Here is a 72,089-nt window from a genome sequence, read left to right as displayed (position 1 = left end):
TATACCTTGTGAAAAATTGGATGGAACAGACCAAGAAGTTGATTTCATAAGCAGTGATGATCATGAATCAAGCTCTTTTAGTCATGAACTTACATCCGCAACTGAACTCCATGAACCTGAAGAACCTTATCCAAGTGAATACGAAGATGATGTCGAGGTAGATTTCTCTTAACCTCCAACATATGACTTGAGTGACGAGGAAGACATCGAAGAATTTGATCAAGACGCAGTTGCAGTTGAAGAATTTTGCAAAGAAATGGAGGAATTCACAGAAGAATACAAGGGAGTAGAGCTTGCAGAACCACTGGAAACACCTATCCCAAGGCCATTACCACCTATTAAAAGCTTCAAGTGGGTACAATCCTTAACCTTTATCTTTACTCTTCCACTTGAATATGGTTTGCTTGAAACAGATGGCCAGCTTAGAGCTCTCTGCGGCTTTAAGAGTAAGAGGGAAATGGCTTGTACTCAAAGCTGGTGTGCAAGATTCAATAGGGTTCCATGCTTCAATTCGAAGTGCAAGGATTGGTGTTATGTTCAATTGAATGGGTCTCGGAAAACGTTTGGTCATCTTAGTGAGAATACAATTTCTAAACCGCCCGGATGGAAGAATATAGATCAAAATAGAGGCGGATTTAAAAACAAAGTTTGGGATCCTGGAAAATATTTTGACATTCGTCACCCCGGGAGCCTGAGAATCTGTTTGAAGCTGCTCAAAAGCATTACATGCCTAGTTTGGGACCCCGGAGGCTGTTGGCATTCCAAACATTGGTGGAGATTTCTGGATGAATTTAAGCATAAACCACCGTAACAGGAAGCTCATCAAATGTCCAACTTAAGGACTTTAACTAAAAGTGCTAGGTGGGAGACAACCCACCATGGTATGGTCGTTTCTTTTTCAATTATTTCGTGTTGTTTGTTTTAATATTATATTATTTTCATTGAACCTGAATGTTATTCATAGCATTTGCATCAGCATTACACACTGCATAATTGCATACAAAAAAAAAATGCACGCGACGCGTAAGCGTCGCTGACGCGTCCGCGTCACAAGTGCATCAGGAAGTAAAGGAAAGTGAACAGAAAGTCAAGCGAAAGCGTGGCTGGAGGCGTGCCTTTGGCACAGATTATTCCACGCGACCGCATTGCTAACGCATTCGCGTCAGTTGCAAAAACTACCTCCCACGCATCCGCTTCACTCACGCGAACGCGTGATCTAGAAAACGGCGTAAAAATCCAATGCCCAGAAATCTGGGTTGGAATCGTGCGGCTAGTGTGCGTTTAGCACAAACGTCCAATGCGTTCGTGTCCCTGACGCGAACGCGTCACTTGCAAAACACTCATCCCACGCGAAAGCGTGAGCGACACATCCGCGTCGCGTGGATATCATGGCCCCCCTAAATGGAAACAGAGAGTTGCGCTGAAACGACGCTGGAACTGTGCGTTTAGCACAATTTCCAGCGACGCGGTCGCGTGCCTCACATCTCCGCGTCATCCATCTTTTACCCAACCCACGCTGTCGCGTCCATCACGTGACCGCGTCAACCCCATTTTACCCTAGTCACGCGATCGCGTGGATTTAAATCCACCAACCCCAAGTCACACGAACCCTAGACACCATTGTGCCCCCACATACCCCCCCTTCTCCTTCCCTTCTCTGCAACTCCCCCCTCTGCAACCATCACCACCGCCAACCACCTCCGACCGCCGCACCACCCCCAACCACCCAGCCCACCGTGACGCCCACCCCCCTCTCTTCCTTCTCCCCTCCTTCTCTTCCCTTCTCTTCTCTCCCCTTCACCACTGCCCCCTACCGCGGACCACCTCCGACCACCGCCTCCCACCAGCGACCACCACCACAACATCACCACCCTCACCCCCTTCCTCCTTACCCCCCTCTACAACATTAACCCCAACCCCTAACCCCCCTGCCACCAAACAGCCGCCCACCGCCGCGCCAACCACCCATCACCGCCGCGTCAGCACCACCACCACCACACCCCCATCATCTCTCTGTTCCATAAATTTGTTCTACCACACACCAAGTTCTGCCGAACGCCAATTTCTCTATCACTTGTAGTTATCTACTTATTTTTTCTGATTATGTTCGAATTAGGCTAGTTAGAGATGCATGTTTGTAGTGGATTCTAGGTGGTTAGGTAGCTAGGATGTGGTTAGTGGATTTAGGCATGTTAATTGCGCCGTACTTGTTGCTTGTTTTACTTATTCTGCACTTTTGATCTGGTTGTGATGTTCATACTGTTCATATGCTATTCTCTACTGTTTCATGCTACTGTTACACTGCTCTTTCATGCTCCTGTTATCTGTGTCTATTTGCAGCTTTATTTCAATTCATATGAACTGTTTTTCTTGCTGTTTATTTCCCAGGAACATCCAATTTTAGCCGGAATGTTGCCCAATTTTTTGCAAATTCTGTCATTTTTTCATTCAGAAATTGGTTTTGGCAATTTTAAATTTTGCACTACTTAGCTACAACCAAACCATTTCATGAATGCATGGGCCAACATTCTTTTTCCTTTCAATTTCCTGGTTAATAAATTGCATTATTGATGATTCAATTTTAATTTTTGCTATTTCTATATCTATATGAATCATCATCAATAACCTGATATCCTTGCTTGAATATGATTTAATTATTCTTTAAATTTGAGAATTTATTATTACCTAGGAAACAATTCTCATGCCACTTACTTTACCCTTCTTTTCACTAACTCACTACTTTACCTTTCTAACTTCCTTTTTCACTCCTGACCATTTTAACTTTCAAACTTCTCTTTTTACTTTTTTACTAATTACTTTAACCTTTTTTTTAACTCATGGCATGATTATTGTTTTTCCTAATTTACATGTATTCTACTTATAATATATTTTGGATTGTGATTTTTCTTCTCAGATTTTTTTTAACTCAAATACAGTCCAAATGTACATATATCTAACTCATTTCATAATTCTAATGCTCTTTTGCCGCTATGTGCTTATATTATTATTATTCTTTTTGCCTACTTATTTTCCTGCTTTGTTCTTCAATTATATCCTGGACTCTCTGCTTTTTAGGATGTCTGACCCTCAACGAAAAGGAAAAGGCAAAACAACCACTGGCAAAAGAAAACGAGGCGAATCCTCTATGTCTCTCCTGGACATTATGCATGATGACTCCTGGCGGGAAAAGCACTTTACCCCGCAGGAGAAGGCTGACCAGCTCCTCACTGCCACAGATCCAGTAAAATTTGCAAACAGATACTGTGAGATGAAGTATCTGGTGTTTGCCACCTCCAGGAACCTGTACCTAGAGAGAACTCTGAAAATTCCAGAAGAACTACAGCAGTACACCTCCGAACAGATAAAACAGAGAGGCTGGCTCTTCTTGGAGAGAAACTTGACAGAGGTCAATGCTTCCTGGGTCAGAGAGTTTCACTGCAACTATTTCAAGACTTCCCTGGATGCAGTGCACCTCAGAGGGAAATAGATTTTGGTCACTGAGGAAGCCATTGAGGACATCCTCCACCTTCAGCCTAAATCAGATCAGCCTGATAGTTACCAAAAGGCTGAAGAGGACATGCGCTTTTTGAGATTTGACTGGGATGCTGTCAAGCAGAGGATAGTCCTTGATCCTACTGTCCCATGGGTCATGGTAAAGAACACAGCAATGCCTAAGGGAATCAAGCTGATGTATCTGAATGATGAGGCTCGGCTCTGACACCAGATCCTGAGCAACTTTGTTATGCCGAGCACTCATGAGACGGAGCTGCCTGCTGCTATGATCACCCTCATCTGGTGTGTGATGGAGGGTAAGGACCTGTATCTTCCACGTTTCATCAGGCATTACATGGCCAGGGTCCATGTCAGAGGTACCCTCCCTTTCCCTTATCTGATCACCCAGCTAGGCCGTCGAGCTGACGTACCTTGGGAACTTGCTGATGAGAAGGCACCTGCTGCAGACTGCAAGAAGATTATCCCTCACAGCAGGAAGTTTCAGGCTTTAGGCTATAGACCTCCATTCTTCCCCGCTTCTGGTGAGGCAGCCACATCTTTAGCTGCCCCTTCTGCCTCCACTGCTGCACCAGCCTCATCCACTTCCCATCCACTTGCCCCTGAGCCCATTTATCATTTGGTGCATCGACTCTTTGCCCGCTTGGATCGTATGGAGCGTCGCAACAAGCGACGCTATGAGCACTTCAAGTTGATGATCCGATCCGGTGGCGACATCCCCTCCGAGCCTGACACCCCATCTGATACATCTGAGGCAGACGCGAGCGATCATGCGGACGAGATACATGCCCAGGCTGAGCAGGCAGGACTAGAGCAGGTTGCGCCACAGCAGGAGGAGCCACACCAGATACAGGCCGCAGATCCAGATATTCGTATACAATCAGAGCCTCCACTGCAGCAGACAGATCCTCCTACCCTTATCCAGTCTGCAGATCTTCAGGCCACCACAGCGACTCCAGTAGCCCATCCTTCTGGTGATGACACTCCTTCACACCCAGCTTGAGTGAGCATCGAGGACGATGCTTTATTTTAAGTGTGGGGAGGTCGCCATCTCTGGCGTATCTTTTAGGGTGAACCACTACAGACTCTTTTATCTTATTTTGTTTATTTTTCTGTACTTTTATCTTTATTTTTATTTTTCAGTACTTATACATTGTTCTTTTCATGTATTTTTACTTTATTTTCGCATTTTGCACTTTAGTTCATATTTTAGCCATTTAGTTTAGTTTGTAATCCTAAACCTATTTGTTACAGAATATGTGGATTCATTAGTATAGTTTACCCCTTTTAGCATATAATAGTTTGGTTTAATTGAAAATAAAAAGAAGTAAACTAGAGACTTTAACATAATAAAACAATCCACACACCTTGTATATATAGCATTACATGTTAGTTAGTTAACAACATTTCTTCAAAGAGGAACACTAAGATTTTAAGTGCCACCCTAAGACTTACATTGAGAATAATGGGAACTCTTGATTTTTACTTGCATGACATGTATAACTGATATATGCTTTTTGAGCTGGAGAACACACAGCCTGTGAGTTTTGAGCTTAATTGTATGGTTACATTCAAACCATAAATTTTATTCCTGTGTGTTTTACCCTTCTTTTTCATTCTGATGTTCTTTACTTTGTTTTAATCTATATGTCCAATATAGAATATAGATACATCACCCTTGTTAGCCTCATTGAGCTTTTTAATCCCCTTCTGTTCTATAACCACATTACTAGCCTTAAGCAGAAAAACAAAATAAAAAAATCCCAAGTTGAATCCTTGGTCAGCTTAAGATAGAAATTGTGTACAATTTAAGTGTGGGGAATTTTATAGGAACATTGGATGATAGAAACAAAGTAGGAATTTAAAAAAATTAAAAAAAAAGAGAATAAGATGTTTCAAAAACAAATATGGGAAGCATGCTCATGTGAAATCAAGACAATTGAATTACCATGTGCATTGATGAAAAAAAAATTCAAGTATTCAAATAAAGGGGATACAAAAATTTCCCAATTGCAAAATAAAAAGAATCAATGCACATGGGACAAAATTAAAATTTAATGGATGAGTTTGCAATACAAAGAGGAAAATTTGGGCAGATAGGTTAAGAAACTTTGATTTATAAAGTATGTATGTTAGGTGAGATCTTAGACTAATCAAGGATTCGCTTATTAGCTCACTTAGCCTTATACATATACCCTTACCTTTACCTTGGTCCCATTACAACCTTGAAAAAGACCTCATGATTTTTGATGTCTGTATTCCATATTTGTTGATTGGTTAGATGAAGAACAAAGTTATAGAAAGTAAGGATAGAAAAAGAATAGAGTGATTAATCCAATAAACAATGAGTGACTAGAGAGTAAACACAAATCCAGTGAGGGTTCAATAGCTCATCACCATATATCTCTGCTTAATTGTTAAGTGTCTTGCAAGTTTGTGAAATATTTTTACCCATCTCAATTGTAAAAGTGCTTTAACATTATCTAAGGTCTGGCTATGTGTATATGATTCCTTAAGGATATGAATTAATTTAACTACATGTAAGCTTTATATACAAATGGATAAAAAACTAGAATTGCATGATTCATTTAGGAAGTTGCATTTAGAATAGATTCCATTGCATGAGATTCCACCACTTTAACCTTACCTTATTCTTTCTCTTGGATTTAGCATGAGGACATGCTATTGTTTAAGTGTGGGGAGGTTGATAAACCCATATTTTATGATGTATTTTGTGCTCAATTTAGGTGATTTATTCAATCCTTCACTCACTTATTCATGTAAATTGCATGGTTTTACTTTCCCTTCCTTATTATGTGATGTATGTGAAAAACATGTTTCCTATGCTTAAAAATTGTCAATTTTAATTACCCTTTATTACCATTCGATGCCGTGATTTGTGTGTTGAGTAGTTTCAGATCTCCTAAAGGCCGGAATGACTTAAAGGATGAAAAGAAAACATACAAAAATGGAAGGAAAGCACAAAATGGAGTTTCTGAAGAAACTGGCAGTGACGCGAACACATGGACAACGCGGCCGCATGCCCAGCACGAAAAGGCAGCGACACGAACGCGTGACTGACGCGGATGTGTGCCTTGATCAGAACACAGATGACGTGTACGCGTGACTGAAGTAAACGCGTGACAAAGAAAACTCCCAGATGACGCGACCGCGTGACCCACGCAGACGTGTGACAGACGCCACGCACCAGAAACTGCAGAAAATGCCCCCAGCGATTTCTGAAACCCTTTTTGGCCCAGATCCAAGTCCAGGAAACAGAGATTCGAGGTTATAAAGTGGGGGAATGCATCCATTCAGAGAGGCTTTCGATTATTATTCACTTTTCATAGTTTAGATGTAGTTTTTAGAGAGAGAGGTTCTCTCCTCTCTCTTAGGTTTTAGGATTAGGATTCCTCTTAAAGGATTTAGGATTTCAACTCTTCATCAGGTTCAATATTCCTTTTACGTTATATTTCTCTTTTGCTTTCAGATACTTTAATGCTCTCATTTAATTACTTATGTTTCCAAATTGACTTATGAATTCTTTATGTTTTTGGATTAATTTCCTTTTATTAAATGCAATTGAGGTATTTCAGATTTATGATTCTTATTTAGCTTTTTTATATTCTTGGCTTTAATTGATTAACTGGAGGCTCTTGAGTTATTAAACTTATCGTGATTGTTAATTAATTCCTCTAATTGACTGGAATTCCACTAACTCTAGTCTTTCCTTAGGAGTTGGCTAGGACTTGGGAATCTAACTAATTAGTCCACTTGACTTTCCCTTGCTTTTGTAAAGGTTAACTAAGTGGGGTTAAATTCAATTCTCATAAGAATAACTAGGATAGGACTTCCGAATTTTCATACTTTGCCAAGAGTTTCATTAGATATTAAATTATTAATTCTTGCAATTTACCTTCTTGCCATTTACTATTTTTGCTCTTTATCTTATACATTAAAAACCCCCAATTCACAAGACTCATAACCAATAATAAGAACATACCTCCCTGAAATTCCTTGATAAGACGACCTAAGGTTTGAATACTTCGGTTATCAAATTTTTTAGGGGTTTGTTACTTGTGACAACCAAAACTTTTGAAAGAAAGGATGATTGCTTGGTTTAGAAACTATACTTGCAACGAGAATTTATTCTGAATTCTAAACCGTCAATCAACCGTTCTTCAACGCGTGAGGGACGCGTACGCGTGGCTGCAAATTTGTCCAGGCTTCTTTTGTGCGCACGTTGGAGTTGACATTGGATCACCAACGTTCCCTCCAACGTTGCTTCTTCAATTTTTTTCCTTACAGCATTGGTTCATTGCTAAAGTTTATTCTACTTTGCCATCAACGTTGGCTCCCCAACTCTGCTTTTCTCTACTTTTCTTGCCTATCAACAAATAAATAGGTGTATCAAAGTACTATACAAGATAATATCTACTATACTAAGTGTGCTAATAATGCTCAAAATCATGACTTCACGTAGTGTGATCTATTCCATCATATTTACCCTGTATATTAACTAAAATTCACCTATACTTGAGATTTGATTTATGCAGAGATTTTTTATTGTTTTGCTCCTTTATCATTGCCTGTTTTTCTATGAAAAAGCATAAAAAAACAGGCAATGATGCCCTGGCATCATATCTCATCTTTGATGTGTCAATCAAAATGAGCCTTGATTTGCAATGCCAACTACGAAACATCCTTCTCTTACGCTTCATCCCGCAAAGTGCCCTAAGTTGACCATCCGTTTCAAGCAAACCATACTCAAGTGGGAATATGAAGCAAATAGAGATAAGTTTTATCCACTCAAATGAAGGAGTAGATGACAACCTAGGTAAAAAAGCTTCCAAGGATCTTGACAAAGCGTATTCAACTTCCGTCCTTCTTTTTCTAAGGGTCTCCACCTCCTCATAAGATTTCTCAATTCCAATCCTTTGCTCATCAATTTTATCTAACTCTTTTCCCTTACTCAAACCACAATTGGGAGTGTGGGAGGAGTCTACCTCCACAACGCTTTCAAATTCACCGGGAGAAGGTCCTTCAAGTTCAAAGGATTCTTCACCACTAAGATTTTATGCTTGATCGTCATTGCCATGGGAACTCAATTCTCGCTCTATCCCATCCAATTCTTCATATGGAATATACTTTGGAGGTTGTGCACTTTCCTCCTTAACACCAACTTCAATATTCTTGGAGGGGTTTGCCTTAACTCTAGGTTCCCATGGAGGTTTCACATCTCCTAAGTCTTCAACCAATTCTTCCTCTTCTTCAACAATCATAGCTTCCTCCAATTGTTCCAACACAAAGTCACATTCCTATTTTCCACCGGAGTTTCCAATGTCTCTTTCATGCTAGGCTCTTCATTTGATTCCCCACATGTGGCCATGGGGGTATTTTGAGTGTCCAAGCATTGGGAGGCTAATCGGTTTACTACCTCGTCCAAGGTGGCTATGAATTCTAGTACCTCCCTTTGCATCTCTTCTTGCCCTTGAAAGATAAGATTAAGGGTTCCATCTATTGGAGATTGGGGTGGATAGGAAGGTTCATTATTTTGGTGGAAGAGTTCATAATAGGAAGGTGGTTCTTCTTGGTAGGGGTGTGGCGGTTCAACACTCTCCAGTTTTTCCACTTGTTGCACAACACACTCCACGGTTGCTCCTCCATAATCATCCTTAAATGTGTTTTGCTTGTGGTATGAATCCCATGAGTCTATCTTTTGACGGATGGTTGCTTGAAGCTGATCCATTGATTCCTTGAGGTGATCCTTTGACTCTTGTTCTGTTTGGCTAACATAATTAGGATCATATGGCTCTTCGATTGATGGATATGAATATTCTTCCATGGAGGGTTGTGGAGGAAAGTAGAATTCATCTTGTGGGTGAAAATTTGCATACATTGGAGGTGGTTTATCTTAGTAATAGTATGGAGGAGGTGGTTCTTGGAGGTGTTGAGGTTGGAATGGTAGTGGTTCTATGTGTAGTTCATATGGCTCATATGGTTATTGGTATGGTGGGTAAGGATTAGGGTCATATGAAGGTGTTTGGTAAAAAGGGACTTGTGAGTATGGTTGATGGTTATGTGGAGGAAGGGGTTCATAGGCTTATGGTGGTGGTTGTTGATAGTCACAAGGATTTCCACCATAGCTATTGGATTGATATGCATTAGAAGTTGGATTATACCTATGAGAAACCGGAGGAGGTTGTTGCCAAGAAGGTTGATCAATCCCTTGAGGCTCCTCCTATCCTTGATTGTTCCACCCTTGATGCACATCCTCATTGAAGCTTCCATCCCCTACAACATAATTGTAATCACACTCATAGCCAAAGTGATGAGAATTCATAACAAAAAGATAAAATAAAGACAAAAGCTAACAAGAAATAATGAAACAAAGTCCTAAGACTAACAAAAACTAACAGACAAACATATTCACAATATTCACATATACACAATAACCAATGACAAGGCACACATTTGCAACTCCCCGGCAATGTCACCATTTTAATGAACAGATTTTTGTCGGTATAGAATTTCTCAATTGAAATCTCGTTGCAAGTATAGCTCTAAACTAATAAAACAATCCTCAATAAAAAATTTGTTTGTCACAAGTACAAACCCCAATAAAAATAATCGAAGTATTCAAACCTCGGGTCGTCTCTCAAGGAATTGCAGGGAAGTGTTCTTGTTATTGGTTATGGCAAAGTATTTTTGGGGTTTTGAATAAGAGACACGAGACTTAAATGACAAAAAATGTAAACGAAACTCAAATGATAAAAAGGTCTTGGCAAGGGTTGATGGTTAAGGATCTTTGATGAGCGGATATTTTATACGCTTTTTGGGGTTAATTTCATGTAGTTTTTAGTATGTTTTAGTTAGTTTTTAGTTTATTTTCATTAATTTCTAGGCAAAATTCATATTTCTGGACTTTACTATGAGTTTTATTGTTTTTTTTTTTGTAATTTTAGGTATTTTTTGGCTGAAATTGAGGGAGCTGAGCAAAAATCTGATTCAGGCTGAAAAGAGAATTGCTGATGCTGTTGGATTCTGACCTCTCTGCACTCAAAATGAATTTTCTGGAGCTACAAGAGTCCAATTGGCGCGCTTCCAATTGCGTTGGAAAATATACATCCAGGGCTTTCCAGCAATATATAATAGTCCATACTTTGCTCAAGGATAGACGACGTAAACTGGTGTTCAACGCCAGTTCCATGTTGCAGTCTGGCATTCAGCGCCAGAAACAGGTTACAAATGGGAGTTGAACGCCAGAAACAGGTTACAACCTGGCGTTTAACTCCAGAAACAGCCTAGGCACGTGAGAAGCTTAAGTCCCAGTCCCAGCACACACCGAGTGGGCCCCAGAAGTGGATTTCTGCACCATCTATCATAGTTTATTCATTTTCTGTAAACCTAGGTTACTAGTTGAGTATTTAAACAACTTTTAGAGATTTATTTTGGATCTCATGACATTTTTAGATCTGAACTTTGTACTCTTTGACGGCATGAGTCTCTAAACTCCATTGTTGGAGGTGAGGAGCTCTGCTGTGTCTCGATGAATTAATGCAAGTATTTCTGTTTTCTATTCAAATATGCTTATTCCTATCTAAGATGTTCATTCGCGCTTCATTATGACGAAGGTGATGATCCGTGACACTCATCACCATTCTCAACCCATGAACGTGTGCCTGAAAACCACCTCCGTTCTACATTAGATTGAATGAGTATCTCTTAGATTTCTTAATCAGAATCTTCGTGGTATAAGCTAGAATCCATTGGCAGCATTCATGAGAATCCGAAAAGTCTAAACCTTGTTTGTGGTATTTCGAGTAGTATTCAGGGATTGGATGACTGTGATGAGCTTCAAACTCGTGAGTGCTGGGCGTAGTGACAGACGCAAAAGGATAGTAAATCCTATTCCAGTATGATCGAGAACCGACAGATGATTAGCCGTGCGGTGACAGCGCACCTGGACCATTTTCACTGAGAGGACGGATGGTAGCCATTGACAACAGTGATCCACCAACACACAGCTTGCCATAGGAGGAAACTTGCGTGTTTGAAGAGGAGTACAAGAGAAAAGCTGAAATTCAGATGACAAAGCATCTCCAAAACTCCAACATATTATTCATTACTGCATAACAAGTATTTATTTTATGCCCTTTCACCTTTTTACAATTCAAACTAAGAATTATTATTGATATTATATCCTGACTAAGAATTGCAAGAAAACCATAGATTGCTCCAAACCAACAATCTCCGTGGGATTCGACCCTTACTCACGTAAGGTATTACTTGGACGACCCAATGCACTTGCTGGTTAGTTGTGCGAATTTGTAAGAAATAGTAATATTGATATTGACATATACAAATTCGTGCACCAAGTTTTTGGTGCCGTTGCCGGAGATTTTTCGAGTTTGGACAACTGACGGTTTATTTTGTTGCTTAGATTAGGAAAATTTTTTCTTTTTTTGGTTTAGAGTCTTCTATTATTGTTCTTGTTAAAATTTTAGAATCCTTATTTTCTCTTTCAAAAATTTTTCGAAATTTTATTTTTTTTTATTAATAATTGAGTTTTTCTGTTTGAGTTCAGTTTCATGTTCTAAGTTTGGTGTCAATCGCATGCTTTTTGTGTTCCTTAAATTTTTCAAACATACTTTTTCTCCAATTGGTTCATGTATTTTTTGAATGTGTCTATTTTCTTGGGAGTAGTTGCCCATTTAAGTGTTTCTTTTTAAAACTTTTTCAAAAATAATTTTTCTATTAAATCTTGTGCCAAACTTTAAGTTTGGTGTTTTCTTGTTAATTTTTCTTTAGTTTTCAAAAATTTTATTTTGGTTTTCTAAAAATTTTAAGTTTGGTGTTCTTTCTCCATGTTCTTGTGTTCTTGTGAGTCTTCAAAGTGTTCTTGAGTCTTCCTTGTGTTTTGATCTTAAAATTTTTAAGTTTGGTGTTCCTTGGTGTTTTTCCCCCAAAATTTTCGAAAACAAGGAGTATTAGATCTAAAAATTTTAAGTTGTGTGTCTTTTGTGTGTTTTTCTCTTTCATCATAAAATTCAAAAATAAAAAAAAATATATCTTTTCTCATTTCACTTATAATTTTCTAAAATTTAGCATTAAATTAGTCATCAATTTTTAAAATCATATCTTTTTCAAATCATATCCTTTCCAATCAAATCCTTTCAATCATATATTTTTCAAAACTTCCTAACCATTTTTTTCTCTCTCTTCATTTTTCGAAAATCTCTACCCATTTTTCATTTATTTTATTTTATTTTATTTTATTTTTGAAATAAATAAATAAATAAATAAATAAATAAAAATATTTTTTTATAAGACTATTTCAATCTCTATTTTACATCATCTCCCTTTCTCTATCATGGATCTAAGTGGAAATGAACAGTCTAGAAGGACTCTGGGGTCATATGCTAACCCCACTACTGCTTCATATGGGAGTAGTATCTGTATACCCTCCATCGGAGTCAGTAGCTTTGAGTTGAATCCTCAGCTTATTATTATGGTGCAGCAAAGTTGCCAGTATTCCGGTCTTCCACAGGAAGAACCTATAGAGTTTCTGGCACAGTTTTTACAAATTGCTGACACAGTACATGATAAAGAAGTAGATCAGGATGTCTACAGATTATTACTATTTCTATTTGCTGTAAAAGACCAAGCTAAGAGGTGGTTAAATAACCATCCTAAGGCTAGCATAAGGACATGGAAACAGCTGTCAGAAAAATTCCTGAATTAATATTTCCCTCCGAAAAGGATGACACAGCTAAGGCTGGACATCTAAGGCTTTAAACAAGGAGATAATGAATCTCTTTATGATGCCTGGGAGAGATACAGAGAGATGCTAAGAAAATGCCCCTCTGAAATGTTTTCAGAGTGGGTTCAGCTAGACATCTTCTATTATGGGCTTACAGGAAGAGCTCAGATTTCTCTAGATTATTCAGCTGGTGGATCTATCCACATGAGAAAGACAATTGAAGAAGCTCAAGATCTCATTGATACAGTTGCCAGAAATCAGCATCTGTACCTAAGCAGTGAACCTTCCATGAAAGAAGAGGCTAAAACAGTGACTGCTGAACTCACCCCTGCAGAACAAGCTACTGAGTTCAATCAGCAATTGGATTTTCTAACAAAACAGTTAGCCGAATTAAAGGAGAGACTACAAGAGACAAGAATGGCTAATATAAATATGGAAGTACAATTAAAGCAAACAAAGCAGCAGCTGTCAAAACAAATAACAGAAGAGTGCCAAGCAGTTCAATTAAGAAGTGAAAAAATATTAGATGCCCCACCTCAAGGTAGCAGGAAGCCAAGAAATGAGCAAACTACCCAAAATCCATCTGAGGACAGTAAGAGCCCGGAGAGGAATAATTCTGGCGCTCAAACGCCAGAAATTGGGTGGAAAGCTCGCGTTGAACGCCCAAACCATGCTCAGTCCTGGCGTTCAATGCCAGAAACAAGCAAGGACTTGGCGTTGAACGCCCAAGGGAAGCATAGTTCTAGCGTTCAGACGCTAGGAACAGGTGAGGAGTTGGCGTCTAATGTCACTCCAGCTTCCAACCCTGGCATTCAAATGCCAGTGAGGGATCAGACATACACAAGTGCTGATAACAACCCCTCTAAAAAGGCTTCTCCAACCACTTCTGTAGAAAATAAGCCAGCAGCAACTAAGGTTGAGGAATATAAAGCCAAGATACCTTATCCTCAAAAACTCTGCCAAGAGGAGCAGGATAAGCAATTTGCTCGCTTTGCAGATTATCTCAGGACTCTTGAAATAAAGATTCCGTTTACAGAGGCACTTAAGCAAATACCCTCTTATGCCAAGTTCATGAAAGAGATCTTGAGTCATAAGAAGGATTGGAGAGAAACTGAAAAAGTTCTCCTCAAAGAAAAATGCAGTGCAGTCATTCTGAAAATCTTTCCAGAAAAGCTTAAAGATCCTGGGAGCTTTCTGATACCATGCATATTAGAGGGTAATTGCACCAAGACAGCTTTATGTGATCTTGGGGCAAGCATCAACCTAATACCTGCATCCACTATCAGAAAGCTTGGTTTAACTGAAGAAGTTAAACTAACCCGGATATGTCTCCAACTTGCTGATGGCTCCATTAAATACCCATCAGGCGTGATTGAGGACATGATTGTCAGGGTTGGGCCATTCGCCTTTCCCACTGACTTTGTAGTGCTGGAAATAGAGGAGCACAAGGGTGCTACTCTCATTCTAGGAAGACATTTCCTAGCAACTGGACGAACTCTCATTGATGTTCAAAAGTGGGAAGTCACCCTGAGAGTCAATGACGATAAGTTTAAGTTGAATGCTGTCAAGGCCATGCAGCATCCAGACACACCAAAAGACTGCATGAAAGTTGATCTTATCGACTCTCTGGTGGAGGAGATCAACATGGCTAAGAGTCTCGAATCAGAGCTGGAAGACATCTTTAAGGATGTTCCGCCTGATCTAGAGGATTCAGAAGAATTGAAAGAGCCTCTGAAACTTCCTCAGGAAGAGGAAAAACCTCCTAAACCCGAGCTCAAACCATTACCACCATCCCTGAAATATGCATTTCTGGGAGAAGGTGACACTTTTCCAGTGATCATAAGCTCTGCTTTAAATCCACAGGAAGAGGAAGCACTAATTCAAGTGCTAAGGAGACACAAGACAGCTCTTGGGTGGTCCATAGGTGACCTTAAGGGCATAAGCCCAGCTAGATGCATGCATAAGATCTTATTGGAGGACAATGCTAAGCCAGTGGTTCAACCACAGAGGTGGCTAAATCCAGCCATGAAGGAAGTGGTGCAGAAAGAGGTCACCAAATTACTGGAGGCTGGGATTATTTATCCTATTTCTGATAGCCCCTGGGTGAGCCCTGTCCAAGTTGTCCCAAAAAAGGGAGGCATGACAGTGGTTCATAATGAAAAAAATAAACTAGTTCCTACAAGAATAGTTACAGGGTGGCGCATGTGTATTGACTATAGAAGGCTCAATACAGCCACCAGAAAGGATCATTTTCCTTTACCATTCATAGACCAGATACTAGGAAGATTAGCAGGTCATGATTATTACTGCTTTTTGGATGGCTGGTATGCGAAATTGTGATCATCAACAATGGCGCTAAAGGACTTGGAGCTCTTTAACATGAATCACACTTTGTCACAATTCCGCACAACTAACCAGCAAGTGCACTGGGTCGTCCAAGTAATAAACCTTACGTGAGTAAGGGTCGATCCCACGGAGATTGTCGGCTTGAAGCAAGCTATGGTCATGTTGTAAATCTCAGTCAGGCAAATTCAAATGGTTATGGAGTTTAAGATGATGAAAATAAACATAAAATAAAGATAGAGATACTTATGTAATTCATTGGTGGATTTCAGATAAGCGTATGAAGATGCTTTGTTCCCCTTGAACCTCTGCTTTCCTATTGCCTTCTTCCAATCATTCATACTCCTTTCCATGGCAATCTTTATGTTGGGAATCACCGTTGTCAATGGCTACATCCCGTCGTCTCAGTGAAAATGGTCCTGATGCTCTGTCACAACATCGGCTAATCAGCTGTTAGTTCTCGATCATGTCGGAATAGGATCCATTGATTCTTTTGCGTCTGTCACACGCCCCACAATCACGAGTTTGAAGCTCGTCACAGTCATCCCTTCCCAGATCCTACTCAGAATACCACAGACAAGGTTTAGACTTTCCGGATCTCAGGAATGGCCGCCAATAATTCTAGCCTATACCACGAAGGTTCAAATCTTAGATTAGAAACCCAAGAGATATGCATTCAAGCTTGTTTGCATGTAGAACGGAAGTTGTTGTCAGTCACGCGTTCATAAGTGAGAATGATGATGAGTGTCATGGATCATCACATTCATCAAGTTGAAGAACGAATGAATATCTTGGAGAAGAAATAGACTTGGGTTGAATAGAAAAACAATAGTACTTGTATTAATTCATGAAGAACAGCAGAGCTCCACACCTTAATCTATGGTGTATAGAAACTCCCCCGTTGAAAATACATAAGAACAAGGTCTAGGCATGGCCGTGAGGCCAGCCCCCAAACGAGTCTAAGATAGCATAAGACTTATCAAAGATCAAAAGTATGAAAATACAATAGCAAAAGGTCCTATTTATAGAGAACTAGTAGCCTAGGGTTTACAGAAATCAGTAATTAATGCAGAAATCTTCTTCCGGGCCCACTTGGTGTGTGATTGGGCTGAGCATTGAAGCTTTCATGTGTAGAGACTTTTCTTGGAGTTAAACGCCAGCTTTTGTGCCAGTTTGGGCGTTTAACTCCAGCTTTTGTGCCAGTTTTGGAGTTAAACGCCAAAATTCTTGAGCTGAATTGGAACGCCTGTTTGGGCCATCAAATCTCTGGCAAAGTATGGACTATTATATATTGCTGGAAAGCCCAGGATATCTAATTTCCAACTCAATTGAGAGAGCGCCAATTGGGCTTCTGTAGCTCCAGAAAATTCACTTTGAGTGCAGGGAGGTCAGAATCCAACAGCATCTGCAGTCCTTTTTCAGCCTCTGAATCAGATTTTTGCTCAGGTCCCTCAATTTCAGCTAGAAAATACCTGAAATCACAGAAAAACACACAAACTCATAGTAAAGTCCAGAAGAGTGATTTTTATTTAAAAACTAATAAAAACATAATAAAAACTAACTAAAATATACTAAAAACATACTAAAAACAATGCCAAAAAGCGTATAAATTATCCGCTTATCACAATACCAAACTTAAATTGTTGCTTGTCCCCAAGCAACTGAAAATCAAATAGGATAAAAAAGAAGAGAATATACAATGAATTCCAAAAACATCTATGAAGATCACTATTAATTAGATGAGCGGGGCTTTTAGCTTTTTGCTTTTGAACAGTTTTGGCATCTCACTTTATCCCTTGAAGTTCAGAATGATTGGCATCTATAGGAACTCAGAATCCAGATAGTGTTACTGACTCTCCTAGTTAAGTATGTTGATTCTTGAACATAGCTACTTTATGAGTCTTGGCCGTGGCCCTAAGCACTTTGTTTTCTAGTATTACCACCGGATACATAAATGCCACAGACACATAACTGGGTGAACCTTTTCAGATTGTGACTCAGCTTTGCTAGAGTCCCCAATTAGAGGTGTCCAGGGTTCTTAAGCACACTCTTCTGTTTGCTTTGGACCTCGACTTTAACCGCTCAGTCTCAAGTTTTCACTTGACACCTTCACGCCACAAGCACATGGTTAGGGACAGCTTGGTTTAGCCACTTAGGCCAGGATTTTATTCCTGTGGGCCCTCCTATCCACTGATGCTCAAAGCCTTGGATCCTTTTTATCACCCTTGCCTTTTGGTTTAAAGGGGTATTGGCTTTTTCTGCTTGCTTTTCCTCTTTTTTTTTTTCTGCAAGCTTTTCACTGCTTTTTCTTGCTTCAAGAATCAATTTTATGATTTTTCAGATCATCAGATAACATTTCTCCTTTTCCTTTCATTCTTTCAAGAGCCAATAATTTTAACAATCATAAACAATCAAATTCAAAAATATGCATTGTTCAAGCATTCATTCAGAAAAATAATAGTATTGCCACCACATCAAGATAATTAAACTGTTTTAAAATTTGAAATTCATGCACTTCTTTTTCTTTTTCAATTGAAAACATTTTTCATTTAAGAAAGGTAATGGATTTATTTTCATAGCTTTAAAGCATAGACACTTAGACACTAATAATCATGTAATAAAGACACAAACATAAATAAACACAAGCATAAAAATTCGAAAAACAGGAAAATAAAGAACAAGGAAATTAAAGAACGGGTCCACCTTAGTGATGGCGGCTTGTTCTTCCTCTTGAAGATCTTATGGAGTGCTTGAGCTCCTCAATGTCTCTTCCTTGCCTTTGTTGCTCCTCTCTCGTGGTTCTTTGATCTTATCTAATTTCATGGAGGAGGATGGAATGCTCTTGGTGCTCCACCCTTAGTTGTCCCATGTTGGAACTTAATTCTCCTAGGGAGGTGTTGATTTGCTCCCAATAGTTTTGTGGAGGAAGATGCATCCCTTGAGGCATCTCAGGGATTTCATGATGAAGAATTTCCTCATGCCCTTGATAAGGTTCTCTTGTTTTCTCCATTCTTTTCTTAGTGATGGGTTTGTCCTCATCAATGAGAATGTCTCCCTCTATGTCAATTCCAACCGAATTGCAAAGGTGACAAATGAAATGAGGGAAGGCTAACCTTGCCAAAGGAGAGGACTTGTCTGCCACCTTGTAGAGTTCTTGGGATATAACCTCATGAACTTCCACTTCCTCTCCAATCATGATGCTATGTATCATGATAACCCGGTCTATAGTAGCTTCTGACCGGTTGCTAGTGGGAATGATTGAGCGTTGGATGAACTCCAACCATCTCCTAGCCACGGGCTTGAGGTCATGCCTTCTTAGTTGAACCGGCTTTCCTCTTGAATCTCTCTTCCATTGAGCGCCCTCTTCACATATGTCCATGAGGACTTGGTCCAACCTTTGATCAAAGTTGACCCTTCTAGTGTAGGGGTGTGCATCTTCTTGCATCATGGGCAAGTTGAATGCCAACTTTACATTTTCCGGACTAAAATCCAAGTATTTCCCTCGAACCATTGTAAGCCAATTCTTAGGGTCCGGGTTCACACTTTGATCATGGTTCTTGGTGATCCATGCATTGGCATAGAATTCTTGAACCATTAAGATTCCGACTTGTTGAATGGGGTTGGTGAGAACTTCCCAACCTCTTCTTAGAATCTCATGTCGGATCTCCAGATATTCGCCCTTTTTGAGCTTAAAAGGGACCTCGGGGATCACTTTCTTCTTGGCCACAACTTCATAGAAGTGGTCTTGATGCACCCTTGAGAGGAATCTCTCCATCTCCCATGACTCGGAGGTGGAAGCTTTTGCCTTCCCTTTCCTTTGTCTAGAGGTTTCTCCGGCCTTTGGTGCCATAAATGGTTATGGAAAAACAAAAAGCTTTAGCTTTTACCACACCAAACTTAGAAGGTTGCTCGTCCTCGAGCAAAAGAAGAAAGAAGAGAGTAGAAGAAGAAGAAATAGAGGAGATGGAGTGGGCTTTGTGTTTCGGCCAAAGGGGAGAAGTGGTGTTTAGGTTGTGTGAAAATGAAGGAGTGAAGATGGGTTTATATAGGAGTGAGAGGGGTGTGTATGGTTCGGCTATAGAGGGTGGGTTTGGGAGGAAAAGTGGTTTGAATTTGAATGGTGAGGTAGGTGGGGTTTTATGAAGGATGGATGTGAGTGGTAAAGAGAATGGTAGGATTTGATAGGTAAGGGGTTTTGGGGAAGAGGTATTGACGTGATTAGTGAATGGGTGAAGAAGAGAGAGAGAGGTGGGATAGGTGGGGATCCTATGGGGTCCACAGATCCTGAGGTGTCAAGGATATCTCATCCCTGCACCAAGTGGCGTGCAAAACGCCCCTTGCTGCCAATCCTGGCATTAAACGCTAGGCTGCTGCCCATTTCTGGCATTTAACGCCAGCTTCTTGCCCATTCCTGGCGTTAAACGCCAGTCTGGTGCCCATTTCTGGCGTTAAACGCCAGTCTGGTGCCTATTTCTGGCGTTAAACACCCAGAATGGTGCCAGACTGGGCGTTTAACGCCCATTCTACTACCCTTACTGGCGTTTAAACGCCAGTAAGTTTCTCCTCCAGGGTGTTCTATTTTTCATTCTATTTTTCCTTCTATTTTTGCTTTTTCAATTGTTTTTGTGACTTCACATGATCATCAACCTACAGAAAACATAAAATAACAAAAGAAAATAGGAATTTAACATAGGATAGTAACGATTAGGTTGCCTCCCAACAAGCGCTTTTTTAATGTCAATAGCTTGACAGTGGGCTCTCATGGAGCCTCACAGGTGTTCAGAGCAATGTTGGAACCTCCCAACACCAAACTTAGAGTTTGAATGTCGGGGTTCAACACCAAACTTAAAGTTTGGTTGTGGCCTCCCAACACCAAACTTAGAGTTTGATTGTGGGGGCTCTGTTTGACTCTGTATTGAGAGAAGCTCTTCATTCTTCCTCTCCATGGTGACAGAGGGATATCCTTGAGCTTTAAACACAAGGGAGTCTCCATTCACTTGAATGATCAATTCTCCTCTGTCAACATCAATCACAGCTTTTGCTGTGGCTAGGAAGGGTCTGCCAAGGATGATGGATTCATCCATACACTTCCCAGTCTCTAGGACTATGAAATCAGCAGGGATGTAATGGTCTTCAACTTTTACCAAGACATCCTCTACAAGTCCATAAGCCTGTTTCTTTGAATTGTCTGCCATCTCTAGTGAGATTCTTGCAGCTTGTACCTCAATAATCCCTAGCTTCTCCATTACAGAGAGAGGCATAAGGTTTATGGTTGACCCTAGGTCACACAGAGCCTTCTCAAAGGTCATTGTGCCTATGGTACAAGGGATTGAGAACTTTCCAGGGTCCTGTCTCTTTTGAGGTAATCTCCGCCCAGTCAAGTCATCCAGTTCTTTGATGAGCAATGGAGGTTCATCCTCCCAAGTCTCATTACCAAATAACTTGGCATTTAACTTCATGATTGCTCCAAGGTACTTAGCAACTTGCTCTTCAGTAACATCTTCATCCTCTTCAGAGAAAGAATATTCATCAGAGCTCATGAATGGCAGAAGTAGATTTAATGGAATCTCTATGGTCTCAGTATGAGCCTCAGATTCCCATGGTTCCTCATTAGGGAACTCTATGGGGGTCAGTGGACGTCCATTGAGGTCTTCCTCAGTGGGAATCACTGCCTCTTCCTCCTCTCCAAGTTCGGCCGTGTGGGTTGTGGTTATGGCCTTGCACTCTCTTTTTGGATTCTCTTCTGTATTGCTAGGGAGAGTGCTAGGAGGGAGTTTAGTAATTTTCTTACTCAGCTGACCCAATTGTGCCTCCAAATTTCTAATGGAGGACCTTGTTTCAGTCATGAAACTTTGAGTGGTTTTGATTAGATCAGAGACAATGGTTGTTAAGTCAGAGGGGTTTTGCTTAGAATTCTCTGTCTGTTGCTGAGAAGGTAATGGAAAAGGCTTGCCATTGTTAAACCTGTTTCTTCCACTATTGTTGTTGTTGAAACCTTGTTGAGGTCTCTGTTGATCCTTCCATGAGAGATTTGGATGATTTTTCCATGAAGGATTATAGGTGTTTACATAGGATTCTCCCATGTAATTCACCTCTTCCATTGCTGGGTTCCCAGGATCATAAGCTTCTTCTTCAGAGGAAGCTTCCTTAGTACTGCCTAGTGCAGCTTGCATTCCAGACAAACTCTGAGAAATCATATTGACTTGCTGAGTCAATATTTTATTCTGAGCCAATATGGCATTCAGAGTATCAACCTCAAGAACTCCTTTCTTCTGATTTGTCCCATTATTCACAGGATTCCTTTCAGAAGTGTACATGAATTAGTTATTTGCAACCATTTCAATGAGTTCTTGAGCTTCTGTAGGCGTCTTCTTTAGATGAAGAGATCCTCCAGCAGAGCTATCCAATGACATCTTGGATAGTTCAGACAGACCATCATAGAAGATTCCTATGATGCTCCATTCTGAAAGCATGTCAGAAGGGCACCTTCTGATCAATTGCTTGTATCTCTCCCAAGCTTCATAGAGGGACTCACCATCCTTCTGTCTAAAGGTTTGGACTTCCACTCTAAGCTTGCTCAATTTTTGAGGTGGAAAGAACTTTGCCAAGAAGGCATTGACTAGCTTTTCCCAAGAGTTCAGGCTTTCTTTAGGTTGTGAATCCAACCATGTCCTAGCTCTGTCTCTTACAGCAAAAGGAAAGAGCATAAGTCTGTAGACTTCAGGGTCAACCCCATTGGTCTTGACAGTGTCACAGATTTGCAAGAATTCAGCTAAGAACTGATGAGGATCTTCCAATGGAAGTCTATGAAACTTGTAATTCTGTTGCATTAGAGAAACTAATTGAGGCTTAAGCTCAAAGTTGTTTGCTCCAATGGCAGGGATTGAGATGCTTCTCCCATATAAATCAAGAGTAGGTGCAGTAAAGTCACCAAGCACCTTCCTTGCATTGTTGGCATTGTTGTTGTTTTCGGCTGCCATGGTTTCTTCTTCCTTGAAGAGTTCTGTTTGGCCCTCTAAAGAGAATTGTTCTTTAGCTTCTCTTAGCTTTCTCTTCAAGGTCCTTTCAGGTTCAGGATCAGCTTGAACAAGTATGCCTTTATCTTTGTTCCTGCTCATATGAAAGAGAAGAGAACAAGAAAGTATGGAATCCTCTATGTCACAGTATAGAGATTCCTTGAAGTGTCAGAAGAAAAGAAGAATAGAAGGAGGAGGTGGAGAAGAGGGAATTCGAACTTATCAAGAGGGACAAAGTTCGAATTGCACCTTGATGAGGAGTCTTAGTCCTTTAAATAGAAGGATGTGAAAAGAGGGGAAGAATTTTCGAAAATAAATTAAAAAGATTTTGAAATAATTAAAAAGAAATTTGAAAATTTGATTGAGATTTTCGAAAACTAAGATTGGGAAAGAAATCAAGTGATTTTTTTGAAAAAGATTTTGAAATCAGAAATTTAAAAAGATATGATTGAAAATTAATTTTGAAAAAGGGTGTGATTGAGAAGATATGATTGAAAATCAAATTAAAAAGAGAAAGTTTTAAAACTAAAGTTGATTACTTGATTAACAAGAAATTAGAAGATATGATTCTAAAATTTAAAATTTGATCCTTTTTTAATAGGCAAGTAACAACTTGAAAATTTTTGAAGTAAATCTTGAATTATAGCAAGGATTTTTGAAAATAGTAAAAATAAATATAAAATGGAAAGAAATTGATTTTGAAAGAGATATGATAGAAAAGATATGATTTGGAAAATATTTGATTTTGAAAAATTATGAAAACTTGAAAAAAAGTGAATTAAAAACAAAATCTTCCCTCTAGTGTCATCCTGGCGTTAAACGCCCAGAATGGTGCCCATTCTGGCGTTTAACGCCCAAATCTCTACCTTTTTGGGCGTTAAACGCCTAGCCAAGTACCCTGGCTGGCGTTTAAACGCCAGTTTTCCTTCTTCACTGGGCGTTTTGAACGCCCAGCTTTTTCTGTTTGATTTCTCTGCTGAATGTGCTGAATCTTCAATTCTCTGTATGATTGACTTGAAAAGACAGTTTTGAAAAATATTTTTGAATTTTTGATGATGAGAAACAATAAAAATGCAACTAAGATCAAATAAATAATGCATGTAAGACACCAAACTTAAAAGTTTGTATACTAAGGACTATAACAATGTAAAAATGCATATGAAAAACAACAAAACACACTAAACAAGAGAATTTAAAGATCAGAGCAATGAAATCATCAAGAACAACTTGAAGATCAATGAAGAACAGTATGTATAAATTCGAAAAATGCAAGAAGAAGAAAGTCATGCAATTGACACCAAACTTAAAAATTGATACTAGACTCAAAGAAGAAACATAAAATATTTTTTTATTTTTATGGTCTTATAAAAATTTTTTTTGTGATTTTCGAAACTTATATGAAAAAGAAAATAAAGAGAATCAAAACTTTTAATAAGAATTCCAGGAATCATGCAATGTTAGTCTAAAGCTTCAGTCTAAAAAGATTAGACATGTTTGGCCAAGCTTCAGCAGGACATTACATTCAATAGCTAAATTGATGAGAATCAATCAGCTTTTGTGATGATAAGAACATCACCTTGAAACTCTAGAATTCATTTTTAAAAATTCTGAAAAGTACCTAATCTAAGCAACAAGATGAACCATCAGTTGTCCAAACTCGAACAATCCCCGGCAACGGCGCCAAAAACTTGGTATCCGAAATTGTGATCATCAACAATGGCGCCAAAGGACTTGGAGCTCTTTAATGTGAATCACACTTTGTTAGAATTCCGCACAACTAACTAGCAAGTGCACTGGGTCGTCCAAGTAATAAACCTTACGTGAGTAAGGGTCGATCCCACGAAGATTGTCAGCTTGAAGCAAGCTATGGTCATCTTGTAAATCTCAGTCAGGCAGATTCAAATGGTTATGGAGTTTAAGATGATGAAAATAAACATAAAATAAAGATAGAGATACTTATGTAATTCATTGGTGGATTTCAGATAAGCGTATGAAGATGCTTTGTTCCCCTTGAACCTCTGCTTTCCTATTACCTTCTTCCAATCATTCATACTCCTTTCCATGGCAAGCTTTATGTTGGGCATCACCGTTGTCAATGGCAACATCCCGTCCTCTCAGTGAAAATGGTCCTGATGATCTGTCACAGCATCGGCTAATCAGTTGTCGGTTCTCGATCATGTTGGAATAGGATCCATTGATCCTTTTGCGTCTGTCACACGCCCCACAATCGCGAGTTTGAAGCTCGTCACAGTCATCCCTTCTCAGATCCTACTCGGAATACCACAGACAAGGTTTAGACTTTCTGGATCTCAGGAATGGCCGCCAATAATTCTAGCCTATACCACGAAGGTTCCAATCTTAGATTAGAAACCCAAGAGATATGCATTCAAGCTTGTTTGCATGTAGAACGGAAGTGGTTGTCAGTCACGCGTTCATAAGTGAGAATGATGATGAGTGTCACGGATCATCACGTTCATCAAGTTGAAGAACGACTGAATATCTTGGAGCAGCAATAGACTTGAGTTGAATAGAAAAACAATAGTACTTGTATTAATTCATGAAGAAAAGCAGAGCTCCACACCTTAATCTATGGTGTGTAGAAACTCCCCCATTGAAAATACATAAGAATAAGGTCTAGGCATGGCCGTGAGGCCAGCCCCCAAACGTGTCTAAGATAGCATAAGACTTATCAAAGATCAAAAGTATGAAAATACAATAGCAAAAGGTCCTATTTATAGAGAACTAGTAGCCTAGGGTTTACAGAAATTAGTAATTAATGCAGAAATCTTCTTCCGGGCCCACTTGGTGTGTGCTTGGGCTGAGCATTGAAGCTTTCATGTGTAGAGACTTTTCTTGGAGTTAAACGCCAGCTTTTGTGCTAGTTTGGGCGTTTAACTCCAGCTTTTGTGCCAGTTTTGGAGTTAAACGCCAGAATTCTTGAGCTGACTTGGAACGCCTGTTTAGGCCATAAAATCTCGGGCAAAGTATGTATTATTATATATTGCTGGAAAGCCCAGAATGTCTACTTTTTAACGCAATTGAGAGCGCACCAATTGAGCTTCTGTAGCTCCAAAAAATCCACTTTGAGTGCAGGGAGGTCAGAATCCAACAGCATTTGTAGTCCTTTTTTAGCCTCTGAATCAGATTTTTGCTCAGGTCCCTCAATTTCAGCCAGAAAATACCTGAAATCACAGAAAAATATACAAACTCATATTAAAGTCTAAAAGAGTATTTTTTATTTAAAAACTAATAAAAACATAATAAAAACTAACCAAAATATACTAAAAACATACTAAAAATAATGCCAAAAAGCGTATAAATTATCTGCTCATCAATGGCTATTCAGGCTACAACCAAATTACAGTAGATCCCCAGGATCAAGAGAAAATAGCATTCACATGTCCATCTGGAGTGTTTTCTTACAGAAGGATGCCATTTGGGCTATGTAATGCGCCTGCAACCTTTCAGAGATGCATGCTATCTATTTTCTCTGATATGGTGGAAAAATTTCTGGAAGTCTTCATGGATGACTTCTCAGTATATGGAGACTCATTCAGCTCCTGTCTTGATTACCTAACACTTGTTTTGAAAAGATGCCAAGAGACCAACCTAGTTTTAAACTGGAAAAAAATGTCACTTTATGGTGACTGAAGGGATTGTCCTTGGGCATAAAATTTCAAACAAAGGAATAGAGGTGGATCAAGCTAAAGTGGAAGTAATTGAAAAATTACCACCACCTGCTAATGTTAAGGCAATCAGAAGCTTTCTGGGGCATGCAGGATTCTACAGGAGGTTTATAAAGGATTTTTCAAAAATTGCAAAACCTCTGAGCAATCTGCTAGCTGATGAAACGCCATTTGTGTTTGACACAGAGTGCCTGCAAGCGTTTGAAACTCTGAAAGCTAAGCTGGTCACAGCACCAGTTATTTCTGCACCAGACTGGACATTACCATTTGAACTAATGTGTGATGCCAGTGACCATACCATTGGTGCAGTACTGAGGCAGAGGCATGACAAGCTTCTGTATGTCATTTATTATGCTACCTGCGTTTTAAATAATGCCCAGAAAAACTACACAACCACAGAAAAAGAATTGCTTGCAGTGGTTTATGCCATTGACAAGTTTAGATCATACTTAGTAGGATCCAAAGTGATTGTGTACACTAACCATGCTGCTCTTAAATATCTACTCACAAAGCAGGATTCAAAACCCAGGCTCATAAGATGGGTGTTGTTTCTGCAGGAGTTTGATATAGAAATAAGAGACAGAAAAGGGACAAAAAACCAAGTGGCTGACCATCTGTCCCGGATAGAGCCAGTAGAAGGGGCGTCCTTTCCCTCTATTGAGATCTCTGAAACCTTTCCGGATGAGCATTTGTTTGCCATTCAGGAAACACCATGGTTTGCAGACATTGCAAACTATAAAGCTGCAAGGTTCATACCCAAGGAGTACAGCAGGCAACAAAAAAAATTAATTACTAATGCAAAGTACTACTTGTGGGATAAACCCTATCTCTTCAAGAGATGTGTAGACGGAATTATCCGTAAGTGTGTGCCTAGAGAAGAAGCACAGAGGATCTTATGGCATTGCCATGGATCACAATATGGAGGCCATTACGGAGGTGAGCGAACAGCCACCAAGGTCCTCCAATGTGGCTTCTACTGGCCTACACTCTATAGAGATTCCCGAGAGTTTGTACGTAACTGTGACAGTTACCAAAGAGCTGGTAATCTGCCTCATGGTTATGCCATGCCTCAACAAGGAATCTTGGAGATTGAGTTATTTAACGTGTGGAGAATTGACTTCATGGGACCTTTCCCACCATCATACTCAACACACTTATATTCTGGTGGTAGTCGACTATGTATCAAAATGGGTAGAGGTCGTTGCCACACCCACCAATGATACTAAAACAGTGTTGAAGTTCCTCCAGAAACATATCTTCAGCAGGTTTGGTGTCCCTAGGGTACTAATCAGTGATGGGGGCCCTCACTTCTGCAACAAACAGCTTTACTCTACCATAGTCCGGTATGGGATTCGCCACAAGGTGGTGACTCCATATCATCCACAAACAAATGGGCAAGCTGAAGTTTCTAACAGAGAACTAAAAAGAATCCTGGAACGGACTGTAAGTACCCGTAGAAAGGATTGGGCACGAAGCTTGGATGATGCTCTGTAGGCTTACATAACAGCATTCAAGACTCCTATAGGGACCTCTCCATACCAACTTGTGTATGGTAAGGCATGTCACCTACCCATGGAACTGGAACATAAGGCCTACTGGGCAACCAGATTCCTAAACTTTGATGCTAAATTAGCTGGAGAAAAAAGATTGCTCCAGCTGAATGAGCTAGAGGAATTCAGATTCACTGCTTTCGAAAATGCCAAGCTTTATAAAGAGAAATAAAAAAGGTGGCATGACAGAAAGCTGTCATCTAGAATCTTTGAACCAGGACAAAAGGTTCTGTTGTTTAACTCTAGGCTCAGGCTAATCCCTGGAAAACTGAAATCCCGGTGGAAGGGACCATATGTGATTACAAGTGTATCACCATACGGTTATGTGGAGCTTCAAGACATTGATTCTGATAAGAAGTTCATTGCTAATGGACAGAGAATCAAGCACTATCTTGAAGGCAATGTTGAGCAAGAGTGCTCAAGGCTGAGGCTAGATTAAAAGCTCCGCAAGGTCCAGCTAAAGACAATAAAGAAGCGCTTGCTGGGAGGCAACCCAGCCATTAGCTAACTTTTTCTGTTATTTTATTTTATTTTATTTTATTTTATTTTATTCTTCATTTTTAATTACATGAGCCTAATATTAACAAGGTAAAGAATCAAGTGCATAAGTTCACAGGGCTACAGAAGGATTCAGAGCATAAAACAGAAAAAAGAAGCTCACTGGCAAGAAAACGCCAGTAAAAGGCTGTTTTGGGCGTTCAACGCCCAAAAGAAGCATCCACTGGGCATTGAACGCCAGTAAGGATAGCCATCTGGGCGTTAAACTCCAGAAAGAAGCATCTTCTGGGCGTTGAACGCCAGAAAGAAGCACCTTCTGGGCGTTTAACGCCAGATTTACAGCATCTCGGGCGTTCAGAAAAACGCCCAGTGACAAAGGAGTTCCTAGCGTTCAACGCCAGAAAGAAGCAACAGCTGGGCGTTGAACGCCCAGCAGAAGCAGCATTTGGGCGTTAAACGCCCAAAACATGCAGCATTTGGGCGTTTAACGCCCGGATGGTGGGGAGGAGGTAAATTCGTTTTTACTTCACAATTTTTATTTTAATTTTAATTTTCATGTTTCAATTCATGATTTCTTGCATAAACATGTTACAAACTCTCAATTCCAAAAATCTTTTAACACTAATTTCTAAAAACCCTATTTCAAAAATATCAAATGTATCTTAATCATAAACACAAATCCTTTTTTTTTTCAACCCAATCCAACTCTTTTTCAAATTCTCCAAAACAAATCTATCTCTTTTCCTTCTAAAATCTTCTCAACTCATCAATATCTTCTTTTCAAATCTCCACATTATCTTTTTCAAAATCCAGATTCATCTTTTTCAAATATCTTTCATATCTTTTCAATTTTAAATAACATCTTTTCATATCATACTTATCTTTTCCAAATCACTTTTTCTATCATATCTTTTTCAAAAGATTTTCGAAACCCACCCCCTACCCCTTAAATATTGGCTCGGCCTCTCCCCCTCTCCTCCACAAGTTGCACCTAGCTCTCCTTCTGTCCCTCTCCTTTCTTTTCTTTTGCTTGAGGACAAGCAAACCTCTAAGTTTGGTGTGTTTATCCGTGATCACTAAACCATACCCACTAAGATCATGGCTCCTAAAGGAAAATAACGCACTCTAAGAGGCAAGAAAGAGAGTATTCCAAAACCACTTTGGAATCAAGGGAAGTTCTTAACCAAAGAACATTCAGACCATTACTACAAAATAATGGGTCTAAGATCAGTAATCCCGGAAGTCAAGTTCGATCTGAAAGAAGATGAATATCCGGAGATCCAAGAGCAGATTCGAAACAGGAACTGGAAAATCCTAGCTAATCCTGAAACAAAAGTGGGAAGGAATATGGTTCAGGAGTTCTACGTTAATCTGTGGCAAACAGACATGCAGAGAATATCTGGTACTGCCCTCTATGACTATCGGACTTTGGTCAGAGGAAAGATTGTTCACATCTACCCTGACAAAATCAAGGAGATCTTTAAGCTACCTCAGCTGAAAGATGACCCAGACTCCTTCAATAGGAGAATGATGAGAACAAACAAGGGCCTGGATAAGATTCTAGAGGATATATGCATCCCTGGAGCCAGGTGGACCACCAGCAGCAAGGGCGTCCCAAATCAACTCAAGAGAGAAGATCTCAAACCAGTCGCCAGAGGATGGCTGGACTTCATTGGGCGCTTTATATTGCCCACTAGCAACTGTTCTGAAGTCACCGTTAAAAGAGCAGTGATGATCCATTGCATTATGTTGGGAAAAGAAGTGGAATTCATCAACTGATTTCATGTAAATTTTACATAATTGCAAACAAGAACTCCAAAGATGCTAGGTTGGCTTATCCAAGCTTAATCTCTATGCTCTGCAAAGATGCTGGAGTAAGGATGGGAATAACGGAGTATATCTCAGTGGAGCAACCAATCACTAAAACCACAATGGAAAAACAACAAGTGCAGGATGACCCCATCAAGAGAAGAGCACAGGAATTTCTCCTGGAAATCCCTCAATTTGAATATTGGGAACATCTTGAAGCATCTGTTACTAAGTTGCAAGAAGCTATGGACCAAATAAAGGAAGAACAGCAAAATCAAAACAGCATGCTCTGCAAACTGCTCAGAGAACAAGAAGAGTAAGGGCGTGAACTGAAGGAATTAAAGCATCAAAAACTATCTCTTGAAGGGCCAAGCACTCCACAGACTAAAGAGGCATCCACTTCCCAACTTCAAGGTTGTTGAGTTCTAATCTTAGCCTTAACTCTATGATAATTATTCTTATTTGAGTTTTACCTTAGAAGTTATATATAAATAGTAGTAATTAGTATCTATATTTTGATTTTATCTTCAATTAAGCTATAATTTGTTTTTTTCATCATCATTAAACATGAATAAAATAGTAGATTTTCTTTAGAATAAGGAGGCAATTTTCTTTCGAGTTTTTAATAAGAAAAATTCTAATTATTTACATGTGGTGGCAATGCTTTTTATCTTCTGAATGAATGCTTGAACAGTGCATATGTCTTTTGAATTTGATGATTATGAATGTTAAATATGTTGGCTCTAGAAAGAATGATGAAAAAGGAGAAATATTATTTGATAATCTGAAAAATCATAAAAAATGATTCTTGAAGCAAGAAAAAGCAGTGAATACAAAAGTTTGCAGAAAAAAAAAAGGAGAGCGAAAATAAAAGAAAAAGAAAAAGCAAGTAGAAAAAGCCAATAGCCCTTAAAACCAAAAGGCAAGGGTAATAAAAAGGATCCAAGGCTTTGAGAATCAGTGGATAGGAGGGCCTAAAGGAATCAAATCCTGGCCTAAACGGCTAAACTAAGCTGTCCCTAACCATGTGCTTGTGGCGTGAAGGTGTCAAGTGAAAACTTGAGACTGAGCGGTTAAAGTCAAGGTCCAAAGCAAAAAGAAGAGTGTGCTTAAGAACCCTGGACACCTCTAATTGGGGACTTTAGCAAAGCTGAGTCACAATCTGAAAGGGTTCACCCAATTATGTGTCTGTGGCATTTATGTATCCGGTGGTAATACTGGAAAACAAAGTGCTTAGGGCCACGACCAAGACTCATAAAGTAGCTGTGTTCAAGAATCAAAATACTGAACTAGGAGAATCAATAACACTATCTGAATTCTAAGTTCCTATAGATGCCAATCATACTGAGCTTCAATGGATAAAGCGAGATACCAAAACTGTTTGGAAGCAAAAAGCTACTAGTCCCGCTCATCTAATTAGAATCTGAGCATCACTCAAAAAATGTGAGATATTATTGCTTCGTGACTTATTTGTATTCTATTTTATTTGTCTAGTTGCTTGGGGACAAGCAATAGTTTAAGTTTGGTGTTGTGATGAGTGGATATTTTATATGCTTTTTGGGGTTAATTTCATGTAGTTTTTAGTATGTTTTTGTTAGTTTTTAGTTTATTTTCGTTAGTTTCTAGGAAAAATTCATATTTTTGGACTTTACTATGATTTTTTGTGTTTTTTTTTTTTGTAATTTCAGGTATTTTCTGGCTGAAATTGAGGGAGCTGAGCAAAAATCTGATTCAGGCTGAAAAGAGGACTGCTGATGCTGTTGGATTATGACCTCTCTGCACTCGAAATGAATTTTCTGGAGCTACAGGACCCCAATTGGCGCGCTTCCAATTGCGTTGGAAAGTAGACATCCAGGGCTTTCCAGCAATATATAATAGTCCATACTTTGCTCAAGGATAAACGACGTAACCTGGCGTTCAACACCAGTTTCATGTTGCAGTCTGGCGTTCAGCGCCAGAAACAGGTTACAAATGGGAGTTGAACGCCTGAAACAGGTTACAACCTAGCGGTTAACTCCAGAAACAGCCTAGGCACATGAGAAGCTTAAGTCCCAGCCCCAGCACACACCAAGTGGGCTCCAGAAGTGGATTTCTGCACTATCTATCATAGTTTATTCATTTTCTGTAAACCTAGGTTACTAGTTGAGTATTTAAACAACTTTTAGAGATTTATTTTGGATCTCATGACATTTTTAGATATGAACTTTGTACTTTTTGATGGCATGAGTCTCTAAACTCCATTGTTGGGGGTGAGGAGCTCTGCTGTGTCTCGATGAATTAATGCAAGTATTTCTGGTTTCTATTCAAATACGCTTGTTCGTATCTAAGATGTTCATTCGCGCTTCATTATGACGAAGGTGATGATCCGTGACACTCATCATCATTCTCAACCCATGAACGTGTGCCTGACAACCACCTCTGTTCTACATTAGATTGAATGAGTATCTCTTAGATTTCTTAATCAGAATCTTCGTGGTATAAGCTAGAATCCATTGGCAGCATTCATGAGAATCCAGAAAGTCTAAACCTTGTCTGTGGTATTCCGAGTAGGATTCAGGGATTGGATGACTGTGACGAGCTTCAAACTCGCGAGTGCTGGGTGTAATGACAGACGCAAAAGGATAGTAAATCCTATTCCAGTATGATCGAGAACCGGCAGATGATTAACCGTGCGATGACAGTGCACCTGGACCATTTTCACTGAGAGGACGGATGGTAACCATTGACAACGGTGATCCACCAACACACAGCTTGCCATGGGAGGAAACTTGCATGTTTGAAGAGGAGTACAAGAGAAAAGCTGAAACTCAGATGACAAAGCATCTCCAAAACTCCAACATATTATTCATTACTGCATAACAAGTATTTATTTTATGCCCTTTCACCTTTTTACAATTCAAACTAAGAATTATTATTGATATTATATCCTGACTAAGAATTGCAAGATAACCATAGATTGCTCCAAACCAACAATCTCCGTGGGATTCGACCTTTACTCACGTAAGTTATTACTTGGACGACCCAGTGCACTTGCTGGTAAGTTGTGCGAATTTGTAAGAAATAGTAATATTGATATTGACATATACAAATTCGTGCACCAATCTTTATCCTTGTTACTAACCACAACATGATAATTGCAAGGATCAATCCCATTAAGTCATCCTCTAACAAGTGAACGAAAGTCAAATGAGCTATATCAATGCTAATCCATAAGTCCTAGCCACTCACTAATTAACTTAGTGAAAGCTAGAATCAATGGACACTAATTATCAATCACTTGGACATTAGCAACTCAAGTTCACCTAAGTTACCATCCCAAGCCAAGAACACGAAAATCTACTCTAACATCCTTCCAAGCATTTTGGCAAAAACTTGGAAGGCACAAAAGGAAAGCAAGATAAAATTACAAGAAAAGTAAATCTACACCACCAATTGCAAGGAAATTAACAAAAATAACTCAAGTCAACAATAAAAGAAAGCAAACATAAATTTCATTAAAAGAAAATAAAAGAAACAAGAGTGCATCAACAACAAGGTAAACATATACAAAGAGTAAACTACTAAACTAGGAAAGGAAAGGTAAAGGAACAAGAAATTGTAAAGGAAAAGTAAATCAAAGCATGAATTAAACCTAGATCTAGAGAAATCCTAATCTACATCTAACCTAATTCTAGAGAGAAGAGAGAGCTTCTCTCTCTAGAAACTAACTAAAGCACGGTCAAAACTCTACTAAGTGCTCCCTCCCTTTGACCCCACATGAATTCTGCATGTAATAGCCTCATAAATGAGTTAGATCTGGGCCGGGAAAGCTCAGAAATCGCCCCCAGCGTTTTCATTATAATGAGGTCACATGCGAGCTGCGATGCGTACGCGTCACTTGGCATTTTACTTCCCACGCGTACGCGTTGCCATGCGACTTCATATTAACGTGTGCGCGTCTATCACACATGCGCGTCGATGAATGCACTCCAAATCCTTGCTTTTCCAAGAATTCTCCACTTTTCATGCTTTTCTCTTCACTCCTTTGATCCATTCCTTGCCTTTTCAACCTGAATTCACTAACAAACACATCAAGGCATCTAGTGGAATCAAAGGTGAATTAAAATTAACCAATTAACGGCCGAAAAAGCATGTTTTTACGCTTAGGCACAAATTACAGGAGAATTACAAAACTATGCTATTTTATTGAATAAATATGAGAAAAGTTGATAAAATCCCTTAAACTAATGCACAAGATAAACCACCAACTTGGGGTTTATCAGGCATTCAACACTAGCTTTGCTGCTTTTTTGGGCATTGAACGCCCAGCCAGTGCTCTCCGGCTGGCGTTCAACGCCATCTCTGGTTCCTGGATGGGCATTGAACGCCCAGTGATATCTTCTTCATTGGCGTCGAATGCCTTCCCAGTCTCTCCAGATTCAACCTCAGCCTCAGTGGTGATGGCCTTGCAGTCTTCTCTTAGGTTTACTTCAGTGTTACCAGGAAGGGTGTCAGGAGGAGTCTTAGGGATCCTCTTACTCAGTTGACCAACTTGTACCTCCAAATTTCTAATGGAGAACCTTGTTTCAGTTATGAAACTAGGAGTGGTCTTAGAGAGGCTTGAAACTAGAGTGACTAAGTCAGATAGGCTCTGCTTAGGGGTTTCCATATTCCCTTGAGAAGATGGAAATGTTGGTCTGTTGTTGAACCTATTCTAGTTCCTTCCACTTTGATTATTATTGAAACCTCGCTAAGGCTTCTGTTATCCTTCCAGGAAAGGTTAGGATAATTCTTTCATAAAGGATTGTAGGTATTTCCATAGGGTTCTCCCATGTAATTCACCTCTTCCATGGTAGGTTGATTAGGATCATAAGCTTCTACTTCAGAAGAAACTTCCTGAGAGATGAGTCAATTTCTCATCTTCAAGCTTTCTCTGCATGCCAATGAGAGGTGGTTCTTGAGTCTCTTTCACTTCTGTAAGGGCAAGCTCAATGGCATTCTCAGGGTCCTCTTGGTTCTTGGTTGCCTTTAGTCCCTCAGTAGCAAGCTCCTGAGGTTCAACCTCCTTGGTAAAGACTACTGTCTCACCTTCGTTTAAGGTCTTCTTCTCAGAGAGCATTAGGCTTTCTGTGAAGGCCCTACAGGGATGCACCTCCTCAAATAACTTAGTGGGAGAAGTATTAACTAGCTCAGGTGTCCACTAGTCGTAGGTGTGAGTGTCTCCTTGAGGGTGGTCACCACCCATAGCACTAGGAGCACTATAACTCTCAGCAGGGGGTGTGGCTACTGTCTCCCTGTTTAGAACTTCTGTCTTGATTGGGGTCTGAACACCTGTTGCTAGCTTAGCTAATCTTTGTGAAGGAGAGAACCTATTCAAGAGTTTGTTAACAACCTTATCCCAGTTGATCACATTTTCCTTGGGTACATCGTACCACCAATGTTTTGCTCGATCTCTCAAAGCAATTGGGAAAAGTTTGAGCTTGTGGAATTCAGGGTCTACTCCATTGGTGTCTGTAGTGTCACAGAACTATAGGAAGTTAGAGATGAATTTACTGAGGCCTTCCTATGGGAGTCCGTAAAATTAGAACTTCTGCAACACTAGCTCGATCAGTTGTGGGTTGATCACAAAGCTTCTAACTCCAGTGGCAGGTATAGAGATACTTCTGCCATAGAAGTCATAGGAGTAGCCACCAAGAACCTTTCTTGCCTCACCTTCAGGTTCAGCCATGTCCTCAATTCCTTGTTCAAAATTTTTTGAAAGGTTTCTTCCGAAGTGTTGTGCTTTAATTTGTTGTAAGTTTCTCCTTAAAGTCCTTTTAGGTTCAGGATCAAGATTAAAGAGAGGCTCTTTATCCATGTTCCTGGTCATAAATAATGAAAGAAGAAAAGAAAGAAAGGAAGCTTCTATGTCTGATTTGAGTATAGAAGGCTCCCAGTGAGATGTGAAGAAAGAAGAGAAAGATAGAAAAAGTGAAGATGGAAGATGAGTGATGAGCGGATATTTTATACGCTTTTTGGCATCACTTTCATATAGTTTTTAGTAGTTTTATTTAGTTTTTATTGAGTTTTTATAGGTTTTAGTGTTAAATTCACATTTTTGGATCCTGCTATGAATTTTTGTGTTTTTGTACAATTTCAAGTATTTTCTGGCTGAAATTGTGGAGCTAGAGCAGAAGTCTTATTCAGAGACAGAGAAAGCACTGCTGATACTGTCCAAATCTAACCTGCCTGCATTCTGAAGAGCATTTTTGGAGCTCCAGAAGTCCAAATAGAGCACTCTCAATGGCTATGGAACGCTGACTTCCATAGCTTTCTAGCAATATATAATAATCTATACTTTTCTTTGGATTAGAAGGCCCAAAACTGGCGTCCAACGCCAACTACCTGCCCCCTTCCAGGCATCCAGCACCCAAAGAGCAGAGACCAATGTACAAACGCCTAAAGAGGACCCCCTAGCTGGCGTTCTACACCCCAGAGGCCTCATAGCATGTGGATCTCATCAAAACTCAGCCCAAACACTCACCAAGTGGGCCCAAGAAATGGATTTTAGCACTAAAAAGACTATTTTACCGTTACTAGTCATTTGTTTAGTTTTTAAGGGATTTTATTTATGTAATTCGGACAACTTTTCATCACTTTTACCATCCGTATGAGTTTCTAAACCTCCTAGGTTGAGGGGAGGAGTCCTGCTGAATTCTATGAATTAATAAAAGTATTACTGTTTCTTCTTTTATCTGTGTTTGATTTATCTCTAAGATGTATATCCGATCTTCATCATGGTGAATAGGATGATCTAACCAATTAGCTCTGTTCATCACATTAAGACCAACGTGCCTGACAAACACCCGCGTCTACTTGGGTTCATGTGAATACGTGACTGGAAAGCACGAGCCAATAGCTATATTTATACATCTCTCAGACGGCTAAACCATGACTTCATTGGGGACTTCTCAAGACACCAGTTTAGCCAATTTTTGGGGAGATTAGGGTCTCTGTGGTATAGGCTAGAATCCTAAGAAGCAGCATCCTCTGATCCGGAAGATTCGACCTTGTCTGTGGCATTTTGAGTATGATCGCCAACAGAATGGACTGCTATGCTTCCACTCTAATCTTTCTCACCTTTTGAGGAGGAAAGAACTTAGCCAGAAAAGCATTTATAATCTTTTTCCAAGAGTCAAGACTCTCTCTAGGCTGTGTATCCAACCGGAGCTTAGCTCTGTCTCTTAAAGTAAAGGGAAAGAGCATTAGCTTGTAGACTTCAGGATTAACTCTATTAGTCTTTATAGTATCACAGATCTATAAGAATTCTGCTAAGAACTGATGAGGATCTTCCAGTAGAAGTCCATGAAATTTGCAGTTCTGCTGCAGAAGGGAGACTAACTGAGGCTTAAGCTCAAAATTGTTAGCTCCAATGGCAGGTACAACAATGCTTCTGCCATAAAAGTCAGAGGTAGGCATGGTGAAGTCACTAAGGACCTTTCTAGGCTCCTCTTGTAGTTCGGCCATATCCTCTGTTTCTTGCTTAAAACTTTCTGAAAGGTCTCTTCCGAAGTGTTGTGCTTTAGCTAGTTGTAAATGCCTCCTTAGAGTCTTCTCAGGTTCAGGATCAAGAATCAAGAGGGGTTCTTTATCCCTATTCCTGGTCATAAACAAGAAGAAAAGAAAAAAGAAGAGAGACTATGCCAATAGACAAGAAGCTCCTCCTTAAAATCAGAAGCAGAGAAAGAAGAAGAAGATAACTAAAAAAATAAAAATAAAAATAAATAAAATAAGTAAAGCAAAAATACCTTGGATATAGTAAATAAGAGAAGATAAAGAAAGGAAATCACAAGAAAGCTTTATGTGCCAATTGGCAAGAAGCTCCAAGTGAGATGTGAAGAAGAAAGGAAAGAAGATAAAGAAGTTGAGGTAGACCAAGGGAAGGAAGTAGAGTTAGAATAATATAGATGTGAGATAAAGAGCAGTATAAATAGAAAGTGTAAATAACAATTAAATTTATTTTTGTTTTTATTTAATTAATTAATTAAATTAAGTTTTCAAAAATTATGTTAATAATTTAAAAAGAATTTAAATTTTAAATGTAAATTTCGAAAAATAGAAGAAAGAGAAAAAAGATGAATTTTTGAAAATTAAGAGAGATGAGAGTTAGTTAGGTAGTTTTGAAAAAAGAAGAGAGAGAAGAAGGAGAGATATTTTCAAAAATTAAGAATAGAACAGAATGCAAAGGAACATGCAGGACTCAAACCAAGAACAACTATTCACAAGAAAATAGACACAAGGACTCAAACAGAATGCATAGGATGCCAAAAATAAACTATATGAAAAAGGTTTTTGAAAAGTTTTAAAATTTTTTGTAATTGAAAAGCATGAACATGCAGGACTCAAACCAAGAACAAGAATCAAACAAAGAAAAGAAAAATATTTTTGAAAATTTTTTTGAAATTTTCAAAAATTTAGAGAAGAAGAAAATAAAAATAAAGGACTCAATTAAAATAATATAAAATAAATTTACCTGATCTAAGGAGCAAAACAATCCCGCATTTTGTCCAAACTCAACAATCCCCGGTAACAGCGCCAAAACTTGCTGCGCATATGCAAACCCCGCACTTCCGTACAGTAGTACCAGCAAGTGCACTGGGTCATCCAAGTAATACATGAGCGAGTAAGGGTCGATCCCACGAGGATTGTGGCTTGAAGCAAGCAATGGTTGTCTGTAGTTCTTAGTCAGGCAGAATCAAAAGAAGTTAACTAATAGGAATTATATGCTGGGAATAGAGTTGAGAGTCGGAGTTGCTTTGTCTTTCTGAAGTAACTCTGGTACTACTGTCTTCTTTGCTTGTGAATGATCTTCTTCTATGGCAGGCTGTAAGTGATCAAAGCCATTGCCTGTGGTCATTGATCTCTTCTGATACAGGTTGAACACTGCCATGGCCATTGGTCGTGGTTACTCAATCTGACGAAGGGTGAAGTGCATAGCAGTCCATTCTCTTGGCGATCCTACTCAAGACGCCATAGAAAAGGTCGAATTTTCAAGATCAGAGAACACTGCTTCGTTGGATTCTAGCCTATACCACGGAGACCCTAATCTTCCCAGAGATCGGTTGAACTGGTGTCTCGAGAAGTCCCCAACGAAATCGAGGATTAATCGTCTGAGAGATGTATAAACATATCTGTTGGCTCGTGCTTTTCTTCCAGGTACTCACACGAACCCAAGTAGACGTGGATGTTTGTTAGGCACGTTCGTCTTAATGTGATGAACAGAGCTAATTTGTCAGATCATCATGCTCACCACGATGAAGATTGGAATATACATCTTAGAGATAGATCAAACACGGATCGAAGAAGAAACAATAGTATTTTTATTAGTTCATGGGACTAAGCAGGGCTCCTCCCCTCAACCTAGGAGGTTTAGAAACTCATACTGAAAGTAAAAACAAAGTAAAAATGAAAATAGGGCTAAATGGTGTACGATGCTTTTAAGTGTCTCCGAAAATCGTGTAAAATACACTTTAAATACTAAACAAATGACTAGTAAGGGTAAAGCAGTCTATTTAGTGCTAAAATCCACTTCTTGGGCCCACTTGGTCAGTGTTTAGGATGAGCTTTGTTGAGATCCACGTGCTATGAGGTCTCTTGGGCGTGGAACGCCAGCTTGGGGGTCCTCTTTGGGCTTTTGGACCTGGGCTCTACTCTTTGGGTGCTGGACGCCTGGAAGGGGGCAGGAAGCTGGCGTTAAATGCCAGTTTTGGGCCTTCTAATCCGAAGCAAAGTATAGACTATTATATATTTCTGGAAAGCTCTGGAAGTCAGATTTCCACAACCGTTGAGAACGCTCTATTTAGACTTCTGTAGCTCCAGAAAAGCTCTTCCGAATGTAGGCAGGTCAGATCCATAAAGCATCTGCAGTGCTTTCTCTGTCTCTGAATCAGACTTCTGCTCCAACTCCTCAATTTTAGCCAGAAAATACCTGAAATTGCCCAAAAATACAAAAACTCATAGTAGAATCAAAAAATGTGAATTTGACGCTAAAACCTATAAAAGCTTAATAAAAACTACTAAAAATTATATGAAAGTGATGCCAAAAAACGTATAAAATATCCGCTCATCAGCGCACCAAGTTTTTGGCGCCGTTGCTGGGGATTGTTCGAGTTTGGACAAACTGAAGGATTGTCTTGCTCCCTAGATCAGGAAATTTTAATTTTCTTTTCTTTATCATTCCTATTTGAGTCTTTTAATTTTTGTTTTCTTCTTTAAATCTTCGAAAATTTTAAAACCCTTATTTAAAATATTTGTCTTTTCTCTGTTCTTTATTTGTGTTCTTGGTTTAAGTCTTTGTGTCCTTGACTTTTTGCAAGAGTATAAATTTCTTTTTTTGATTTGAGTCTTTTATTTTTATTTTCTTTTCCTCTTATTTTTCAGAAAAATTTAAAAATCTTTCAAAAATATTTTTCTTTTCTTAGTTTATTTTTTGTTCTTGAATTGAGTCTTATATATTCTTATTTTTCAATTCCAAAACTTTTAAAACTTTACCACAAACCTTTATCTTCTTTGTCACTTTCTTCTTTTGTTTGAGTCTTTTTATTTTGTTCTAGGTGTTATTTTCGTGTTCTTTGAGTCTTGATTTCTAAAAAATTTTTAAAAATAGTTTCTTTGTTTAAATCTTGTTTCAAATCTTTAAGTTGGGTGTTATCTTGTTATTTTTCTTTTAATTTTCAAAAATTTGCTTTTGGTTTTCTAAAAATTTTAAGTTTTGTGTTCTTTACATGTTCTTGTGTTCTTTGAGTTTCTTGAGTCTTGTTCTTTGTGTTCTTATTAGTATTCAAAGTGTTCTTGAGTCTTCCTTGTGTTTGATCTTAAAATTTTTAAGTTTGGTGTCCCTTACTTTTTCCCTCCAAAAATGTTGGAAAATAAGGGTTGCTAGATCTAAAACTTTTAAGTCTTGTGTCTTTTACTTGTTCTTCTCTTTCATCATTAAATTCAAAAATAAAAAAAAATATTTTTTTATTTTTATCCTAACCATATTTTCGAAATTTTTAAGTTAAAAGTTTAGATTTTTATTTTTAAATTTTTATCTTATCTTATCTTTGGTTTTAATTTTCAAAAATCAAATCTTTTCCAAATTAAAAATCTTATTTTTTTCAAAAATCATATCTTTTTCAAGGTTCTTATCTTATCTTATTTCAAAATTTAAATTTCAACTTTCAAAATTCAAAAATTTAAAATTAAAATTTCAAAATCTAAAATTTAAATTCCAAATTTCAAATCTTTTTCAAAATTTAAAATTCAAATTTCAAATTTCAAAATTCAAATTTTCAATTTCAAAATTTCAATTTTCAAATCTCAATATTCAAATTTTAAATTTCAAAATTCAAACTTAATTTTTTTTGAATTTCAAATCATAATGTCAAATCTATTTTTAATTAATTACATATCTTCTCTCTCTTATTTTTCAAAACTTCCTAACTAACTTCTTCTCTCTAGTTTTCGAAAATCCTCTTCTTCTTCTCTCTCTTCTATTTTCAAAATTTAATAATTAAATTTTAAATTCCTTCTAATTAATTAATTTTAATTTTGGTTTAATTAAATAACTAAAGTAAAAAAAATTAATTCTTATTCATCTCTCCTATCCCTATTTCTTCTTCCTTTCTTTCTACCTTTCTTCATTATGAACCCAAGTGGGAATGAAGAGTTCAGGAGAACTCTAGGATTTTATACAAGTCCCACTGCTGACTTCTATAAAAGAAGTATTAGCATACCTCACATTAGAGCTAGTAGCTTTGAAGTGAACACTCAACTCATTACTCTAGTGTAGCAGAACTGCCAGTATTCTAGGCGTCATCAAGAGGAACCTACAGAATTTCTAGCAGATTTCTTAAAGATTGCTAACACAGTACGAAGTGAGGGAGTAGACCAAGATGTCTACAGATTACTGCTTTTTCCTTTTGCTGTAAAGGACCAAGCAAAAAGGTGGCTGGATAACCAACCTAAAGCTAGTTTAAAAACTTGGAAACAATTAGTGGACAAGTTTTTAAACCAATACTTTCTCCCAAGAAAGATGAACCAACTGAGACTGGACATTTGATGATAGAAAATTCTTGCCGGTTTGGAATCAATGAAAACAAGAATCAATTCGTTAGTAGCATAGTCCAAACCAACAGTGAATTCTCACAATCAAATATCAATCCAAAGGATGTCACAATACAAAACAATTATTATAACCGAGAGTATTTAACTCCCGAGTCGTTCTCCTTAGGAGTTGCAATGAAATGTCATATTATTGGGTATGGGGATTTTTGGGATTTTGATGATAAGAGGCAAGAAATTAAAATGAAAATAAATGAAACTAGCATGAAATTAAATGAAAGCAAATAAAAGCAATGAAAAGGTAATTAAAGGCTAAAAAGGACTCTTGGCAAGAAGTGGATAATTAAGGATTTCTATCCTAGTTGTGGACCACAAACATGGTAATTGTGTGTGAATTAATCCCAATTAGTCAACCCTATATCGAGGATAAGTCAAAAGAGCATAATTGATTCCAATCCCTAAGTCCTAGTCAACACTAGTGGGTCACTTAGAGTCAAGGGAAACCAAACCAATTAACAATCCTCACACAATGCGGAATGGACATCCACAACTCAATTTCATCCAATCACCCAATTTTCCAACGAAGAGTGTGAAAAACTAGACAAGGAATGTAAATAACAAGAAAGTAACTTAACATGCAAGAATATAAATGAAAGCAATTAAATGATCATGCAAGGAATTAAAAGTCAAAGCAATAAAAGTCAAAGCAATTAAATGTAAGGAAAGGAAAATTCAAATGCAAGAAACCCCTTGGCATAAATGGGGAGCTAAGGTTACCTATCCTAATCATTGACCATAAACACTTGATGATTATGAAGAGTTAATCCTACTTAGTCAATCTTACATCGAAGATAAGTCAAATAGGCATGGTTAATTTCAATCCATAAGTCTTAAGTCAACACTAATGGGTCACTTAGAGTCAATGAAAACCAAATCAACAAACTACTCTAATGTATCAAAAAGAATGGACATCAATGACTCAAGGGTCACCAAAGTTCTCAATACCAAGCCAAGACTGAAGAAAAACTAAGTAGAAACTAAGCCAAGCATTTTATCAAACACTTGGTGTGCATGAAAGTAAAATAATATTAAATTGCATTAAAAATAAAAGCTAACTACCAAAAGCAAGAAAATTATAACAACAACTAAAGGAAGCATTAAATGAACATAAAATATAAATTACATTAATTGAAATTAAAATTAACAGAGAGTGTTCATAACATAAAAGTGACAAGATAAAGGGAATAACAAGAGAAATAAAGAAGAACAAAGACACAATAACAATAAATGACAAGGAAAAGTAAATGAAAATAAGAATTAAAAGTAGAAATTACAAGAAATTAAACTAAAGAACCCTAATTCTAGAGAGATGGGGGAGCTTCTCTCTCTAGAGAACTACATTAAACATGATAAAAACTAAACCTAATTGCCCCCCTTGCTTCCACTTGAATTGGGTTGAAATAGCTTCAGAAATGAGTTGGGTTGGGTTTTGGAGGCCCAGAATTCGCCCCCAGCGATTTGCAATAAATGAGCTCACGTGACTTGGGTCATGTGTACGCGTGGGTCACGCGTACACGTCGCCTGGCAAAATTCACTTCCACGCGTACGCGTTGCTTGTGCCATACACGAATCGCTGAACTTCCAAACTATATTTCTTCAGAGTTTCTTCTCTTTTGCATGCTCTTTTTCTTACTTCTTCAACCCATACTTGCCTTGGAAACCTGAAATCACTCAACAAACACATCAAGGCATCATATGGAATTAAAGTGGATAAAATTTAGCAATTAAAAGGACTAAAAAGCATGTTTTCACTTTCAGGCACATTTTTGGAAGAAATCATGAAACTATGCTATTTCAATGGATAAGTGCAAGAAAAGTCGATGAAATTCACCCAAATAGAGCAAATAAATACCATGAAATGTGGATTAATCAACATCCAAGGCTTTAAACAAGGAGATGGTGAATCTCTTTATGAAACTATGCTATTTCAATGGGCGTGGCACGCCAAGGCCAGGCGTGTCACGCCAGGGAGATGAAACACAATGGGCATGGCACGCCAGTTATAAAGTCCAGATAAGGGACAATGAGCTTTAGTATAGGCGTGGCATGCCAACAATAAATTCCAGAGAGCATTCTTGAAGGTCCATAAGGGGCGTGGCACGCCAACTCCACCATCTACAATGGGCGTGCCACTTGAGGTCGAAGGCGTATCATGCCAATGCATTTGAGTAGAGGAGCATGGAGGAAGCACCAACAAGGGCGTGCCACTTGAGACTTAAGGCGTGGCACGCCAAGGCCTGAAGAGACTCAACAACATAATGGGCGTGCCACTTGAGATCGAAGGCGTGGCATGCCAATTCATTAGTCCAGAGAAGAAGAATGCAGCTTCTACAAGGGGGCGTGCCACTTGAGATCAAAGGCGTGGCACACCATTACAAGCCTCCATGGAAAAAGCTGAATGGGCGTGCCACTTTGGACTTTAGGCGTGGCACGCCAACATCACTCGCACCAAGGGCGTGGCACTTGGGACCTAGGCATGGCACGCCAGTGTAGTCGACCAGAGAAAAGAATGAAGCCTTTATCAAGGGCGTGGCACGCCAGCTACTGGGCGTGGCATGTCAGTTTAACATTCCATAGAAGACAATAAAAGCCTTACTGAGGGCATGGCACGCCACTGTTGGGCATGGCACGCCAAGTGAATTTTCCAGAGGAGAAGGCTGAGGAATTCACTAAGGGCATTGCATGCCAGAATTGGGCGTGCCATGCTAGTTCAAATTTCCAGAAGATGGAAGAAATGCTTAATTGAGGGCATGGCACGCCAGACCTGGGCGTGCCATGCTAGTTCTAATTTCCAGAAAGGCAGAAGGAGGAAATCACACTGGGCGTGCCACTTGAGCTCGAAGGCGTGGCACGCCAGGCTAGCTGCATGAGAAGGGCGTGCCGTTTGGAAGCCAGGCGTGGCATGCCAAGCCAAGCTGAGGAGCTGAGCGTGGCGCGCCACTCACACGCCACTCACACGCCAGGCACATGATTCATTTTATGAGTTTTCATTTTATTTTGAATTGTAATTTTCTTCTCCTTTTTGTAATTTTTACTTTTTAGTGATAGGAGTAGTATATATACCCCTGAGAGAACTGAAAAGAGGGTTGGCTAGTGGGTTAGAAAGTTGGATTGAGAGTTAGTTTTACTTTCACTTTTACACTTCACTTCATCTTCTTCCATCTATTGTACTTTTCTCTAAGCTATGAGTAGCTAAACTCCCTCTCATTGGGAGAGGGAGCCCTGTTGTACTTGATGCATTAATGATAGTGAATTTATTCTTTTCTTCATCAAGATGTATCATCCTCAGCCCCACAACCATGTAATAACAGCAATAACTTTGTAAGATTGGAGGCTGCTATGTCATAATTGGCAAGGAGTATTGCTACTATTGCAAAGAGATAATTGCAAGCTGAAAAAAAATAGATACAATCCAAGAGGAGGCTAGATCTAACATAAGAAACCAAGGGGCAGCAATTTCAAAACTAGAGTCATAACTAGAGAGCTTGTCTAAACAGATACCAATGCCTACACATACATTTTCTAGTGATACCGTGGCCAACCCAAGAGGGAAATGCAAGGCCATCACACTAAGAAGTTGGAAGGTAGTGGAGGAGACCTCCTCAAACCACAACTTGCAAGAAAAAAAAGCTGTAGATGACTCAGAAACCAAGGAGGAAGAAGAGGCACCTGATCCAGCTCCACCAAAGCAAGTCTTGAAGCCCTATGTACCAAAAGCACCCTACCCACAAAGGTTGAGAAAAGATGGGAAAGACAGCCAGTTTTCTAGATTCTTGGAGATCTTTAAGAAGCTTCAAATTAACATACCTTTTGCTGAAGCATTAGAGAAAATGCCACTCTATGCCAAGTTTCTAAAGGAGCTCATGACAAGGAAGAAAAACTGGGGAGAAATGGAAACTGTGGTGCTCACGGAGGAATGCAATGCCATCATACAAAAGAAGCTTCCCCAAAAGATGAAAGATCCTGGGAGCTTCCAAATCCCCTGCATCATAGGGGATATTAGCATTGAAAAAGCATTATGTGATCTGGGAGCTAGCATCAACCTTATGTCCTTAGCCATGATGAAAAGAATGAGAATTGAAGAGGCCAAACCAACAAGAATAGCACTTCAATTAGCTGATAGAACATTTAAGTTTTCTCATAGGGTGGTGGAGGACTTGTTGGTCAAGGTGGGAGAGTTCATCTTCCCAGCTGATTTTGTAGTACTTGATATGGAGGAAGAGGCTAACACATCAATCATACTAGGAAGACCATTCCTAGCTACAGTTGGAGCCATAATTGATGTGCAAAAGGGAGAGTTAGTCCTGAGATTGCATGAGGAGAAGATGGTATTCATGTCTTCAAAGCAATGAGCTACCCAAAGGAATCCATTGGTGAATGCATGATGGTGGACACAATGGAGAAGATAGTTCAAGGAGTCCTAGAAGAAGATCAATGTGAGAAAGTTATGGAACAAGACCAACAAACAGCATGTGGTGAACTACCACAAGAAATCATAGAAGGCTCAATCATGCTAGACAAGGTAAGCAAGAAGGAAGTGGAAGCACCCAAGTTGGAGTTGAAAACCCTGCTTCCAAGCTTGAAGTATTCCTACTTGGGAAACAATGACACATATCCAATAATCATTAATTCAAGCTTGAGTGAGGAGCAAGAAGAGAAGAGGAGCTTATCAATATGCTGAGACAACACAAGGATGCCATAGGATGGACACTTTCAGATTTAAAGGGGATCAGTCCTTCAATGTGCATGCATAAAATCCTTCTTGAGGAAGGTGCCAAGCCCTTAAGACAGCCACAAAGAATATTAAATCCAACAATGAATGAAGTAGTTCAAAAAGAAGTGTTGAAGTTATGGCAAGCAGGGGTGATCTACCCAATCTCAGACAGCCCTTGGGTGAGCCCAGTGCAAGTAGTCCCCAAGAAGGGAGGAATCACAGTTGTGCCAAAAGAAAGAAATGAGTTGATACCAATAAGAACAGTGACTGGATGGTGCATGTGCATAGATTATAAGAAGCCCAATGAAGCCACAAGGAAGGATCACTTTTCTTTATCCTTCATGGATCAAATGTTAGAGAGGCTTGATGGACAGGAATACTACTATTTCTTGGATGGATACTCAGGCTACAATCAGATTGTAGTAGACCCTAAAGACCAAGAGAATACTTCCTTTACTTGTCCATATGGTGTTTTTGCATATAGACGAATGCCCTTTGGATTGTGCAATGCACCTGCCACATTCCAAAGGTGCATGTTGTCCATTTTTTCTGATATAATTAAAAGGTTTATCGAAGTTTTCATGTATGATTTTTCTGTGTTTGGTGATTCATTTTCCAAGTGCTTACACCATCTTGCCTTGGTGCTAAAGAGATGCCAAGAGACTAACCTAGTTTTGAACTGGGAAAAGTGTCATTTTATGGTCACCGAAGGGGTGGTCCTTGGTCATAAAATCTCTAAAAAAGATATAGAGGTGGACAGAGCCAACGTGGAAGTGATTGAGAAATTACCCCCACCTTGCAATGTCAAAGCAATTAGAAGTTTCTTGGGGCATGCTGGGTTTTATAGAATGTTCATTAGAAACTTTTCAAAGATTGTCAAACCTTTAAGTAACTTACTTGTCTCTAATGTACCATTCATTTTTGATAGAGAATGCATGCAAGCCTTTGATGAGCTTAAAAGCAAGCTCTCCTCTGCACCTATTATAGCACCACCTAGCTAGGATTTACCTTTTGAATTAATGTGTGATGCATCAGATTTTGCTATTGGTGCTGTTTTTGGACAAAGGAGAGACAAGCTAGTGCATGTCATCTATTATGCTAGCAAGGTTCTTAATGAGACTCAAAGGAACTACACCACCACAGAGAAAGAACTTCTTGCTATATTTTTTGCATTTGATAAATTTAGATCTTACCTTATTGGTTCTAAAGTCATTGTTTTTACTGACCATGCAGCTCTTAAGTACTTGCTAACCAAGCAAGAATCCAAGCCTAGACTGATAAGTTGGGTCTTGCTACTCCAAGAGTTTAATATTGAGATTAAGGATAGAAGTGGAGCAGAGAACAAGGTGGCTGACCACCTATCAAGAATCCCGAAAAAGGAAGATGAAGCACACAACCTTGTAGTGAATGAGAGCTTTCCAGATGAGCAGTTGATGATGATCCAAGAAGTCCCCTAGTTTGCGGATATAAGGCTATTGGAGAGCTACCTTCCAACATCAACAAGCATATGAAAAAAAAGCTCATCAATGATGCCAAGCACTACATTTAGGATGAACTTTATCTCTTCAAGAGGTGTGCTGATGGGATTCTAAGAAGATGCATTTCTCATGAGGAAGGACAAGAGATCCTTTGGCATTGCCATGGATCCACATATGGAGGACATTTTAGTGGAGAAATGACTGCAGCCAAGGTGTTACAATGTGGATTCTTTTGGCCTACAATATTCAAAGATGCAAAGGAGTTTGTGACACAGTGCATTGAATGTCAAAGAGCTGGCAACCTACCCAAAAAGAATGAAATGCCACAGAGATTCATCATGGAGTAGGAGTTGTTTGATGTTTGGGGGATCAATTTCATGGGACCATTCCTACCGTCATACTCAAACAACTACATACTGGTGGTTGTGGACTATGTGTCAAAATGGGTAGAGGCCATAGCTACTCCAACAAATGACAACAAAGTGGTGATTAATTTTTTGAGGAAGAATATATTCATACGGTTTGGGGTTCCAAGAGATCTTATAAGTGATGGGGGAACTCATTTTTGCAACAAGCAACTTGAGACACTTCTCCTGAAATATGGTGTCAATCATAAGATAGCAACCCTAAACAACCCACAAACCAATGGTCAAGCTGAAATTTCAAAAAGAGAGCTCAAGAGAATACTTGAGAAGACTGTTGGAAACTCAAGAAAAGATTGATCCAAGAAGCTAGATGATGCACTATGGGCCTATAGAACAGCTTTTAAGACACCCATTGGTATGTCTCCATACCAATTGCTGTTTGAAAAGGCTTGTCATCTACCAGTGGAGCTTGAACATAGAGCATTTTGGGCTCTAAAGATGTTAAACTTTGATAATCAAGCTGCTGGGGAAAGAATATTGCTACAACTCAATGAGTTAGAAGAATTCAGAACTCAAGCCTATGAAAATGCCAAGACTTATAAGGAGAATACAAAGAAATGGCATGATCAAAAGCTAGCAAGAAAAGAGTTTGTAGAAGGTCAAAAAGTGTTGTTGTATAACTCAAGGCTCAAGTTCTTCCTAGGGAAGCTAAAGTCAAGATGGTCTAGACCCTTCACAATCATCAAGGCTTCTCCTTATGGTCATATGAAGCTTATAGAGGACAAAACACAGAGGACTTTCACTGTCAATAGCCACAGACTTAAGCATTACATAGGGGACTCATTAGACGAGCAAAGGGTGAACTATAACCTCAGCTGAAGAGGAAGAATCGTCAAGCTAGTGACGTTAAAGAAGCGCTAGTTGGGAGGCACCCCAACACTAATATCCTTTCAATTTCATTCTTTCTAGAGTAGTTTATATTTAGTCACTTAGGTTGTTTAATTTCAATTTCATTTGATAGTTAATTAGTTGATAGTGTCCTTGATTTAAGTTTCAAAATTTTTTTAGCCAGCTGGAAGTGCAATCTTGCAGCCATTATATGAGGTTTGATTAATTGGGCTGGAAACTAGCTAAACAGCTAAGTTTGGTGAGGCCACTAACCCACTTAATGGTGAATATTATGGTACATTGCTTTGAAATGAGCTTTTGTTGAATTCCAGGTGAAAAGAGCAAAAAAAGAAGAAGGAAGCAAGAAAGAGAAACTGGGCGTGTGAGCTGGGCGTGCCACTTGGTACAAACGCCAAAAATTGTATGGGCGTGGCAAACTAGTTATTAAATCCAGAGATTAAGTCCATGGAGATTTCAATCGGCGTAGCACGCCAAGTCCAGGCGTGGCACGCCAAGGCCAGGCGTGTCACGCCAGAGAAGGAACAATGAGCGTGGCACGCCAGGGAGATGAAGCAATATGGGCATGGTACGCCAAGGCCAGGCGTGGCACGCCAGTTATAAACTCCAGAGAAAAGACACTGAGCTTTAGTATGGGCGTGGCACGCCGACCATAAATTCCAAAGAGCATTCTTAAAGGTCCATAAGGGGCGTGGCACGCTAGGATGGGCGTGGCACGCCAACTCCACCATCTACAATGGGTGTGCCACTTGAGGTCGAAGGCGTGGCATGCCAATGCACTTGAATAGAGGAGCATGGAGGAAGCACCAACAAGGGCGTGGCACTTTAGACTTAAGGCATGGCACGCCAAGTCAGGAGTGGATGGGTGTGCCACTTGGGTTATAGGCGTCGCACGCCAAGGCCTGAAGAGACTCAACACCATATTGGGCATGCCACTTGAGATCGAAGGCGTGGCACGCCAGTTCATTAGTCCAGAGAGGAAGAATGCAGCTTCTACAAGGGAGCGTGCCACTTGAGATCAAAGGCGTGGCACGCCAGCACAAGCCTCCATGGAAAAAGATGAATAGGCGTGCCACTTAAGATCAAAGCCATGGCACACCAGCTACTTGGCATGGCATGTCAGTTTAACATTCCAGAAAAGAGAATAAAAGCCTTACTGAGGGCGTGGCACGCCACTGCTGGGTGATTCACTCGAAAACTGTATCTCAACAATTTCTTACCGGCAAGTGTACCGGATTGTCGTCAAGTAAAAACTCACTGTAGAGTAAGGTCGAATCCCACAAGGATTGGTTAGTTGATCAATATTAATTGGAGAATTGTTCTAGTTGAGCGTAATCAGAATTTAAATTGGGATTGCAGAAAGTAAAATTGGCGGAAAACTTAAATTGCAAGAAAATAAATCACAGAAATTAAATTGCTGGAATTTAAATGACAGAAGCTTAAATTGCAATAAATTAAAGGGGAATGGGGAATTAGCATGAAATTAAAGAACGGAATGTAAAAGAATGGGTAGATCAAAGATAAGGATTCACTGGGTTTTGGGAGATATTAAACTTTCCGGATAAAATCATTTTCATCTCTTCCTCAATCAATGCATTAATTGACATTGCTTGGCAATCTTAGATGATTGGATCCTAATGTCTTGGCTCACCAACCTCTCTAAGCATGAACAATTGCCCAATGTCTTTATTTAATTGCTCATGGGAAGAGTTGAAGTTCGGTCACTGATTATACCGCACAAATTCATAGATCAAAGTATTAGTAGTATTACATGTCACTATATCCATCCAACCCCCAATCTAGTCCAATGTGAGAAAGTAATTCTAGCATGAATTCTTCATCCCTCTCTCAAGGATCCAAAGAATTCCAATTATGGATAGCTTCTTTGTCAAGACAACTATCTAATTGAATTAAGATCGGAAGTTTGTAACAAAAATCAAGAGAAAAGAAAGAGGAAGAAAATGAAAACTACTATTGATCCATTGAATTACAATAGAGCTCCCTAACCCAATGAAGGGGGTTTAGTTGTTCATAGCTCTTAAAATGTAAATTGGAATTGAAAGATACATTTCTTGGAAAATGAAAAATGAACCGAAAAAATAAAAAGTGAAGTAAAAGTCCTTGCAAACTTAAATTCTAAGCTATTTATACACTTTCTTCCATTGATCTTAATCTCTAAATTGTGCTTTTGGCCTTGATGGAATTGGGTTAAAATTTCTCCAATTGGGTTCTCTTGCTGTTGAGAAGAGATCTGTTTGAATTTTAAGTTCTGGTGCTTCAAGTTGGAGTCAACGTTTGATGGCCAAAGTTGACTCAAACGCCTTTCTTAAAAACCAGATAAATTTGCTGTCATTGGCGTTTGACTCAACATTGGAGTGCCAACGTTCTTCTACCCACGTGTACGCGTGCCTTGCGTGTTTGCGCCTATGGGTTCAGAATGCGCATCCACGAGTGTGCGTGCTGTACGCGTGCGCGTGGATACAAAAGTCCCATTTCTAGTTTTTTAAAAACATGTAGAGGAGCGTTGGCTTCAGCGTTGGACTAGCAACGTTCCCTCCACCGTTGGCCAATCCACACATGCGTGTGCTGTACGCGTGCGCGTGGATTCTCAGAAGTTAGGCCCACGCGTACGCGCCATAGATGCGTACGTGTCGTTGTGCGTTTTCGAATTCAGACTTTGGAAATCACCATCGCGCACGTTGGCCATCAGCATTGGAGGTAGCGTTTGGGGTCCAACATTACCCATCCACGTGTACGCGTTAACTACGTGTGCGTGTGGATTGCCAGAATTTCAAATCCACGCGTACGCGTACAGCACGCGTGCGCGTCGCTACAGATTTTCAAATTCTCCAGAAAGCTCATTTATTCAAAACGTTGGGGGTAACATTGGATTGCCAACATTCCCTCCAACGTGGACACCAGCAGAATATGCAGAACCTTGCTCTGCTTCCTTCTCAACGTTTGAGGCAACACTGGTGGTCCAACTTGGCCACCAACGTTGCTACTCCTTTATCTTCTCCATGCTCCTTCTTCAACTTTCTTCTATGCTTTTCTTCACCTATCATCAACCAACACATGCATCAAAGCTTTGCTAAAGTAATGAGAATTCTCATCATTCTTAGCACACAAGTAATTATAGCATAATTCTCATAAAATTGCATCAAATTAACCATGGTTAGATGAATCTAGGTATGCATGAATTTCTACCCCTATTGCTTACTTATAACTCAAGAAAGTGCATAAAACCTATTAAAAACAAAGAAAAAGGCTAGTGAAACTAGCCTAAGATGCCCTGGCATCACAACACCAAACTTAAATCTTGCTTGTCCCCAAGCAAGCACTGAATTATTGAAAAGAAAGAATGAAACAGAAAGTGATGTTCATATCAGCAAGTCATTATTAGTAGTTCATGGGGTTTTATGCAGACAAGGTTGTAGCTCACTTCTTATTAATCCTTAGGAGTAGAATGTCTCCTTTAAGTATCAACTAATATACTGCTATGACCTCTTATTATTCACTCATCCTTGGTAATTGCTTTTCTTTATTTACTTTTTCTGTGAACTTTTCTTTGATTCTAGCAGCTCAGTGTCATGTGTTGTAGCAGCTTCTTAGCTTATTTGTACTCAACACATATTCACTAGAGACACTTAGCTCACAATTCTTCTTAAGACATTGGTGCCCAGCACCTCTTTGGGTTACTAAATGCCTTGTAACTAGGTTGCTCTTGACAGTGGATTTTCGGTTGATAATCCCGGATTAGTTAACCCAAGTTACCAAGTGTTAAAGCACTCCATAGAACCTGATCATCCAAGCAGATCCTAGTACAAAGACACCACAGGCATATGTCCTAAGGTCCAAGCTATTGGGGTCTAGCCTTATTCTTTGCTTTCTTCTGTTTTTGTTGCCATTTTTGGCTTTTCTTTCTTTCCTTCTATTTGTTTTTCTTTCATCCAAGGATTTTTGTTTGCTAAGATTCATAGACAGCATGCTAGTTTACACTAAAAGGGGAACAATCTATCCTTTTATTCATTATAAGTGAGCTGCTACACAATCAAACATATATACCACCACTTACTGTTATTTCACTTCTTACTAAAAAGGAACTCTTCCACTTCTGTTCAAACATTTCTTTTACTTAAATTGAAAAGAATTAGGGAACAAGACAAGCATTTAAACAAGTGAAAGTGAAAACACACACCTAGGCTAGCACACTTATTGCAAAATTAAACACCACATAATGCAAAATGACTTAAACTAAAAGTTGACTATTAACTAAAACAGACATGTTCTTTCTTTATTGAATAGAATAACCAAGGAGTAAGTCCACCTTTCATTTTTTATCCTGTTTGTCTTTCTTCTTCTTCTCGCTTGCTTGCTTACTAGTTTCTCCCTTGCCTTTTCCCTTTATCTTTGTCCAGAATCCAACTTTCTTCATTGTTTCTTCCACTCTGTCTTTCAGGCGTATTGCTTTGTCCACTCTGGGTTCAGATTATGTAGATGTTCCATAATGTAGTTGATCTTGATCTGAGAATTTATGTTGTAATTAGCTTGAACTTCATATCTTGCATCCTAAAGAGTCGCGAATTCCTTGAAAGCTCTCAAATTATCAACTTGAATTTGGGCCAGCTGGTTGAAAGATCCTTGAAATTGTGAAGCTTGTTCTTTTGCGTAACTAGAGATTTTGACTCAAAATCTCTCTGTTGGCTCATCATTCTCAACTAAAGCTTCTCTTGTCTCTCTTGAGCTCTCATGTATTGTGAATAAAATTCTTCTTGTTTCTCTTGAACTCTCAGGTACTGTTCGGATAGCCTTTCAATTACTTCTTGCATCCGGCCCATGTCCATGTTGGTTTGTGGTTGGAATTGTTGCTCTTCTTCTTGTTCTTCTTCCTCTCGTGGTTCTTCTCTCCTTCGCCTCTTTTGTGGTCTTCGACTTTGTTGTGCCTCTGTGACATTCATGATCCTTTCGAGGGTCATAGGCATGCCTGGATACAACCATGTTGGGTTTGCATCCTCCAGTGGCACTCTGGCCTTCATGCATAACCTCATAATGGTGCTTGGGTAATGGAGCCAGGCTTCAACAGAATTTTTCTCTGCAACCTTTTGAATATCTTTTGCAATGATCTCGTGAACTTTTATCTCTCCTCCTGCCATTATACAGTGTAGCATGACAGCCCTTTTCTTGTTAACTTCTGAGGTGTTCACTGTGCCCAGAATTGATCTCTTTATAAGCTCATACCAACCTTTTGCTTCAGGGATGAGATCTCCCATTTTCAAGAACTTGTGCCCTCCTTGATTGTCCCTCTCCCAGTCAGTGTTCACCACATAGATATCACTAGAGATTTCATCATAATCTGGATTCCCATTCACTCTTTCTTGGTACCCTGTCTCATTAAAATGTACTGCCCGTAGTCCTAAGACCTTCATAATGGTCTTCGGACTAAAGTCTACTTCCACATCCCGTACATAACTCTTGTATGTTGGGGATTCGGTCATATCTAGCCTTAGGGTGTTAGCATAAAACTCCCTTATGATGTTTGCATTAATCCTGGTGATTTGTGAGGTAAGCTCTTCCCATTTTCTCTTTCTGATCTTGGCTCTTATTTCTGGGCATCCATCCTCAGGTAGCTGGAAAGGGATTTCTAGATATATCTTTTTGTCATTCATCCACCCAAGTTGCATTTGGTGGAACCATGATCTGAACTTCCATCGATCATATTCGTTTTCACTTTCTTCAGCAATGGGTTCCTTTCCTCTCCTTCTTTTGAAACTTGGAGAAGATGCCATACTTTCCTTGATGATTACCCGAATAGAGGTTGAAAGTTTATGAAGCGGGGGGGTTGGTGTGATGCACTCTCAGTGGAAAAGTGTTTTGAAGGCAAGGTAGTATTATAGAAGCAAGTGAACAAAGATACTTTATTGCTCAAAGAACACGGTTGTTGGGTCTTCGTTTTAGAGAATACAAGAGCTGAGTTTTTAGAGTATAGGAAGTGTGAAAACTCTAGTCTTGAGGCTTGGTCAAGGTGAAGCTATTTATAACAAACTTTTAATGAAGATTGGACAGTCAGGATGTTCCTTGAAAGGTTTAGAATGAATGATTTGCATGTAAAGATGAATGAGGACACAAGTTTCCTCTTCATTAGGCATGTGGGGTCGGTCTTCTAAGGGCTTCTTCCAAGGATGTGTAGAATTTTATCTTTACGAAGTAACCTTCCAAGCCATGTGATCTACTTTTTTCTTCATGCTAGCTTTACCATTCATTGTCTTGTCCCTTTACCATTCAGTTCTTTCTTGAGTTATCTTGGTTGCTGTGTCTCTTAAAATTCTTTCTTGTTCACCAAGGACTGTTTCAGGGGTTCAGCTACTGATTCACTATTGCTTTCCTTTGTGCACATGTTGCTGTGATCATCCTTCAGTTCTTTAGGCTCTGGCTCAGATTCAGATGTAGGTTTGAACATATGGAAGGTGAGATGTTCATCATGTATTCTCAGGATTAACTCTCCTTGTTCCACATCTATGAGTGCTCTAGCAGTGGCTAGAAATAGTCTCCCCAGCATAATGGGATGGATGTAACTTTCTTCCATGTCCAGAACAACAAAGTCAGTGGGAAGGAAGTAGTTTCCCACTTTGACCAACACATTCTCGACTACTCCTTCGGCCTGCTTCTGAGTTTTATTAGCCAATTGTATGACTACATCCGTGGATCTCAGCTCATTGATTTGCAACTTCTTCATGAGAGATAGAGGTATCACATTTATGCTAGCTCCTAGATCACAAAATTCTCTATCAATTTTTGTCTCTCCTATGGCATAGGGAATATGAAAGCTCCCTGGATCTTTTTTCTTCAGGAGTACGTCCTTCTTGATGAGGGCACTACATTCCTTGTTCATTGTCATTGTTTGTCCCCCTTTTAAGGTTCCTTTCTTGGTTAGCAACTCTTTCATGCACTTGATGTATGTAGGCATCTGTTGGAGAGTTTTGATGAAGGGGATGTTGACACTGAGAGATGCAAACATATCTAGGAATCTTGAATATGACCTTTCTTTCTCACCTCCCCTGAGTCTCTGAGGAAATGGTGCCGTTGGCACATAAGGTTTCTAAATTTCCTTCCTTGTTGATTCTTTTCTTTGTATAGATCCAGTTCCTTGTTCCTTTTTCTCCAAGTTACCCTGGGAACTTCCTTGGCTATGCTCCGTTGGCTTGCTGGTATCTTTGGTGCACGAAATTGTGATCTCTGGAAATGGCTCTAACAACTTGGTGCTCTAATCTCAATTCATAATTTGTCACAACTTCGATACAACTAACCAGCAAGTGCATTGGGTCGTCCAAGTAATAAACCTTACGTGAGTAAGGGTCGATCCTACGGAGATTGTTGGTATGAAGCAAGCTATGGTCACCTTGTAAATCTCAGTTAGGCAGATATAAAATAGTTATGGAGTTTTCGAAAATAAATAATAAACTAAGGATAGAAACACTTATGTAATTCATTGGTGAGAATTTCAGATAAGCGTGTAGTGATGCTTTCGTTCCTCTGAATCTCTGTTTTCCCGCTGTCTTCATCCAATCAGTCTTACTCCTTTCTATGGCTGGCTTTATGCAAGGGCATCACCGTTGTCAATGGCTACATCCTATCCTCTTGTGAAAATGGTCCAAATGCTCTGTCACAGTATGGCTAATCATCTGAGGTTCTCGATCATGTTGGAATAGGATTCACCCTCCTTTTGCGTCTGTCACTACGCCCAGCACTCGCGAGTTTGAAGCTCGTCACAGTCATTCAATCCCTAAATCCTACTCGGAATACCACAGACAAGGTTTAGACTTTCCAGATTCTCATGAATGCTGCCATCAATCTAGCTTACACCACGAAGATTCTAATTAAGAGATCCAAGAGATAATTATTCAATCGAAGGTAGAACGGAAGTGGTTGTCAGGCACACATTCATAGGGAATGATGATGATTGTCACATTCATCACATTCAGGTTGAAGTGCGAATGAATATCTTAGAAGCGGAATAGGTTGAATTGAAGAGAAAAATAGTAGTACTTTGCATTAATCTTTGAGGAACAGCAGAGCTCCACACCTTAATCTATGGAGTGTAGAAACTCTACCGTTGAAAATATATAAGTGATAGTGGAGTTCATTGGTCTCGGCCCCAGAGGGGAACCGGAATGACCAAGGCTTGATCACAGGATCAAAATACAATCCAAGATGCCTAATACAATAGTAAAAAGTTCTATTTATACTAAACTAGTCACTAGGGTTTACAGAAGTAAGTAATTGATGCATAAATCCACTTCCGAGGCCCACTTGGTGTGTGCTTGGGCTGAGCTTGAATGTTACACGTGCAGAGGCTCTTTCTGGAGTTGAACGCCAGGTTGTAACGTGTTTCTGGCGTTCAACTCTGGTTTGTGACTTGTTTCTGGCGTTTAACTCCAGACAGCAGCGTAGAACTGGCGTTCAACGCCATTTTACGTCATCGTAACTCGGCCAAAGTATGGACTATTATATATTTCTGGAAAGCCCTGGATGTCTACTTTTCAACGCAATTAGAGGCGCGCCATTTTGAGTTCTGTAGCTCCAGAAAATCCATTTTGAGTGCAGGGAGGTCAGAATCCAACAGCATCAGCAGTCCTTCTTCAACCTCTGAATCTGATTTTTGCTCAAGTCCCTCAATTTCAACCAGAAAATACCCGAAATCACAGAAAAACACACAAACTCATAGTAAAGTCTAGAAATGTGAATTTAACATAAAAACTAATGAAAACATCCCTAAAAGTAACTAGATTCTACTAAAAACATACTAAAAATAATGCCAAAAAGCGTATAAATTTTCCGCTCATCACAACACCAAACTTAAATTGTTGCTTGTCCCCAAGCAACTGAAAATCAAATAGGATAAAAAGAAGAGAATATACTATAAATTCCAAACTATCAATGAAACATAGCTCCAATCAGATGAGCGGGACTTGTAGCTTTTTGCCTCTTGAATAGTTTTGGCATCTCACTTTATCCATTGAGGTTCAGAATGATTGGCATCTATAGGAACTCAGAGTTCAGATAGTGTTATTGATTCTCCTAGTTCAGTATGATGATTCTTGAACACAGCTATTTTATGAGTCTTGGTCGTGGCCCTAAGGCACTTTATTTTCCAGTATTACCACCGGATACATAAATGCCACAGACACATAACTGGGTGAACCTTTTCAGATTGTGACTCAGCTTTGCTAAAGTCCCCAATTAGAGGTGTCCAGGGTTCTTAAGCACACTCTTCTTTTGCTTTGGACCTTGACTTTAACCGCTCAGTCTCAAGTTTTCACTTGACACCTTCACGCCACAAGCACATGGTTAAGGACAGCTTGGTTTAGCCGCTTAGACCAGGATTTTATTCCTTTAGGCCCTCCTATCCACTGATGCTCAAAGCCTTGGGATCCTTTTTATTGCCATTGCCTTTTGGTTTTAAGAGCTCTTGGCTTTTTCTTCTTGCTTTTTCTCTTTTTTTTTCGCCTATATTTTTTTTTTCTTTTTTTTTTTCTGCAAGCCTTGTTCTTTGCTGCTTTTTCTTTCTTCAAGAATCATTTTTATGATTTTTCAGATTATCAAATAACATGTCTCCTTATCATCATTCTTTCAAGAGCCAACATATTTAACATTCTTAAACAACAACTTCAAAAGACATATGCACTGTTCAAGCATTCATTCAGAAAACAAGAAGCATTGTCACCACATCAATATAATTAAACTAAGTTCAAGGATAAATTCGAAACTCATGTACTTCTTGTTCTTTTGAATTAAAACATTTTTCATTTAAGAGAGGTGATGGATTCATAGGACATTCATAGAGAGGTTCGTAGGACATAGTTACTAAATACTAATGATCATGTAATGAAGACACAAACATGGATAAGCACTTAACATAGAGAAAACGAAAAACAGAGAATAAGAACAAGGAATGAGTCCACCTTAGTGATGGTGGCGTTTCCTTCTTGAGGAACCAATGATGTCCTTGAGCTCTTCTATGTCTCTTCCTTGTCTTTGTTGCTCCTCCCTCATTGCTTTTTTATCTTCTCTTATTTCATGAAGGATGATGGAGTGCTCTTGATGTTCCACCCTTAATTGTCCCATGTTGGAACTTAAATGTCCTAGGGAGGTGTTGATTTGCTCCCAAAAGTTCTGTGGAGGGAAGTGCATCCCTTGAGGAATCTCAGGGATTTATTGATGATGAGCTTCTCTATGCTCTCTTGATTGCTCCATCTTTTTCTTAGTGATGGGCTTGTCCTCTTCAATGAGGATATCTCCCTCTATGTCAATCCCAGCCGAATTGCATAGGTGGCAAATGAGTTGGGGAAAGGCTAACCTTGCCATAGTGGAGGACTTGTCAGCCACCTTGTAGAGTTCTTGAGGTATAATCTCATGAACTTCCACCTCTTCTCCAATCATGATGCTATGGATCATGATGGCCCGATCTATAGTAACTTCAGACCAGTTGCTAGTGGGAATGATTGAGCATTGAATGAACTCCAACCATCCTCTAGCTACAGGCTTAAGGTCCAGTCTTCTTAGTTGAACCGATTTGCCTTTTGAGTCAATCTTCCATTGAGCTCCTTCTACACATATGTCCATGAGGACTTGGTCCAACCTTTGATCAAAGTTGACTCTCCTTGTGTAGGGGCGTGCGTTCTCTTCCATGTTTGGCAAGTTGAACGCCAACCTCACATTTTCCGGACTAAAATCTAAGTATTTCCCCCGAACCATGGTGAGGTAATTCTTTGGATTCGGGTTCTTACTTTGATCATGGTTCCTAGTGATCCATGCATTAGCATAGAACTCTTGAACCATTAGAATGCCGACTTATTGGATGGGGTTTGTTAGAACTTCCCAACCTCTTCTTTGAATTTCATGTCAGATCTCCGGATACTCATTTCTCTTGAGTTTAAAAGGGACCTCGGGGATCACCTTCTTCTTGGCCACAACATCATAGAAGTGGTCTTGATGAGCTTTGGAGATGAACCTTTCCATCTCCCATGACTCGGAGGTGGAAGCTTTTGTCTTCCCTTTCCCTTTTCTAGAGGATTCTCCGGTCTTAGGTGCCATCAATGGTAATGGAAAAACAAAAAGCCTATGCTTTTACCACACCAAACTTAGAATTTTGCTCGTCCTCGAGCAAGAGAAGAAAGAATAGATGAAGAAGAAGAAGAAAATATGGAGAGGAGGGGGGAGGTGTGTTTCGGCCAAGAAGAGGAATAGAGGGTTGTGTTGTGTAAAAATGAGGAAGAATGGAGGGCTTTATATAGGGAAGGGAGGGGGGGTAAGTTTCGGCCATTTAGGGTGGGGTTGGGTGGGAAATTGATTTTGAATTTTGAAGGTAGGTGGAGTTTATGAGGTAGGTTTATGGGGAAGAGTGGATGGATGTGAGTGGTGAAGAGGTGATGGGGAAGAGAGATTGAGGTGATTGGTGAAGGGTTTTGGGGAAGAGTGTTTATGGGATTGTGTGAAAGAGGGGTGAGAAGAAGTAAGTGGAGGTAGGTGGGGATCTTGTGGGGTCCACAGATTCTGAGGTGATCCTGTGGGGTCCACAGATCCTGAGGTGATCCTGTGGGGTCCACAGATCCTGAGGTGCTTAAGGATTTACAACCTTGCACCAAATTAGGCATGTAAAATGCCTTTGCACACAACTCTGGGCGTTCAGCGCCAGATTGGTGCTTGTTCTGGGCGTTGAACGCCCATTTGTTGCCCATTTCTGGCGTTGAACGCCAGAACCATGCTTGTTCTGGGTGTTCCGCGCCAGCTCTTCTCCAGGGTGCATTTCTGGCGTTCAAACACCCAGACGCTGCCCATTTCTGGCGTTCAGCGCCAGAACCATGCTCTGTTCTGGCGTTGAACGCCCAAAACATGCTTCTTAAGGTCTTCCTCCAGGGTGTGATTTTTCTTCTGCTGTTTTTGATTCCGTTTTCAATTTTTATATTTATTTTGTGACTCCACATGATCATGAACCTAATAAAACATGAAAAACAATGAAAATTAGATAAACATTGGGTTGCCTCCCAACAAGCGCTTCTTTAATGTCAATAGCTTGACAGTGGGCTCTCATGGAGCCTCACAGATGTGCAGAGCTTTGTTGAGACCTCCCAACACCAAACTTAGAGTTTGGATATGGGGGTTTGACACCAAACTTAGAGTTTGGTTGTGGCTTCCCAATACCAAACTTAGAGTTTGACTGTGGGGGCTTTGTTTGACTCTTCTTTGAGAGAAGCTCTTTATGCTTCCTCTCCATGGCTGCAGAGAGAGATCCTTGAGTTGTAAACACAAGGTTGTCCTCATTTATTTGAAGGATCAATTCTCCTCTGTCCACATCAATCACAGCTCTTGCTGTGGCTAGGAAGGGTCTTCCAAGGATGATGAATTCATCCTCATCCTTCCCAGTATCTAGGACTATGAAATCAGCAGGGATGTAAAGGCCTTCAACCTTTACTAACACGTCCTCTACTTGTCCATAAGCCTGTTTTCTTGAATTGTCTGCCATCTCTAATGAGATTTTAGTGGCTTGCACCCCAAAGATTTCCAGTTTCTCTATTACAGAGAGGGGCATGAGGTTTATTCATGAACCAAGGTCACACAGAGCCTTAAAGATCATGGTGCCTATGGTACAAGGTATTAAGAACTTTCCAGGATCCTGTTTCTTCTGAAGCAATGTCAGTTGATCCAGATCACTTAGTTCATTGGTGAACAAGGGAGGTTCATCTTCCCAAGTTTCAATGCCAAATAATTTGGCATTCAGCTTCATGATTGCACCAAGGTACTTGGTGACTTGCTCCTCAGTGACATCCTCATTCTCTTCAGAAGAGGAATACTCATCAGAGCTCATGAATGGCATAAGGAGGTTTAATAGAATCTCTATGGTCTCTAGTTGAGCCTCAGATTCTTTTGGTTCCTCAGAGGGAAACTCCTTATTGATCACTGGACATCCCAGGAGGTCTTCCTCACTGGGATTCACGTCCTCTCCTTCCTTTACAGGTTCGGCCATGGTGATTAATTCAATGACCTTGCACTCTCCTTTTGGATTTTCTTCTGTATTGCTTGGGAGAGTACTAGGAGGAATTTCAGTGATCCTTTTACTCAGCTGGCCACTTGTGCTTCCAAATTTCTAATGGAGGATCTTGTTTCATTCATGAAACTCACAGTGGCCTTAGATAGATCATAGACTAAGTTTGCTAGATTAGAAGTATTTTGTTCAGAGTTCTCTGTCAGTTGCTGAGTGGATGATGGAAAAGATTTACTATTGTTAAACCTGTATCTTCCACCATTATTAAAGCCTTGTTGAGGCTTTTGTTGATCCTTCCATGAGAGATTTGGATGATTTCTCCATGATGGATTATAGGTGTTTCCATAAGGTTCACCTAAGTAATTCACCTCTGCTATTGCAGGGTTCTTAGGATCATAAGCTTCTTCTTCAGAAGATGCCTCTTGAGTACTGTTGGATGCAGCTTGCATTCCATTCAGACTCTGAGAAATCATATTGACTTGCTGAGTCAATATTTTATTCTGAGCCAATATGGCATTCAGAGTATCAATTTCAAGAACTCCCTTCTTCATAGGCATCCCATTACTCACAGAATTCCTCTCAGAAGTGTACATGAACTGGTTATTAGCAACCATGTCATTGAGTTCTTGAGCTTCTGTAGGCGTTTTCTTTAAGTGAATGGATCCACCTGCAGAGGTATCCAATGAAATTTTAGCTAATTCGGACAGACCATCATAGAATATGTGCAGGATGGTCCATTCTGAAAGCATGTCAAAAGGACACTTTTTGGTCAGTTCTTTGTATCTCTCCCAAGCTTCATAGAGGGATTCACCTTCTTTCTGTCTGAAGGTCTGAACATCTACTCTAAGCTTACTCAACTTTTGAGGAGGAAAGAACTTGGCTAAGAAAGCCTTGACCAACTTATCCCAAGAGTTCAGGCTATCCTTAGGTTGAGAGTCCAACCATACTCTAGCTCTGTCTCTTACAGCAAAAGGGAAAAGCATGAGCCTGTAGACTTCAGGATCTACTCCATTAGTCTTAACAATATCACAGATCTGCAAGAATTCAGTTAAGAACTGAAAAGGATCTTCAGATGGAAGTCCATGAAACTTGTAGTTCTGCTGCATCAGAGAAACTAGCTGAGGTTTCAACTCAAAGTTGTTTGCTCCAATGGCAGGAATGGAGATGCTTCTTCCATGTAAATTGGAATTATGTGCAGTGAAGTCACCAAGCATTTTCCTTGCATTATTATTATTTTCGGCTGCCATCTCCTCTTCCTGTTCGAAAATTTTTGAAAGGTTGTCTCTGGACTGTTGTATTTTAGCTTCTCTTAGTTTCCTTTTCAGAGTCCTTTCAGGTTCTGGATCTGCTTCAACAAGAATATTCTTGTCCTTGCTCCTGCTCATATGAAAAAGAGGGACAAAAAAAAATAATAATAATAGGGGTCCTTTTTACCACAGTATAGAGGTCCCTGTGTGAGTAGAAGAAAAGAAGAAGAAAAAATTCGAACATAGATGGAAGAGGGGGTTCAAATTTGGGTGAGATGAAGTGTTAGTAGATGAATAAATAAATAGAAGGAGATAAGAGAGAGAGAGAATTTTCGAAAATAATTTTTGAAAAAGAGTTAGTGATTTTCGAAAATAGTTTTTGAAAAAGGTTAGTAATTTTTGAGAATTAAAATCAAAAATTAAAATAATTAGTTAATTAAAAAGAAATTTTGAAAAAGAGGAAAGATATTTTCGAAAATTAGAGAGAGAGGGAGTTAGTTAGGTAGTTTTGAAAAAGATAAGAAACAAACAAAAAGTTAGTTAGTTAGTTGAAACAAATTTGAAAATCAATTTTGAAAAGATAAGAAGATAAGAAGTTAGAAAGGATATTTTAAAATCAAATTTTGAAAAAGATAAGATAAAGAGATATTTTTGAAAAGATATGATTGAAATTAGCTTTGAAAAAGATTTGATTTTTAAAATCACAATTAATGAGTTGATTCACAAGAAATCACAAGATATGATTCTAGAACTCAAAGTTTGAATCTTTCTTAACAAGCAAGTAACAAACTTGAAATTTTTGAATCAAAACATTAATTGATGATGTTATTTTCGAAAATATGATGTAAGATTAAGAAAAAGATTTTTGAAAAATATTTTTTTGAAATTTTCGAAAATAAATAAGAAAAATGAAAAAGATTTGATTTTTGAAAAAGATTTTGAAAAAGATAAGATTTTTAAATTGAAAATTTGATTTGACTCATAAAAACAACTAGATTTTAAAAATTTTTGAAAAAAATCAAATCAAATTTTCGAAATTTTAAGAGAGAAAAAGGGAAAGATATTTTTTTGATTTTTTTTGAATTTTTATGATGAGAGAGAAAAACACTAAAAATGCTCAATGCATGAAAGTTATGGATCAAAACAATGAATGCATGCAAGAATGCTATGAATGTCAAGATGAACACCAAGAACACTTTGAAGATCATGATGAACATCAAGAACATATTTTTGAAAAATTTTCAATGCAAAGAAAACATGCAAGACACCAAACTTAGAAATCCTTCATGTTTAGACTCTATGGATGCAAAAATGCACATGAAAAACAAGAAAAGATGCCAAACAAGAAAACATCAAGATCAAACAAGAAGACTTACCAAGAACAACTTGAAGATCATGAAGAACACCATGAATGCATGAATTTTTCGAAAAATGCAAGATGAATATGCAATTGACACCAAACTTATAACATGACACATGACTCAAACAAGAAACATGAAAAATATTTTTGATTTTTATGATTTTATGAAATTTTTTTTGTATTTTCTTTTAATTTTTTTTCGAAAATCATTTTGAAAAAAGAAAAATAAGGATTCCAAAATTTTTAATATGAATTCCAGGAATCTTATACTCATTAGTCTAAAGCTCCAATCAAAGGGTCAGGCATGGCTTAATAGCCTGCCAAGCTTTAGTATGCTATTACATGCATCAGCTAATTTGCTAAGAAAGACAAAGAAGCTCTTCTCTTGAGTATAAGTGAAACCTCAGTCCAAAAGAATTTAGACATGGTTTTACAGCCAGCTAGGCTTCAACATGCTTCATGAAACACTAGAATTCATTCTTAAAAATTCTGAAGAGAGAGATATATTTTTGAAAATATTTTTTATTTTAAAATTTTTTTCGAAAACAAAGAAGAAATTTTTTGAAGGATTTTTTTTTTTTTGAAAAATTTTTGAAAACTTTTTGAAAAGAAAATGAAAAGAAAGTTACCCAATCTGAGCAACAAGATGAACCGTCAGTTGTCCAAACTCGAACAATCCCCGGCAACGGCGCCAAAAACTTGGTGCACGAAATTGTGATCTCTGGTAATGGCTCCAACAACTTGGTGCTCTAATCTCAATTCATAATTTGTCACAACTTCGATACAACTAACCAGCAAGTGCACTGGGTCGTCCAAGTAATAAACCTTACGTGAGTAAGGGTCGATCCCACGGAGATTGTTGGTATGAAGCAAGCTATGGTCACCTTGTAAATCTCAGTCAGGCGGATATAAAATAGTTATGGAGTTTTCGAAAATAAATAATAAACTAAGGATAGAAACACTTATGTAATTCATTGGTGAGAATTTCAGATAAGCGTGTAGAGATGCTTTCGTTCCTCTGAATCTCTGCTTTCCCGCTGTCTTCATCCAATCAGTCTTACTCCTTTCTATGGCTGGCTTTATGCAAGGGCATCACTGTTGTCAATGGCTACATCCCATCCTCTTGTGAAAATGGTCCAAATACTCTGTCACAGCACGGCTAATCATCTGAGGTTCTCGATCATGCTGGAATAGGATTCACCCTCCTTTTGCGTCTGTCACTACGCCCAGCACTCGCGAGTTTGAAGCTCGTCACAGTCATTCAATCCCTGAATCCTACTCGGAATACCACAGACAAGGTTTAGACTTTCCGGATTCTCATGAATGCTGCCATCAATCTAGCTTACACCACGAAGATTCTAATTAAGAGATCCAAGAGATAATCATTCAATCGAAGGTAGAACGGAAGTGGTTGCAGGCACACGTTCATAGGGAATGATGATGATTGTCACATTCATCACATTCAGGTTGAAGTGCGAATGAATATCTTAGAAGCGGAATAAGTTGAATTGAAGAGAAAAACAGTAGTACTTTGCATTAATCTTTGAGGAACAGCAGAGTTCCACACCTTAATCTATGGAGTGTAGAAACTCTACCGTTGAAAATACATAAGTGATAGTGGAGTTCATTGGTCTGGGCCCCAGAGGGAAACCGGAGTGACCAAGGCTTGATCACAGGATCAAAATACAATCCAAGATGCCTAATACAATAGTAAAAAGTTCTATTTATACTAAACTAGTCACTAGGGTTTACAGAAGTAAGTAATTGATGCATAAATCCACTTCCGGGGCCCACTTGGTGTGTGCTTGGGCTGAGCTTGAATGTTACACGTGCAGAGGCTCTTTCTGGAGTTGCACGCCAGGTTGTAACGTGTTTCTGGCGTTCAACTCTGGTTTGTGACTTGTTTCTGGCGTTTAACTCCAGATAGCAGCGTAGAACTGGCGTTCAACGCCCTTTTACGTCTTCTAAACTCGGCCAAAGTATGGGCTATTATATATTGCTGGAAAGCCCTGGATGTCTACTTTCCAACGCAATTGGAAGCGTGCCAGTTTGAGTTCTGTAGCTCCAGAAAATCCTTTTTGAGTGCAGGGAGGTCAGAATCCAACAGCATCAGCAGTCCTTCTTCAACCTCTGAATCTGATTTTTGCTCAAGTCCCTTAATTTCAGCCAGAAAATACCTGAAATCACAGAAAAACACACAAACTCATAGTAAAGTCCAGAAATGTGAATTTAACATAAAAACTAATGAAAACATCCCTAAAAGTAACTAGATTCTACTAAAAACATACTAAAAACAATGCCAAAAAGCGTATAAATTATCCGCTCATCAATCTTCTTCCAGGATTTCTTCATTTGCAAGGGTAACTGCCTTACACTCTTCCCATCTCACCTTCTTCATTTTTTCTCTTGGATTTTTCCCAGTGTCGCTTGGGAAACTATCAGTGGACTTCGGAATCTGCTTTGAAAGATGTCCTACTTGAGATTCGAAATTCCTAATAACCTCTCCTTAGCTTTTTATACTCCCTCTCACTTCTTCCTTGAATTTTTTCATGTCTTCAGACTCTTTGCAAAGATTTGCAAGCATAGCTTCTATTTTGGCCATTCTGTCTTCATCATGTGGTGATGGTTAGTTGAAATTGAGGTGTTGAGAGTGGTTGTTGTGGCTTTGGTATGGTGGCTATGAATAAGTGTTTTGTGTGGTCTGATATGGTGTTTGGTTAGAGTTTTAGTGAGTGGAGATGTTATACTGGTTTGGATTATGGGGTCTGTGGTCTTGGCCTTGGTTTTGTTGGTTCCCCCACCCAAAGTTTGGGTGGTTCCTCTAACCAGAGTTATAGGTTTTAGAATATGGATCATGAGCTTGCCTAGATAAATTTCCAAGGTAATTAGCTTCCTCCCAGTTAACTCCTTCCACTACAAGAAAATAAGCTTTTTGCTACGCTTTTAAAGCGTGGCGAAAAGTCAAAAAAAGTGTAGCGATAGCTTTTCGCCACGCTTTTTGAGCTACCGGCATGCTTTTGAAAGGGTCACAACTGCAAGGGTGCCGAATGCTCTATCGCCACGCTTTTGGTGACCTACCGCCAAGCTTTTTTTGTCGCCACGCTTTTATCTATTGCCACGCTTTTAAGCGTGGCCATATGTGATAGATATGGCTACGCTTTTAAAGCGTGCCAATAGCTAGAGATATCGCTACGCTTTTAAAGCGTGCCAATAGGGAGAGATATCGCTACATTTTTTAAGCATAGCTGTTGATGACTGCGGTACAATATGGCTACACTTTTAAAGCATGGCTATAAGTTTATTCAGGTTCTGTTGTTTTTTTTTTTTAATCTTCATAATAAAATCATACAAAATTCATAGATAAGTGTAAAATTTAAATAATGACTAAGTCATAGTCAAGAAACAACAATTGTCAATCAATTTCTTTGAAGCCTTTTCTACAAGTTTCAAAGATCAAAAGATGAATAGTTGTGAACATTGCATTAAATGAGTTACAGGATGAGTATTTGTGCATATTATGGTAGTACCATGCTAAGCTAAAAAGCACAATGCATCAATTTGAAAGAGCCACAACAAGGAACTAAGATTGCATCAGGAAATCAATGGTACATTATTTACATTGACGTTAAACTGAACAACAATAAGGGGCATTTCCCCCTTTGACCACAATTCCAAGTTCATCACTTGAAGCAGCTAAGGATCTGCTTTACCAGCAACCTGTTCATCACTTGAATCATATTGATCTTCACTTATTTCCTCATCATCACTTGATTTCTCTTCTGGTGCAGTTCCGACATCTTCAGCTTTAGCATACTTCTCACAGTAGTCTGAACAATTCAAGCACATAGTGTTAAAATAAGAAATTTATTGATTCTAAAGTTAAAGACCATTAAATTATGCATAAATTAGTCCAATGAAGAACTCAAGCCTAGAAAAGGAAATCCAAGTGATAGTGGCTTCAAGTAATAGATAAACATAGACAACAGCAGCTGTATAAAAAGAATTCATAACTATGGCTTACCCTACTTATGTGCTTTCTCTTGTACTAATTATATCAATGAGTGAAGCTAGTTTGCATTTCATTTTTCTTGCTTGAATGGAAAATTTCTGTCGAAAATATTCAGATAATGTAAATTTCACCACATTAACAGATCCATTTAAATGTTAGATATAAACCAAAAATTAGGAAAGAACAAACAGACGGTGAACCCCTTATAGGGTTGTGTGTAAGTGTGTAGTGTGAGTGAGTTGTTGTAAATTTGTAATATGAACCAAAAAAAAGGTGAGAAAGGGATAAACATCACAAAAACATGATGTTGAAAGGTTTTACCCAAATTAAAAACTAAAAAATTGCAACTAGCCAAGTTATGGAGACACAACACAATATAAAAGAAACTTGGTCACCCAAAATAGCAGGACAAAAGCATATTCTCCCATGCAAAAAAATAACATTATGCTACCGTACAAGCAGATGGATACTTAACACTACGTTCCAATAAAGGAACCATACGTATATAAATATGTATGATGTTTTTGTAAATTCAGTAAACATACGTCCTATTTGAGGCGGATTAAATTCCTTGTAACACATCCATCTGTTGATTTTATTATTATTTGAGGGAATGCACTTATCGCAATAAGCTTCCCTGCATTCTCAGGTCTCTTTACAGCTACTGCTGCAGCAGCTCCAGAAGAAATCCCCACCTGCATTCCAATTGAAGTGAGCATGAAAGTTTTAAAGTATAACATCAATGGATCTTGCTCTTCTTCATTTTGGGGGGGGGGGGAATTACTGGGGTGTTGTAAGATTTAAAGAGTTAGCTTTGACAAGCACTCCAATGAAGATTAAATTTTATATCCACATAATAGGACTCTTCATGCACATGATACAACTAAATTAACACAGTAACTATGTCAAATTCCATTATCTTGCATGTACAAATGCTAAGTCAATTGAAATATTTTACCAAGTGATTAAATTTGGAGAAAAGACATATTTAAACCTGGTTGAAATGCTGTTGCAATTTCTCATTAGTCAAATTGATACAGAATTGCTCAAAACTGCATAAGAACAATTAGTAGAGTGTAATTTTTTTTAAGTAAAAAGTTAATGATATGAATCCACACATAAGAAATTAAGAACTTGATCAAGTTTCACATCATTATCCACACACATAGAGCATCTAGGTTCCTTAGCTAGTTAAGCACCTGTTCGTTTTGAAACTTTTAAATCTGTACATATCTAAGACTCCGATTAAGTTCTTTGAATTTGTATCTTTCCCAATAGAATTGTTAACCTTGTCCACAATCGTGGAACAAGAGATATTTGTATGAGTTCAATAAAAAAAGGTGAGGCATATCTCCTAAAAGAAAGAACATATAACAGAGAGAAATGACAAGTCAAAAAGCCTTGAATAAATAATTTTAGCTAAAGCATCACTACTGAGACTTGCAACAACGGGATCAAGTGACTTTGTTATTTTATATCCGCGAGTGACCATAGCACATTTGCAAAATGAATTCTCAAGGGATTTCTCGTCGCACCTAGGCATATAAATACGAGTATCTTATCTATTAGCTTTGTATTTAATTGAAACAATTTGTACTTTTCCCAATTTGTACTTTTCAACTATTACTAGTATTGTCTATTGTGTCTAAACCTGTAATACATATCTGGATAAAAATTCATAGTAAAGCATCTAGCCCAAGTCTCAGTTAGTTGTCTACTTTAGTTTTTCACAAAATGAAACTGATATAAATGAAAAAGGATTAAGAACCCCCAATCCCCCAGAATCAAGGATCGTTAATGCAAAACCTAAATTAAATAGCAAGGACAATTAGCATCTCAACACATTCACAATTTAGTCTCCAAAAAAAAAGTTTGACAATAAAACAGTAAGTTAATAAACTAGATATAACCATCAATATTAAAGAAGTGATGCCTTAGCTACAGAAAGTAGAAGTGATGCATCTTCGGATTCTTCACCATCCAAATTCTGGGTCCCTTAATCACACAAATTAAATCAAATTAATCCCTAATTATTCACCATATTAAACTCCACACAAATTGAAACAAGTAATAACTATATACTAATTACTTTTTCCATTCTCTTTTAATTATCTGTCACTCTAAATATATTAATTCCATGATATATCCAATTGCTATAATAACTAATAATAAAATAGAACAGATACAATCTTTGCTATAGTAAGAGATTTGAAATGTTGAACATGGTTACCTTTAGCCTCTCAACTTCCACTATTAGTGCATCAATCTTTGCAGTGTCTTCAACAATAATCTCCTTTTCTTGGATAACTGGAGTTGCTTCGATGGTAACCTTCTCTACATTCTCTCGCTCCTTGACAAGCAGAGCATTGGTTTCATCAAGTTTACCCTGCAGAGCATTAGTTTCATCAAGTTTAAAAAGTCCACAGTTTTTTAAAGTTTGTCCTTTGCTTCTTGAAGTGCACCAGTTTCCCTTGCAGCCTAATTATGCAAATCAAAAGATATGTCAGAGTAGAAAAAAAAAAGATAAGACATAAAAAATTAATCAAGAGACTTTTCCTGAGAACTCATCTTACTGAACCAGAAAAAAATCAACCCAGAACTTGGATTTCCTTGGATTTCCTGAGAACTACAAAAAATTAAACAATAAAACATAAATTCAGATAGCACATAACA

At 38.9% G+C, this 72,089-nt stretch overlaps 3 protein-coding genes and 2 non-coding genes across 5 annotated transcripts in view; 4 read left to right on the top strand and 1 right to left on the bottom strand.

The window, feature by feature from the left end:
- Window positions 1–22,083: 22,083 nt before the first annotated feature.
- LOC148577308 (small nucleolar RNA R71) lies at window positions 22,084–22,191 on the top strand. The gene has a single exon (XR_015904595.1). It is a non-coding gene; the product is annotated as a small nucleolar RNA R71 (small nucleolar RNA).
- A 23,610-nt stretch (window positions 22,192–45,801) lies between these two features.
- Window positions 45,802–46,650, top strand: LOC107607595 (uncharacterized). The gene is made up of 2 exons (XM_088502867.1): window positions 45,802–46,216; window positions 46,292–46,650. The coding sequence occupies exons 1-2, from the start codon at window positions 45,802–45,804 to the stop codon at window positions 46,648–46,650; spliced, it is 774 nt and encodes a 257-aa protein (XP_088358993.1).
- Window positions 46,651–49,272: 2,622 nt separating this feature from the next.
- Window positions 49,273–49,734, top strand: LOC107607604 (uncharacterized). Its single transcript, XM_016309539.2, has one exon. It carries the CDS (start codon window positions 49,273–49,275, stop codon window positions 49,732–49,734), a length of 462 nt encoding a protein of 153 aa, XP_016165025.2.
- A 13,809-nt stretch (window positions 49,735–63,543) lies between these two features.
- Window positions 63,544–63,651, top strand: LOC148577307 (small nucleolar RNA R71). Its single transcript, XR_015904496.1, has one exon. It is a non-coding gene; the product is annotated as a small nucleolar RNA R71 (small nucleolar RNA).
- A 7,703-nt stretch (window positions 63,652–71,354) lies between these two features.
- The window catches only part of LOC110271358 (uncharacterized), a 1,062-nt gene continuing 327 nt past the window's right edge, over window positions 71,355–72,089 (bottom strand). The window contains exons 2-4 of the mRNA XM_021122127.2: window positions 71,990–72,042; window positions 71,647–71,894; window positions 71,355–71,411 (exon numbers count right to left, since the gene is read on the bottom strand). Coding sequence (XP_020977786.1) covers window positions 71,355–71,411; window positions 71,647–71,894; window positions 71,990–72,042 — 358 coding nt within the window. The remainder of the gene's footprint in view (window positions 71,412–71,646; window positions 71,895–71,989; window positions 72,043–72,089) is intronic.

Source organism: Arachis ipaensis, chromosome B1, assembly GCF_059453495.1.
Source record: "Arachis ipaensis isolate K30076 ecotype BB chromosome B1, ASM5945349v1, whole genome shotgun sequence".
Taxonomy (NCBI): Eukaryota; Viridiplantae; Streptophyta; class Magnoliopsida; order Fabales; family Fabaceae; genus Arachis; species Arachis ipaensis.
Note: the sequence above shows the minus strand (reverse complement) of the source record. Positions and strands in the feature narration are given on the sequence as shown.

What these genes read in the sequence shown, in the direction of transcription:
- LOC107607595 (XM_088502867.1), top strand. Translation starts at nt 45,802, where the DNA reads ATGCCTACACATACATTTTCTAGTGATACCGTGGCCAACCCAAGAGGG. An exon ending in TGTGGTGCTCACGGAGGAAT is followed by an intron (nt 46,217 to 46,291) that starts GCAATGCCATCA and finishes CCTGCATCATAG; the next exon opens with GGGATATTAGCATTGAAAAA.
- LOC107607604 (XM_016309539.2), top strand. Translation starts at nt 49,273, where the DNA reads ATGTCTCCATACCAATTGCTGTTTGAAAAGGCTTGTCATCTACCAGTG.